Genomic DNA, 57,571 nt, shown 5'->3' with positions numbered 1-57,571 from the left:
AAAACAGAAGTACACATAAGGACATCTGGACTGGAGCTCAGACACGGACACATTGTCTAGTTTAGAGGCAGGCTCATTCGTGGCCTGTGCTTCAAAAATGATCAACTCCACAGATCGTTGTATGACAAACACTTGTATGACAAACATTTATTGAATTCCATGCTCCACAGTTGAGCGGATAACAAAGTAATTTCACAGAAAACATAATACCAGTACCTTGTAAATGCAACGCTTTTTGCACTAGATCTATGTTTTTATATGAAATGCAAGGCACTTCAGTTTACAGGGGATTGACAGCAGCAGAGAGAATGGATGGTCAGATCTGGAGCTCTCAGAAGATGACGAGGATGAGAGCTCGGAGGAAGACGATGATAAGGATGGAAGTCATGAGACAGATGATTGATGCAACAAATGCATCGAGATGCAGAAATGCAGGTTGGAGTGGCAAAACCTTTGTGAAATATGCCAAATGTCACATGTATATGTGTCAAATAAAAAAAAAATCATATAGTATCATTCCATATCCATTCCATTCATGACCTGAAATGACCTAAAAAGTGCAGCATGGCAAAATGCCAAAAGCATAAAACGCTCAGTCCAGTCTCAGGTTAGTGTTAAGGTTTCAATGTTTTTTCCACATTTGATGACGTTCATACACCTGACAAAAGGAGGGCAAACAACTTTTAAATGCAAATGAACTATGCTTTGTTTATTACAAAACAAAAATGGTAGAAACAGGAAGCGCCGCTGTCCACTGACATTCCATTAAAAATAAAAATAAAAAGTTTATGAAAAAAAAGTGTTGCATGCTGTGGCGTGCTACGCTTCAACACGTTTTTTTCTGGGTCTGAAGAGGGTTTCGAGTGTGTGTGAGTGTGTGTGTGCAACGTTGACAGTTCAGCTATATTCTGCACTTATTAACTTATAGCACTGTTTTACTTACTGCGTCAAGTATTTGTACAACTGCATTTCAGTCGTGTGAATGTAGTATGTAGAATGTAGTGTAGTGAACACATGGACTTTGTTGTCTGCGCTCGTGAGGAGGAGGAGGAGGGAGGAGGAGGAGGAGGGCTCGAGGAGGAGTGCGGGTGCTGTGATGAGACTACAACACCGTTAGTACCCACAACGCCTCTTCTTCCATCATGGCTCCCTCGATAGACAGGCAGGGATACTGGGGGCGGCCGACTTCTACGCTGGACTGGTGCGAAGAAAATTATGTCGTCTCCTTTTACATAGCGGAATATTGTAAGTAGACTGTACCTGAATCCCCCGAGGCTACAAATAGTAAAGTCAGGCTTCGTTTCAGGGAAGCAGCACAGTCCTGCTGCGTCCGTAAACATGCGCCAGATGCCCGCGGCTGTAGCGGTCATTTTCATGGAGAAGGGTCTACGCTGCCCGGATAGCTACTCGGGTTTATGGTCACTTAATAACACTTAAGCGTTAGCTCATTTCACTAATCAATGTTTGAGCTGCAATGAGGAAAAGGGAAAGGTGTATCCGCCGGGAAGACGTGTCCCAATCTTTTCTGTGTTGTGTTCCGATTTTGCAGAGCTTTCCTGTGGGTTATTATTCTGCAGTAGCAGGTGGAAGCTAACATTCCCACAGACACGTTCGGAATTCAAGTCCGCACTTTTGCCAGTGCATTTGCAGGCGCCGCTTGAAGCTAGATAAACATTTTCTGTGTACATTTCCTTCATACTATCAGGGCGCATCGTTGTTTTGTCTAACGATAATAATAAAAAAAACTGGTTCCTCAGGAGCCATTATGTAAAATTTAAACATTGTCAGTGGGTGACAGGTCAAAAAGCTGGTCAGGCTTCAGCTTTTACTAACGCAAAGCGACTCTGCTTTCATTTACGGGCTTTGGTCGACGTGCAGTGGACAAACATTCACAGGTTAATCATTACAGTGCAGCTAATTTAAACAGAGTGACCAACGCTGCTTGCTCGGATCGTTTGTGACTCACTTTTGTTTATAACATGAATTACTTAGAAATAGTCATTAATCCATTACTGGTTAAACTGGTGGGAGTGTGGTTCTTACTTATCCTTAGGCTGCTTACACAAACCTTAAGTGATGAAACTCAAGTGGGTCAGAGTTTAGTTAGCTTAGCTGCTGTTTGGCTCATGCTGACAGGCCTTGTGTGTACAACACTTCATTTTTGGTGTCCTCATCAGTCTACTGTCCTTTGGTGTCCTAATCAGTCTACTGTCCTGTGCTCCACTAGGCTGCTAAATGTGGTGTACCAGTGTTATAGACAACTGTATCATGTCAATGTCATGTCGTCCAAATGCGGCTCACTGAATGTAGCTTATCTTAGGATACAGGCAGTTGAAGCCTTTGTTTGCACAAATGACACTGGCCTATCTAGGTGGTTCATTCACAGAAGAATTGTTTGGCGTTTAAATGCTGTTTCAGGTTACAATGGTTGGAATGTGTCATTGTTCATTTGGAAAAGAGACACCGACCGTGGTTTTAATCCCCATTTTGCTTTGGAGTATTATCTATTTTGTAAAAACAGTAGAGGGCAGAGACAAAGGGAGGTTATATACAGTCTCTTGCAAGGGGGAGCAGGTGTCTCTCATCACATTCAGAGGTTTGCAGTTGTCATTAAATGTGAACACAAAATGCTCACGTGCTGAGGTGCTTTTGGCTTGTGCACATTTATTATCAGTAACCAAAGTTCACACATTTTAAAGGACTCACCGTGGCTCTTATCAGACATATGCAGTTAAACAGCAACTGTCATGTTAATTTTGAAAACTAATATTAAAACTACTAAAACTATGAAGACAAATACTAAAACTAATATTCAGTATTTGTTTTTAGACTCAACATCCTGGAAATCCTGAATGTTTTCCACACCTACGTTTGTACATCACCACACCCTGAAACAGTGAACATAGTCTTGAGGTCTACTATTTGCTTGATGATGTAGCAATGGCCCAGGGCAGGGAGGTTAAACACCAACACCACCGTCAGTTAGTGTGTGTAACAGGAGACTTTAACTAAACTTATCATATTGTTGATGTTAATATAAAGATACATTTTGGACCATATTTCTACTTAAAAGATGTTTGTTACTCGAGCTTTAAACAAAGTTAGAGCCTATTTTTCCTCCATGCTTCAGGTGTTCTCAGCTGTTTTCAGGTTTCAAACCAGTGATCGTGTCATCAGGTGACATCCATTTTAGCTTCTTACCACATGGGCCCAATTAATCAATTTTTTAAATCTTTTTTTTTTTTACAAATGGGTGAAATTGACAACAGTACAAACAGTGACTGACACAATTATAAATTATATATATTTTTTTATTAGTATATTTATTTATATTATCACTTAATCTACATGTATCATAGAGCCTGAGGTGACGTTTGTCCAAAATATACAGTCAAATATTAAGGATTCAGATGGTATTTTGTTTTCTTTAAACAACTTATATATATTACAATTCAGTATTACATTACGTTACGTTACATTTAGTCATTTGATGTTTTTTTTACAAAACAACTCACAAGTAAGGTGCAAGGTGGGAAAAAATCAAAGTCAAGGCGAAAGCATCAAAGCAAAGTCCTATCAGAAGAAGTGTTTACGTTTCATGAGATGCGAGTGCAAGGATGCGCAGAAAGGAAGTCGTTTTTTCAAATCAACAGCATTGCATGACTGCACAGCATTTGTGATTTATTTCTGGTTTTCCTTTTCTGGCACTGCTTTGAATTGCAGTCATACTGTACCATCACAGAAACATCCACAGCACATCAGATACAGCGCAGGCTGTATCATCGGGTTCTAATTCATCTCTGGTGTCTTTATAAACAGGGAACACTGTCAGCAACCTGATTATGATTCTTCCTCCTATTTGTGGGGCCATCCAGACCTTTCGTGATGGCCTTGAGACGCGCTATATCTGCTCTTTCCTCGGACTTGCAGGTCAGTCTTTTGAAGCCAGAAATGACCTGGCTCCATATTGGCAATACTGAAGCAGACACTGCTCTTGTATTATTATTAATGTATTACAATTGTAATATATTATAGTTACAGAGCACAGCCTTTGCAGTGATACAGTATAGACTGCTCATGCTATCACATTGCAATGGATACACATGAGAGTATTTAGACTTTGAGTTTTAATGTTTTTTTATGGTTTTTCTGTGTTACCAGCTGTTGGCATCGGCTCCTGGTGCTTCCACATGACGCTGTTATATGAGATGCAGGTAAGATTCAGCATTACACCAGCCTGGCAAGGGAGATTAGGATACTCATTGGGAATCAAAAGTGAAACCTAAGCTGTCTAAAGTAATGCTAAGTCACACTGATGTAATAATGGTTTTTCTCCTCTGTATCATATTTGCAGCTACTGGACGAGTTGCCAATGATTTACAGTACTTGTGTCTTTGTCTACTGTCTGTAAGTGATTTAGCCTTTCTGATGTATTTCTGTTGACAGACTCTCAACTCAGACAATCACAGATTTTTGTGATTGTGGCTGTAAACTGAACAAATTAATCTCTGACAAATTGCAATGTGTTTCTTCTTATTGTACAGTGCACTTTATGGAATCTGTTGATTTTAAACTGGACTGATGTGTCTCTTCCCACTTCTGCTCAGTGTGTTAATTGTTCCCTATTGTTTGTGTTCTTTCAAGCTGAATACAGTTCATTTCTTTTTCAGATATGAATGCTTCAAACAAGAGAACACTATCAATTTCTTTCCCATAGTGTTATTATTAATCTTCAGTGTCTCAGTCACTTTAGTGAGTATCCACTTTCCCTATAACACGGTATTACTTGCCTTGACATGACTTTTAACTATACAGTATTGTAACACGGCATCTGTCATGTGCTATTGAGTAGCTTGTGTATTTTTTTTTGTAGGTATACTTACATTGGAAGGAGCCAGTGTTTCACCAGGTAAAGTAGTGCTCTGTGTTAGGTTCACCTGTCTCAGATTTCTCATTGTTTGCTGTTAGGTCTTGGTGTGTCTCAAGTCATTTTTACCTTGAGTGAACACTAGACTTTCCACTCTAACATGCTGTAACACAGCATTATACATCAGAATGGAACATTTAATGGCATCTTAGTCTTTCGGTGGTCAGTTAACTGTTTTGTTTAGGTCTTCCAACTCCAATAAGGGATTGTCTGTACCTGCTTACACTCGCATTGTGTGTGTTGAATCAAAACAGTAAAAACTGCTGCAAAACGGCCTTTGTTTAGTCTTTGGAACCGACTGTGTTTAGTGTAACCACACTGCTATATGGTGGTTCATAACAAGACTGATAAGATTTCCAATGTAGCGTAACTTTGTCTCTGCTCTGCTGCAAGTGTCTGTGTCAGTTAGTGCACCCATCCAGACCCAGTACCTGATACAGATGTCAGCAGCAATGCAATCCTATCAGGCATCATGAACATTTCTATATTTCACATTGGAATAAATTGGAAACCTAATTCATTAATCATCTGGTGACTGCTTATTTTGGATCCCCTGGTAGGGTTAGAGACAGAAAGTAAAGAAAGCTTAATTTACTGTAGCAGATGGAATTTCTAAATAGCATTATAGATGGTCTTAATGCTCTTTGATTAATTTACTGATGAATCAGTATGAGTGGCTATTCCAGACTTTTTTTTTGTTCCACCTTTTTTGCAGTGTTTAAAAGCAACCTTTTGCCCCTTGTTTTAGGTCATGTATGGTGTTTTAGTGGCTTGCCTAGTGATGCGATCGATCTTCATTGTTACGTGGTAAGTCTGATAAGACTTTTTTATCACTAATACATCAGTGTAGCTTGTCAGACATGTCCAGTGAAGAAAAGGTTGTTTTTGTCTCGATTACAGGGTGTATCCATGGCTTAGAGTGCTGTGCTACATCTCATTAGGTGTCTTTTTGTTGGGGTTCGTACTGTGGAACATTGATAATGTCTTCTGTGACTCATTAAGGTGAGGGTTTGTGGTGGAAACATTCGAAGGCTGTTGTTATAAAGTATTAACCTGCTTGTTTTAGAATTCTGAGAGCAAAGCTAATTATGCTGCTGTTAACAACAGTGATGTGGAAAATGGTCACAGCAACCGTCGGGGGTTTTACCCATTACAATAACATCACAGCACTAACGTACTGCTTTTTTCTTAACTCAGAGACAGGTCAGGCAGTCTTTGAAACGTTCCAGTTCATTTACTATGAAATAGGAAACCTAATCATTTCTTTATCTAAAATGCATTAAACTTGTTTGGGTTTTGATTTATAAATTTTAATCATTTATAAAACAATGTTCCTAAACCAATGATTAACATCATCTGAAAAATCTCATACTGGAGGGGAGAGTTTGCTTTTTTTTTTCATTAAGTTTATTTGTATGTTAGAGCCAGTAGACAATCACTGCCCCCTGGTGTTGGAGTGGTAACACAGTTCCATGCCTGGTGGCACATCTTCACAGGCTTGGGATCCTACCTGCACATACTTCTCAGGTAAGTTCTTATTTAGTAAATCAGGATATTACAGCTGCAGTAAGTTATGTTGTGGTGAGATAAAACCATGTTTCATGTGTATTAAATTTAAGTTTTCTTTTTCTTTCAGCTTACAGATTAGGTCAACCTACCTCAAGTACAGGCCAAATGTAAAGGTGCGTGTCTTATATTTTTCGGCATTTATACTTTCCATACACAGTGCCTATAAAAAGTATTCACTCCTCCTCGCTAATTTTTAAAAAAATTGAATCATGGTCAATGTCAGTTGACAAGACTCTTTTGTGTCCAAGTTATTTTTGACAACCGATCTCTACAAAGTCATTCAATTAATTTACAATAAAAAGCTGAAAATAGTTGGTTGCATAAGTATTCACCCCCCATAACTGATCTATAACATTATTGATGCAGCCACTTGGTGGTAGAAGGTATATTGATGATATATTTGCGAATCAATTCTTTTCAGTTCTAAAATTTTGCAAATTTAGACTACTTTTTAGAAACCTGTTTTACTTTCAAATAACCTTTTTATTCATTTTTGTCACATAGGCCAAATAAAACTTGACCACAATGTCATTTGTTGTCATTCATTCCTTCTTTCACTCATTCATTCATTTTTTTGGTCTTATCCTAACTTTGGTCAGTTTCTGTGTGGAGTTTGGCCCACATTCCACATTGAGCCACAGAAAAAGAGCTGAAGTGAAAAGATGGATACCTACTGAAGGCTGGTGACTGCCATAACCACACACCATCGGCACAGTGACCTGCCATTGCCCTCTGCTGGGGAGCTCAGTATACAGCCAAGGGTCCGGAGGATCCAGGTGAACCACCCTAGAGACCTGTTGGTTCTGCACTGCTGGGATTAACTAAGTACAGTATAGCACTGAGTTTATTTATACGAAATGGAAGCTTTTTCTCATCAACCATTAATTATTAGATTTGTTTTTCTGTAATTGTATTAAATTGTACCAATTCATTTTCAATGCAAATGTGGTGTGTAGTTTACTGCAGTGGTAAATGTTAAACTAATTATGGTGCTTAGCTTGATTGGGGTTTGGGAAAAGGGAAACAATGTCAAAAATTCAGAATTTACATATGCTTCTTTAATTCATTAACATGTTTGAATCTGTGGATGTAAATCCACAAATTATTCAAACTATATTGTAGTAGCTTTACAAAGAGCTGAAGAGGCTCTGCTTACAACACAGTGTTCTCATATCCCCTTTACAAACAGTATCATATTATTTTGAATGTGCTCACTACATACAGTTGGTTAAAAAACTTGCATCTCCTTACATTGAAATGGTATGTAGGTAGATGTAAATGCAACCCTAAACCTAACATAATAACAATGCACCACCAGCCTGTACAAATGTTCTTTCATCATTAGAAGTAAGAAAACTATCTCAATAACTAACAAGCAAGAGCAAACACTGCTTACATAGTGTTGTTACACTAAATTTAAATTTTTCCGGGTAAACAGCTGGATGGACCACAGAACCTAAAGTATAAAAGTGACATGGTTTTAGGATGTGGGTCAGTAAGATTAAAATGTATGTTTTAAGTGACATCTAAAGGTACTAAACACATTTACATGTTGGGGTAGATTGTCTCCTGATTTATACACTACTGTAAATGATTAATTAATCTAATTATTATCACAGTAGAAAACAGCCCTATGTCCCTTTCTTATGAGGAAAATAATTGATGAAATTACAATGCAGGTACACTATACTTTAGAATGAAAAAAAAACTCCCTAAAATATTTCTAAATTTAATTTACAAATTATTTATTTATTAGTCCATTTTCTTCCATTTATTTATATCACAACATCATGCTAAAGAGTCGAATGGCACATACACACATTGTAAATGAAAACCTTGGTGAAACCACTAGGTGGCACTTATTTCCACCTTGTTTTTAGACATTGCATGCCATAGTGCATTTAAGAACTACCTACCTACTGTAAAATGCTTATGATCTTTTCCTCAGTTTACATGTAAAGGAAATGTGGTGGTTAATGAAGGGCTTTTTTTTAAATTTTTCACAAGGTTTATTTTGCTACCGTAAAGTTGTGAATATGTAATGATAACATAGAACATGAGCTTGAAGTAACTATGGTAAACTGGAAACTGCTCCACATCACTGTTGTATAAACCTAAATGTATTTGTGTTGTTTGCTAAACTGCTGTGTGCTGGATCATCTCTTGGTATGAATGAACATATCATCATTTTAAAATATGCTTAATTTTTGGGATTTTGAATAACTCGAATAATGTTTGAGTACAACAACTGCTAAAACCCAGTGTCACAAACTTTCAGAAGCACAAATTGTGACAGATAAGTATTACCACAGTTCTGATGTCTGTGCGGAACCTTCAGTGTATGTTTTTCTCAGTGCTTGGCAGTAGAGCAGGGGTCAGTTGTCAAAAAGGGTGCCTTATTGATATCCTTACATTGAATCCAAGTTGCCTTGATGTTTATGATATACTGTAGCCCCTTGCGTTTTGCAGTGTGTCCTTCTCCTGGTTATCGGCAGTGCAAGCAAACAAGAACACATTCAAATGGGAATTCTGTGCCTGATCCTTAGGCCTTCCATCCACTTTGTGTGTGTAACAACTTAGTTATAGGTTGTTCTAATGATGTTAGCTGTTAAGTGAAAATACTAACATTATAAGGCCAGGCGAGCAAATTCTGCCAACATTTTTGTTGAACGTTGATCATGTGCCAGTCTTTGATGATTTCAAATAAAAGAAAATATGTCAGACCTGCAGAGAATTTTTTTTATTATTTCTAACTCCACTTTGACTCAAAAGGCTGCAGTGTCAACATCCCACTGGCTTACTACCACATGACATACAAAGTCTTTATCTACTCTACAGGTTGTAAGATGTTTTGAAATAACTCAGAGCTTCAAGGTGTGCCAGTCATTTGCTGTCACACAAACTCACTGCACTAACACATTTCCATAACTTCTTTGAAACGTGGACAAAGATGCTTATAATGCGTTTGAACTAGATGGTACACTGGATTTGACTCCCCCGGGAGAAAGCTTTGCAGTTAATGTATTGTAAAAAGAACAGCATTAGGTGGAAGGGTTGTTAGAATTATAGTTATAGAGCTTTTTGTGGCATAACGTGACCAAATCTCACACTCACATACATCAATGCCACAGTGTGCAACCCACATGCAGAGGTTGAGGAAAGTTGTGTGTTGAAAGCGACGTGAGAAGTTAAACATTGAGAAAGTTGCACACATAACACAATTCACATTTTCATCATGAACTAAGTATTGGTAATAGCATTATAATCACAACCATCAACTGTCTAAAACACAAAAAAGAACATGTCATACTGTATCTACCAGCCTGGGACCAGTGTTTTAAATGTTTACAGAAAACTTTTGATAGCAACACCAAACTAAAAATGCCTTAAATTGCCTAAAGTCTGATGATGATTTCTAAAGCAGCTATCAGAACTGGAAATAAATGGAAAGTCGTTAAAGTTTACTATTCAAAAGTGCATAAAGAGACAGGTTTGGAATTACAGGATCAATACACTGCTCCCCACTGGCCCTAAGAAGACTGTTATTATAACTGTGTTTCAGTCTCCTTGCATGACGTGTTCTTGTATTTCTGTGCTCTATAGTTTGCACTAGGTCAGACTTCTTGTCCTCTCGCTTGCCCCTTGTGGCTTTTGAATTTAAAATCAATAAAAGCACTTACTGGTGGACCTACACACTAACAGCAAGACAAACATTTTAGAAATGGAAAAACTAATGCTCTTGTCACTTTCGCAACACTTGAATATGATGCACAGTTTTCAACCTTGACTTCTTATGCCAGAAACCTGTCTAAAACCTAAGCCTTTAAGGCTTTGCTTGGAGGGGCAGTGGAAAGACATGATGAATCCGCGTGAAGCTGTGTGTAGAAGCACTAGTCCTAATGAGCAGGTTTTTCCCTGCGTTTCCACTTGCTGTGACTCAGTCTTGTAACACTGCTGATTGATCTGCCCTGAGGTGTTGAGGGTATTGTCCTGGTCCGGTTGGATGTAACAGCTGCATGACGATGTAGTGTGGCTGGTGCTTTGCCAGTGCTCTGCTGACTAATGCTGGGAATGCCCAGGTTGCTGCTAACACAGCTGTGTTAGGCAGTTCTTATTGTATAAAAATGTCCTGTTCTGGTTTGGTCTAGGTTAGTCTAGGTTCCGCCGATCTGGCTGGTTGCACTAATGCAGACGTTTGTGTAAATAAGGATCCAAGCTATTTTAGCTCACGTGTAACATGCACTTTTCATTATGGACTATGAAGTTCCTATATTACACTGATGCTGTTGTGTCTCCAGAGGGAGCTGTGTGAACTCTTACAACCCTTGCATTATTTCACTTGGGCCAGCATGTGAATGTACTGCCAATGTTTAAATAGCTAGATCAGCCCTATTATATAGTTTTCATCCAGTCAGAAATGTTCCTGTACATGCTGAGCCTTCAGGTCATACACAGCACCAAAACACACATTCATCTATATTTGATTTTCACCGTCTGGGGTGTTTCACTATCATGACCTACATCTCTCTTCACATCAGTCATTAATTATATTTTTTTACATTTTAGCGACTGAATTTAGATAATTAGTTTATTTGATTTATTGTCTTTTCCCCAATACCAGTATCATTAAAAAAAGAAAGAAAGAAAGAAAAGATGCCACAACGTAAATCAACTGTTTTGCTCTGCAGACAGTTAATTAAACGTAAAGACTATTTACATATAGTCATTTGGCAGTGTGTGTCTGTGCGTGTGTGTGTGTGCATGCACACTCCATTGTCAACCTAACCACGGTAGTTTCATCACAGTACATTGTGTTTGCGATGTGATTCAATGTATTTTGCAATTCACGCAAGTGTGAAAAACGAAGTGTTGTCTGCATAACAGTAACGTGGAGGTATTTGCCTTCAAGAGAATTTTTAGTGTCATCTTTGGACTATTCTATAAATTAGACCTCCCATGTGCATGATGGTTTGGTTGACACTTATCACCGGCAGCATAAAGCCTCTCTGCAGTTACCATGAACCCTGCAGCACATAGATGCAGTTTTCTCCACGACAGTATAATTGTTGATCAAATCATTTTACCCCTAAATTGAAATGTAGAACCAAAATGTGTTCTTAAAAGTTTTGAGCCAGTTAGGACTTATTTTCAACACTGACAAGCATTATTAATAAGGGGGCCCGGTGTTTCTTTAAAGAGACATTGAAGAAGACCCAGTTTTGTGTGGCGCGACTGTGCTGTTCTTGTCGGGGCATGAGCTCTCTTGTATAATTAACAGGTGGTCCCCACCGATTTGTGTACAGCTCCGTGCATCAACAGCTGCAAATCTCAACCATAGGCTGACTTGCTTGGACTCCTGCCTGTCAAACACAAAGATGCTTTGCCTGAGTCTTCTGACTCTTCTAACAACTGGCCACAATCTTGTGCTGGCTTTACCTCTCCAAACCCTAGACCGGCGTACACAAGCCCGCACTGGACTATCTGATGCTGACCAGGAGTTTGCCAAGGTATTTATCCTTTTATCCATGGGATATGACCCCTAAAAGAGTATGAAACCTTTATCTCTACATTTACAGTCCTCTGTGCTATGGCATCGCTTTATTATCAGCATTATAGCCTCAAGCCTTAACCTGAGTGGAGCTCTGTGCAGACCTAGCAGTCATTAGACTTTCAAGTTACAGTAAGTGCTGCATTCCCCTTAAAGTTTCGTAAATTACCTTAGTGTTCACCTACTGATAGAATCTGAGTTTGTATTTCCAAAAAAAAAAATTAGTAGATGGATCGAGTGATCATTTTACACAGATTTACAGATTTATGAAATATGAAATTGTTGTAGAATTATTGTAAAGGATTGTTCTGTTTTATTCGTGGCTGCACGTGTATTTCCCTTGAGGCATAGCTAACAGGTCTTCTTCTTTAATATTACTGTTGTTGTGGTTTTTGTTTATGTTATACTATATATTGTAATTGGTGAAATCATGATTTTACATTTTCAAAAGTGACGTTCAAGTTCAAGGGCATGTATCCTCAGCATTAGTTGTTTTTTAATGTGCTGACAAAATCGTACAATGCAGCCATTAAAATAAGACCAGCATGTTACACATTGACTGCCATGTATTTGTTTGCTTCAATAAAGTCTAGGTCATGTGATGAAAGAACAGATAACAGAGAGACATCTTCAGGTCAAAACCTAAACAGATAACTAATTCATTTCTGCTAAATCTGCCGGTGTGGAACATCACCTGGAGCCAGAAGTGAGGGACTGATAATGATCCTTTTGAATGTTTGCCACTTGGCTCCACTATCAGTCTGACTAGACTCATTTCTTAAAAGGGCAGTAACAGTAAAGTCTACAGAACCTGCATTGTCTTGTTCTAACAGACAGGTGAATCAGCTGATAAAAGCAGCTGAAATAGCCAGGTAACCACATCTACACACAGTTACTGTTAGTGCTAACATCTGTCAAGTTGACATATTTACTGTAATGGCTGTCAAAACCTAAAGTCAAAGTGTCATCATGGAATGTCTTATCAGCATTTTTAACATGCTGATAAGACATTACTGACTTAATAGATCACACTGCAGTGACCCTTTAAGTCAGTAGCTACTGAACATTGAGGTCTTGCGTGGTTGTTGTCAATCCCCACAATTACTGTTCACGAGTAAACAATATTTCTGCACCGTATTATTAAAGGTCTAAGAAAATGTTTGGAATGTTCACTGTAAAGTCTTTTCATGAGCATTTGAACATTTCCATTGCTCCTCAATAGATAAGACATTTATCTTCTGCAAATTGTTTTCTAACTCTTTGCGTCAGCTTGTGGTATTTTTTTTCTAGTTGAGAGGTAAAGTGTCAAACCTCAGCACACATTCATGTATCAGTGGACTATGGTAATACACAGCTTTTACATACTCACAGATTTATCTTCTCAGGAATATTTACGTAAATTCTATGGCTACCAGTCAAAGTCAGAGAGACAGAAGAGGAGTGAAGACACGGGGGAAGATGCCGATTGGACCTCTGGACTCTGTGACAAGGTCCAGACAATGCAGCGCTTCTTTGGTTTACCCCAGAGCGGAGAGCTGACCAGAGAGACTTTTGCAGTAATGAGGAAGCCACGCTGTGGTCTGTCAGACGTGGAGCAATTTGGAGACAAAATTCGCTGGAAGAAGAGGACCCTCAGCTACAGGTTTGAAAGAATCAGAAAGCAGTACTATTAAAACCATGGTGATGGTATTTTGTTCGAAAAGCAAACATGTCTCATCAGGCTTAATCACAAACTTTAAATGTTGGCATGCTACCAGGTTAACAGTGACATTAATAACATTTTTGCATGCCAACCATCTTAGTTTAATGTGTGCTAATATTTCCAACATTAAGCACAAAGTACATCTGAGACTAATGGAAATTAGTCTCATGTAGCCTGCAAAATCAGGTATTTGGTTCTGAACAAAATGCTGGACTGATTGTGCCATGAAGGGATTATTACAGTTATTATAATTCATCCAGAGGATGACAGGAATGTCTGAAATTATTTCAATGGCCCTAGGTCAAATAGTTCTCAACATATATCAATGAAAAATGCAAAAGTGAGCCTCATACCTGTAATAGAAAAAAGCCAGGACATCAGCAAATCCATGAGGATCCATTCTCTGGAAACCATTAATGTTTGGATGAAATGTTGTGTCCGTCTTTATAAGGACCTTGACCTTCTTGTTGCACTGTATGAAACGTCTGAAGATCACCACAGGTGCCTGTGGACAAAATATCTTGGTAATTTCTCCAGTCACTGTTACTATCACTGCAGAGGTCAGACTAACATCTTAAATCATCTGACTCAAATCAGATTAGTTCAAACTAGTCACAATAATTGTTTACAGTAATATTTTTTACATGAATTTAGGGAGCAAGAAATTATTTTTCAAAAAAAAAAAAATCACATTTTTTAAATTTGTCTAAAGCGTTTGACACTGTTGATCATGATGTCTGTTAGTTAAATTATAAAAATGTTTTTTTAATACTTCCACTGTAAAAGGATTATTAATAAGCAATATGAAAGAAAGAAATATGGTCGGACTTTCAGGTCATATAACCTGTGGGATACCTCAAAACATCTATTTTAGGACATTTATAACTTCTTATTTATATTAATAATTTTTAATCACTTTATAAATTGTCTCTTCCTGTCCCTTTGCTGATGATACCAACATGACATTGTCTCTTACAGTTGTACATACTTTGATTAAATACATACTAATGAGGAAATAGTGGCTATGACTTTATGATGGTTTTAACTGAAGACGCTTTCATTAAACATAAACATATCTAATTTTATAATGTTTACAGGAAAGGGCAGGAAATATAGCAGTAATCCAGTGAGTCGCCCAGGTGTCTCTTATTTGTTTCTCAGTAAAACTAGTTAATGATAAGATAAATTGAAAACCATCGACTTTAGAAAAAATAAATCATTTGGTATCATCAGCAAAGTTTGATCAATTTCTCTTGTTTATAAACGTATATATGACTTGTCCTTACTCGATTTATGGTAATTGTTTGAGCCAACACATCCCCCTCTAATCCCCATAAGCTACATGTACTATCAAGGAGATTGGTATAAGACTGCAGCTCTCTAATCACATTTGTGTCCTTTTTCTGCTGTTCTGCTTTTCTTTCTGTTATCTACGTCTAAACTAAACCTAAACTAATGTCCATTTGTTGATTAGAATAGCTGACTCCAACCTTCCCACCTCAGCCTTAAAGATTCGGAGAGTCTTCAGGGAGGCCTGGAAGCTCTGGTCCAATGTTGCACTGCTCAACTTTCGCAAGCGGAACAGGAAAGAGGCTGACATCGTCATTGCCTTCCATGATGGCGGTGAGCTCTAAAGACATCTCCTCAGTCAGACTGCATTACACAGCAACCCTCGCACCGACACGTGGCACAATATAGATTTAGTAACCATAATAGTTAACTGCATTATTTGTTACAGATCATAAGGACGGCTCACCTTTTGATGGCAAGGGAGGAGTCCTGGCTCATGCTTTTCTACCAGGCTCTGGTGTCGGTGGTGATGTGCACTTCGATGCAGATGAAGACTGGAGCTTCAATTATACTGGTACTGGAGACAAAATCTCCCACACTTACCGATCAAGTAGAAAAAAGGAAGTTCACGGGAAGAACAGCCGGGCCCTTTCCAAACGCAAGACAAATCTGCCTCAACCTCACTTCGTTGAAACATGTTTAAAATTGTTGTTGAGTTAATCAACTCAGCACAAAGAATGAAAGGTTAACAAACGCTGTGTCAATTTACATCTCTATTAAACACATCTTTTTGTTTACCTCATAAAAAATTTAAATGTAAAAGCTTCCACCATAGTTTCATATGGTATAACATATAATGTATATAATTGTATATTGATCTTAATTTCTGGGCCCCAAAAAAGGTTTTAATGGAGGTAAAATGTGAAGGGGAAGGAGGAACAGGGCTTTGGTGGTGATAGCTGGAGCAACTGGATCAGAGTTGGTTCTTGGGTGAACAGGAAGGTCTTTCTTTGGCAGGTGATCTTCTGCAGGTGAGTGGAGAGTAGACAGTGCTGGGAGGCAGGAGTGGTTTGAAGCTGGAACCAAGTGGAAACGTATTTCTAATTCTGTTCTTTGCCCTTAAGTCTTTGGGTCTCTCTCTAGGTTTCAACTTGTTTGCTGTGGCCGTCCATGAGTTTGGCCACGCACTTGGCCTGTCCCACTCATCTGACCCTGGCGCCGTCATGTTTCCAGCGTACAACTTTGCCCCCAATTACCAGCCGCAGCTCTCCTTCCGTGATGTTAAAGACGTCCAACATCTTTACGGTGAGTTTAGGCTAAATTTAAAATTCTGACCATAGTTTTTAGAAACGTTGCTCTTTCTTTTCCAAAGCGGACAAATACATGATGAAAAGCCTGACTGCAAAGTGAGGTACAATGTAAAAGCTTCTAGCATCAAAATAATCTCATTGTTGCCTTTGCATTGCTTTCATGGGAAAACCAATATTTGTTTCTTCACACAGCAGTGACGGAACAAACAATGGAGCTAAAAACCACAACATCCTAAGTTATAATGTGTCATTATACTGCTGAATTTTCATTAGTGACAGTGAAGTCATATGTCATTTTTCTAACTATCGAGAATTGTATCACTGTGTACTAAAGAGATGAGCAGCTGCATCCATCCATGGATGAATCACAAAATACACAGTTTATATCACGAAGATTAATCATAGATTCTTATGAATAAGTGGAAAAATCCACTTTTAAGCAAGAATTAGAAATGCGGCGGGTAAGACCAAACTGGACCAGATAATTAATGGTTTCTGTCAAGGTTTTTCCAAATCTGATTTGTTTATAATAACATGTTCATAACATGGGTATATGACATACTTTGAATTGGTTTGATTATTTGTAGACAATATATTCTTTTAGAAAATCTCAGAAGACTCTGTTTCAGTCACTTAAACTGCTTCCTTTTTTCCCTGCAGGTATCAGTCCCAACTTTGCTTCACTGTTTTCAGCTAAGCCTCCCCCAAGAACACCTGACAAATGTGATCCAGATTTGTCCTTTGACGCCGTAACAGCATTGCAACAGGAGGTCCTGTTTTTCAAAGACAGGTTCGTAAACTGTCCAGTATGCCTACATAATGAAGGCTGACAGTCAGACGTGATTCCCACCATGTGTCTTGGTGGTCCAATGATAGTGAAAAAAGAAAAGTCTTTCTTTTCAGGTTTATGTGGCGCAGACACCCTAAGTTTGATGAAACGCGAATCACCTTGATTAGCAGCCTGTGGCCAGAAAACGTGCCTTCATACTTGGATGCTGTCTATGAGAACTCGGAGGAGAATTTCGTTTTGTTTTTTAAAGGTAAAGTAACAGACACAGTAAAGAGCACTTTGGCTTGTGTGATATGCAATGTATTAAAGAAATATATGTACAGTACCTGTCAATATGTGACATCATTGTTTTGGTTTCAGGTTGTCAGTACTGGACGCTGAGGCAGTTAAATATTCAGGAGGGATTTCCTAAAAACCTCTCGGAGTTGGGCTTCCCCCTAAGAATAAAATCTGTAGATGCTGCTCTTCACTTCAGAGAAGATCACTACACTGTGTTCTTTACTGGCCACGAGTGTTGGAGGTATTTAAGATCCTAAATGGATCAGAACTTATCTAACTGTAGTGCAGAATGGCAGTGGAGAAATACTACTTGCAAACCTTTACATTCTATGATACACGTAAGTTTCAAAAGGCTTTTGCCTTTATTCCTTTTATAAGACCTGCTAATGCATTTTTGTCCTCCTATAAAGTCCACATGTGGTCTGTGCCACCAGATTATCATAACAGTGACGTATTAGTGTTAGATGAACTTTAGCGGCTAAATACATCAGAAAGTAATTAAACCATAGTAATTAAGGCAAAGGAGAAAGATTCAACCCTATTTCCGAAATGGTTGGAACACTGTTGGGTTTGTATATGCAGTAAAAATCAGCATTATTGGTGCCTTCGTGGATGTGCATGTTTCACATGCTGCATCTGCAAATGCCCTGTCACACTATCCTGAATGCTGGCGTTTGACTTGGAATCAAAGATGAACTGCTGTATTTGGGTGTCAGCATTTAAGGGTCAGGGTCACTGCGACTTCAGTGACCCTACCCAGCCATCCAATCAATGACAGTATCATAATCCTAATTGCATGTTTATGATTTTTTTCCATCATGATAAACATCTAACACACGATCTGCCATGGTGGCACTATTTCTTGAGATGCTTCACCAGCTCATAACAGTATGTAGGGACAAAAGACCTACTGCATGTGATCATTTAGGCTGGAGGACATGTTGCTCTCTCTTCTGCTTTTCTATAACCATGCACTGAAGCCTGGACCCCTGTTAGCACACATTATGACTCTTCAATGTCCATTATAGGAGCCAGTCTAATCAGGAGATTGAAGTCATTTATTTTGTGGTGACTGGTTATGAGTTTTTGGTGGATGGAAAACTGATCTGAGCTGCAGCAGTGTTAGGTTGGTACAGCAGGCTCAGAGTTCATCCAGGTAAACGAGCAAAAAAGTATTGTAAAGTACTAGTGAATGTGCTGTTCTCTGCTAATAGCTTTCCTTGGTAATATGATGTGTTTTTAAATCTGCTTCCTGTGAAGCAGGAAACTGAGTAGCAAAGTTAAAAATAATCCAGTAAAACTAAGGCAACTGTAATCAAAAATAAACAATCTTCTTTTACACAATCTGCTTTACACAGAGGTGGTAAGTTACTAAGTACATTGTATTTCAGTACAAGTTTGTGGTATTTTAACGTTACTGGAGTATTTCTATTATTTATTTATTTATTTTTAGCTAATTTAGCTAAAAATAAACCACAGAAAAAATACTTATACTACTACTACTAAAATCTAGACTAGGTGGGTTGAAAAAACATTAACAATAGTATAAAATCTAATTAATTTAGTTATAAAACACAGTATATTTGTGTGGATTAAACTCCCCTCCAGTAAATCACGGACACAAGTTGTTCTCTTGTCCATATGAAATTATTTCAGAGATCTTCAATATGTTAATTTGCATGTCACGCTGTTGGTAATAGTTGACTGTTAGTAACCTGTATTCATCAATTACCAATTAGCTTCTGAACCCAATCTGAGGATGCCACTGTATCATCCAAGAAAGGAATCAGTCTGTGAAGCTTGCTACTCTTTTCCTTAGATTTCATCCTCTTGATGCGTGATCTGCAGAGGTTACATTATTCCACTGATGTGGATCTGTGCTCTGTTTGATGCGCCGAATGCGCTTTGCCATAAATATATAAAGTCATTTAGCATCATTGTTGAAATATCCCGGGACAACCTTTGAGTCTGTCCAAAAGAACTTCCAGCTCCTTTCTGAGCAGGTCACTTGTACAGACTGCAACAACTGCTGCTGACAGATCGAGTCTGTGTGCTGTGGTAATCCTCAGGGGTGAAACCCTGTCCGTGCCCATAACCAAAGAACAGTGGATTGACGTGCTAATTGCCCGCAGGTAAGTGCATTCACCATACCCTGCACTGCTTGCATCTGAGAAGTGGTGTAATTCATACTCTTAACTTCCTTAAAACTTTCTGGAATGTAACATTACTGAATCATGATATCAGCTAGGTTCTGCAGATCCAAAAGGCAGTATTCCCATCGTGGCCATAGATCCTTAGAGAGTGGTTTATCCCATCCGATCTTGTCTTCACCCTTTTGTTGAAGTATCTGCTTTCCATTGACAATGAAAGGTGCTATAAAGCAAAGTGAGTTATTAATTGAGGCCACGGTCGATAAGACTCCCCTCCTGGAGTGTGGGCATTCATTCGGAGTTACCCTGAATTGGAACTGATCTGAAGCAACACACCATCTGACACCTAGAGCTCTTTCGATCTGTTTCTCATCTAAAGTCCAGTCTTGATTTTGTCGTGTTCCTGCACAATCCTCCTTCGGAACTGATGCAAGCACCTCTTGGTGCTGCTTACTTGGCCAGTAAACAGATGGTCATTCAATGACACTCCTTCACTTCGCTGAGCAATCTAACACAACCTCCAGCTTTCTGTGGGTGATACACCCCATAGTGAGGGATGTACAAACCAGGAGTCTTATTGATTTCATCTTCTGGAACCTTCTCTGTGAGTTATTATTCCATTTATGAAGGTTGCATAGTCTTTATCATATTGTTTGTCGTTCTCAAATCTTTTTCTGAGAAAACATCTGAGACGATGATAAGCACACTTCAGATTATCTGGCAGACTTGGCATATTTGTTTTAAACAGCAACGGCATTTCAAAGTGACTATCTGCACTGATTTTCACCCCTTCCTCCATTATTAATAGGCCACATGGAGTTTGTTGAGAAAGTTGAGTATCCTCTACAGTTCTTTCAATGAAGTGACTACTTCTTTGACTTTTGTGCCGCAAATATATCGCACTTCATTTGTGGATTAGTAGGTGGCCGCAACTGAGGTGTCACCTGCTTCACGACAATCCTGTGGCTGTGCCTCCATTTGCATCGCCATAATCAATACAAGGGGTGACATGACCGATTTTGCTCCTGCAAAAGTTTTTTCTTTGAGAAAATGGTTCGTTGTCCTTACCTGCTACAAAGTCACTGGGTAGTAGGGTAGTAGGCCAACATCCCAATCTCTACAGCAAGGTGTTCCAAGCGAGGCCAAGCTTTCTCTGTCTTTTGTGTAGGAATGTGACTTAGAATAGCAGGAATAAACTCTCTGGAATAAGTTGTTGGAAGAAGGATTTTCTTTGATGTATAAAACCCTCTAAATTGTAGCCCCTTTAACCTTTGACCTGGAATGATTGTGGAAATGTTTGTTGCACAGGTTCTCTTGGTTTGTTGAGCGTTCCTGCCCTTTTTTGTAAGATGAACATAGTGTCACTTTGGTTGTCCAGCAAAGCATACTTACATAACAAGTTCATTATCTGGGTTACTTATGGTAGAAAGCCACACTGGAACATCTGTGGACGTGCATATACAGCTAATGTCTTAGATCTATTGTGATGTTGCTTTATTTGAATTTTGTTGTTCTGTTCATATTGTGTTACTTCCCTGACCTTTCATTTTCTTTGACGTTTCCTGCTGTATGTTCGATTCCCAATCTGCTCTTCTTTCCTTCCATCCTTTGTGGTTCTGTCTTCACGTAGGCATATTAGCTGTTTCCCGTAACATGCCTCACAGACGCTCCTCTGCTCACAGCACTTTGAATGGCGTCCTGGTTTCAAAACACAATTGTTTCTATTGCACAAACTTGACAAAAACCTGCAGCAGTTTCAACCTTTCACTTCCAGGTTTTCTTCTGTGCTGTTTACTAGTAGACATGTACCAACACTTCAAGGTTTTGCTATCCTTGGCTTCTCACCATCACTGGCCTTCACAATGTAAAGTGAAGTCACTGGATTACAAGCTATCTTAGCTTCTAACGTAAGAAAGTCAACAAGCTGTTAAAAACTTGGGACATTTGGCTTGCTTCTTCAATTTCAACAGCGTTCCTGTTCCATCTGGCTACTAACCAATCAGGAAGCTTGGTAAGGATTCTTTGGTTTTCACCACAGTCATTTAGGAGTTCAAGACCTTTAATCTTTAGGACCTAAATTATTCCATTTAACCAACAATACCGTACGATAATCTAATTAGTATCAAAAACCATACTATAATTCAGATGAACTTGTTTTAACTTTAACTTTAACAACTGTATCAACAGTTAGTAAATATATGCTGTTCCTTAAATAGTCGTTGCAGCTTTCTTAAAACCTGAGACTAAGATGTAATCAACAGTGACTTAAACTTAGAACATGCACATAACACCAAAACTTTCTTTAACCATTTAATAACAGTTGACTTGTTTTTAATGGTTCTTATTATTGGCTTGAGTCTTTTCCTCCCACTTGTTCAGGTAATCAGTGTATCCCCAGTCTTATCTGCTTGATGCTAGAGTGCCTTGAACGTTGCTTGCAGCTTCATCTGCAGCAGGTGTTTATCGTCTGTTCACCTCATGTCGAGCAGCGTGAATTCTCACTGTAACCCCCCTCCAGTCAATCCCGGACACAAGGGGTTCTCTTTTTCACAGGCATTTATTTCACAGATCTTCAGCATGCCCTGAGAAGTTGTTACGTCACTTTGCAGGTCACGTTGTTAATGAATACAGGTTGCTAACAGTCAGTAGCCTTAAGAGCAATGAAACGGACACAAAGCCTCACATGTTCTCTTTGTGTATACCTTTTAGGTACAATGAGCAGCAGAAGAGGATGGAGGGATCACCGGCACTCATGGAGCGGGAGTGGCCAGGGATTCCAAGTCCAGTCGATGCAGCTCATTTCTATCAAGGTTATTTTTCTACCTTCAGTTTTTATTAACCAGTATTACATATTAAATAATAAAATAAAATAGGTCTACACTACATTTCACATTGCTTTGTGATATATCTTTATTGTTTGTGCTATCAAATATTACTTGTATACATCAGTCATCCATACTAGTCTCTCAATAACCCAATAATTCTGAACCACTATAATATGAGCCTATAAAAATGCTGTATATTATATGACAAATATATATATATATCTTCCTATTACAATAAGGGCTCTTGATTTACCCACAGGATTTGTGCACTTCTTCAAGGGAAACATCCACTACACATATGACTCCAAGTCCAGACGTGTTGTCTCCATGGGCCCTGCTAATGAGCTACTGGAATGCAAGAAAAGTGAGAATAAAATAGACACCGAGGGGAGATAAATGAAGGAAAACAGTGTATCTACTACGACTGTGTACACATCAAATGTTACAAAACTGGGAAATCAGCAGTAATCGTTGTGTACATAAACCAAAAATGGGAACTGATGAAAAATCCAGGGAAGTGGTTAAAAGCGTTTTTTCAGTGTGTAATACAATGTTGTAATATTGGCATTTGTACCATGTATAGAGTACTAAGTATAGATTTTATGATTTACGTTTTTACAAATGTGTTTTATATTCACATATTTAATTCAAATTTTGCTGCGATAGTTCTTTTTGTTACATTTAAAACAATCTAAGAACAATAACATAACTTTGTATATACATGCCTACATTACCGCAAAATGAAAACGTTTTTTTCTTTTTATCTATCTTTTTCTTGGCATCAGTGTGATAAAGTGACCTGTTGCTCACTGATTGTTTGAGAATAAAATTTATTTAACATTTAATATTTTTTTTGTGATTTAAAAAAAGGGATTGTTGCTTCCTTAAGTGCAACCCAGTCTATGCATTTACTGGTCTTGCATAATATACCTGAGGCAATCCATTGTGCAACAATATTATTACTCTTCTTCTCAGTGTCCACAATTAGCTAACATTGACCAAAATGTGGCTTTGCATCAGCAATGATGTACAAAGTGGGTATGTATGATCATAAGATATTACTGACAAAAAAAACAATTCAAAATATATATGTAGTGCAATAAAATGACTACAGGGTTTTCAGTCATTGGATGCTACAGTCAAATAGATTTGTAGAATAATAAAAAAATATATATTACTATTTTCCCACAATTAACTCGTACAAAAAATATTGACTGCCAGTTCATGATTTGATTGCTGACTATATTTGTAAAGCTTGATTGTTGATTTACAAGAGTGCCCTTAACAACATGTTAAATACTGAAAGTAGTACTGTAATGAAGATACTGCTAAAGTTACTGGTTGTGTGATTCATAATGTAAATGTTTAAAAATGAGGCAATGTTGATTGCAATAATATAATAAGTATTAGCATGTGTTCCCTCTGCAAAAATATTATATTTTTGAATCTGGTACACTGACTTTAGTGGCTCTTTTTGTTTGTCATCTTAAATTAATTGTAAATAGTGAAAAATAGGTGCTGGCATAAAAAAACAAAATGAAAAGGCAGTAAAAGTATATTGTTTTTGAACTTTTAATAAATGCCTGTATCCACAAATGGATCAAGAACTCTGATATAACAACGTGTACTAGTTTTAGCATGGGGCAATAAGAGTGGTTTCTTTAGCACATTTAGAAGGATATGTTCTATAATGTTAGATTAATTCATTTTTTTTACCAAAAATCTACTTTTTTAGCATTAGTTCTTACATGTAACAAACCCAGAATGTTTTGGGAATCTCTTATGTTGGATGAGCAATGACAACCTGCCTTCCTATATTCTCCATAAAAGGAATTCTTTCTGAATCTTACTCAAAAAATTGGTTGCTCACCACACCTGGTGTGCAGCCTATATAACAGCTGCCGCCAGCGCAGAAAAACAAGTTGTACCCAACAAGGAAACATCAAGACCTTGATTCTGAATGTTCTACTGAGCCTGGCAGTCACAGTTCACTGGTTGCCAATATCACAGGTTACTGTGCAAGATGAACATTTTGCAGAGGTACATATACTTCACTTGCACTTTAATGTTTTATTTTACCTTTATGTAATGTTTAATGTATGATGTAACTAAACTATTTTTTAGATTCTGCATGCTGTGATGTTAAAGACACATGAACTTTGGTTGCTTGATGTTAATCTGATTTAAATCTTTTCCCTATGTAACTACCTGAAGAAATTCTTCAACCTGAGAGAGGAGAAGGTTCCAACAACAAGCAGAGCGCTCTTCCCTACAAATAAAGTCTATGTCATATAAACAAATAATGTATTAAATGACCCAAAAGAAAAGACATAATTAGACAACTAGGCATTTCTGCAAAAACTGCATCCTATTAGTACCATTTGCATGAAAAGTAAACACCTTTATTAACTGGATTCACACTGCAGTGACCCTTTTAAGTCATTAGCTACTGAACATTGAGGTCTTGCGTGGCTGTTGTCAATCCCCACAATTACTGTTCACGAGTAAACAATGTTTCTGCACCGTATTATTAAAGGTCTAAGAAAATGTTTGGAATGTTCACTGTAAAGTCTTTTCATGAGCATTTGAACATTTCCATTGCTCCTCAATAGATAAGACATTTATCTTCTGCAAATTGTTTTCTAACCGTTTGTGTCAGCTTGTGGTAATTTTTTTCTAGTTGAGAGGTAAAGTGTCAAACCTCAGCACACATTCATGTATCAGTGGACTATGGTAATACACAGCTTTTACGTACTCACGGATTTATCTTCTCAGGAATATTTACGTAAATTCTACGTCTACCAGTCAAAGTCAGAGAGACAGAAGAGGAGTGAAGACACGGGGGAAGATGCCGATTGGACCACTGGACTCTGTTGTCCAGACGTCCGGATGCAGCGCTTCTTTGGTTCACCCGAGAGCGGAGAGCTGACCAGAGAGACTTTTGCAGTAATGAGGAAGCCACGCTGTGGTCTGTCAGACGTGGAGCGATTTGGAGACAAAATTCACTGGAAGAAGAGGACCCTCAGCTACCTACAGGTTTGAAAGGATCAGAAAGAAGTGCTATTAAAAACCATGGGGATGGTATTTTGTTCGAAAAGCAAAAATGAGACTGTAATAATAAAAAAAGCCAGAAGATCAGCAAATTCATCAGGATCCATTCTCTGGAAACCATGAATGTTTGGTTTGAAATGAAATGTGACAGTCTTTGGTGGCATTAAATATAAAGTTGGAGGATCATTGTAGTCAGAGGAAATTATGGTATCAGAATCTGTGTACAATAACTCTTCATCATGTTTTGTATAAATTTTGGACTCAAGCACAGAGTGGTGTATAATAAATGAAATGGTTTAATAGGCTCAGCACAAAAGGTGCACATCTGAACACTGGAACCGTCATGTGTCCTGCATACTTCCACAATATTAAAGATGTCCAACATCTTTTTGAAGAATTTAGCCAGATTTATAGGTTCTTAATAAGTAATGGTTTGATTGGAAACATTGCTCTTCCCTTTCAGAGCAGAGAAACTGAATAATGAAAGGCCCGACTGACTGAACCGTGAGAAACAATGTATAAGCTGCTGGCTTCAAAATAAAAAAATAAAAAAATCTTTGACTGAAGTTTGTGAGAAAAACAAGGTTGTGCAGTGATGTGCAACACCAGGATATAGAGCTAAAAACCACAACATCCTCTTTTCTAATGTGTCATTATTATACTGCTGAAATTTGTTCATTGTCAGTGAAATCATATACTGAACAACGACAATATTACTAATAATAATAACAGCCAACAGATACACACAAAAAACGAACTAAAGGTAATAAGTTTAGATTCAGCTACTATTAGACTTGTAAATCTGGTGCAAAGATCAACGGCTTTCGGCTTATCACTTCAGGGGTCACCGCAGAGGAAGGTCGTCTGCACATTGATTTGGGATGAGTTTTTATGCAGGATACCCTTCCCACTGCAACCCTCCCAATACGGAAATGATATACTAAAAACGGAGGCAAAGGAGCACAGGCCTTATCGGTTCATCAGTTTTTGGAACAAGTTGGGGATCAGTGGATTTAATGAGCTTACAGCTGAGAGAGTGGCAGTAATCTAGAAAAGAGGTTATAAGAGCATGTACCACTTTTTCAAGGTCACAGAAAGGAATGTTTGAAGTTTAGTAATATTTCTGAGGTTTAAAAACAGGACTGAACTGTTTGGGGTATCTACTGTAAAGATGATGCCCAGGTTTCAGGTTGTGGGTGCTTAGGTTCCCAAGTTTGCCTTGTGAGTTCAGATGAGGAGGATCAAATAAGATGAACACAGTTCTTGTGTCATTTGGAAGAACAAACACTGAAGGTCTGATAAACAAGACCAAATGACTAAATGTGAATGCCATGACTTCAACATGAGGGATGACATTAAGACGTGATTCCCGAATGGTGTTTTATGATTTGATGATAATGGAAAAATAAATAATTAAAACAGCGTTTGACTTAACAGCATTGGTCTTTATCTTCAGGTCTATGTGGCGCAGACGCCCTAAGTTTGATAAAACTCGAATCACCCTGATTAGCAGCCTGTGGCCTGACAGCGTACCTTCCTACTTGGATGAAGTTTTTCAAAGATAAAGTAGCCCACATGGTTTCTATGGTGGCACTATTTCAGGAGATGCTTCACCAGCTCATATCAGTAGGTAGGAACCAAAGACCAACTGCATGTGATCATTTAGGTTAGAGGACGTGTTGCTCTCTCTTCTTTTCTGTAACCACGCACTGTAGCCTGGACCCCTGTTCGTGGACATTATGAATCGTCTGTGTCCATTATAAGAGCCAGTCCAGTCAGGAGCTTGAAGCCATTTGATTATTAGGTTTTGGTGGTTGGAAAACTGACCTGAGCTGCAGCTGTTAGGTTGGGTCAGCAGGTGCAAGTCTCTTAACAAGTCTATTTTTTCCGTTATATTCTGATTGGCCCACTTAAAGCTTCTGGTCACTCACTCACTTCATGAGGCTACAGTCATGATAACCTCTCATAATAAAATGAAACATCTTAAGTTGAGCCACTCAAGCAAGTTAAACTGATAAAAAGAATTTATAAAACAAGGAAAACAACTATTCTCTATACATCTAGAAAGAAAACAGAAATTGAAAGTTTCTTTTATTTGACTTAATTTCCTAAGCAAGAACACAACTCAAGTGAACACGGCAACAAACATTCTTACAACCCAAAACAATAGACTAATAGAATAATAATGTAAAGATAAAAGATAAAAAAGATCAACAGATAATAAATTATAATGTTACTTACGGTAATAAACACAATAAGCCAGCATCTATATCAATGTTCAAACAAAACAAAAAAAACAACTTGTAAGAATAATATAAATATTGGAGTTCAGCATAATTTTTGACCTGTTACTGTTTGTTTAGCCATTGCACATGATGATCAGAAATCAACATACATTGTTGCCTGGAATAAAAATACAATAAACCTGCATCTATTTGAAATTATTTTTTTTTTGTCATCTGTTTTCTTATTAAACATTATAATGTCTTGCCAGCACCCTTTTTCTTTTAAGTTGTGAATTTATATAAATGAGGCAAATGACAATAGATGTTTTTGCACCAATCACAAACATTCCGCTACAGTCGAAAAGCTCCAATTTCTAGATCTGCCATTATCCGTCTGTAATAACTTACACCGGAAGTTAAGCAGCTCGATTTTGGCAGCTTCCAGTTTAGAAATGTGGAAGAGTGAAAAAGGTCTATTGTCACAATAAATATTCTAATAAATATGGCCTTGAGAGAGACTGCAACTAACTCAGTGGAGTTAACCATAATCAGCTCAACAATAATCCACTGCCACAATAGTATATATATATATATATATATATATATATATATATATATATATATATATATATATATATATATATATATATATATATATATATATATATATATATATATATTTAATATTTATTAGTAATAAATAACTAGTGTTATTTACACAGCAGTAGCATGCTAATTAGAGGCCTATAAAATATACACTGAACTTTAAAAAACTGTTTTTAATTAATTATGCCCCCAAAACACTTCCCACAGCTTATCCTTCCAGCTTGTTTTATTTATTTCTAAAGATTCAGAAATGTTTTGGTTGACGACTTGTGTTTTACATGAGCATCTAAGGGAAATATATTTTATTATCGCTAGAAAAGGACATTTACTCTAGTTCAGTTTCACTTTGTATCTGCATACAGTGAAGTGGAGTGATTTTAATAAATATTGATTTGCAGAAGCTTTGCAACTCTGATTTTCTGTTTCTTGTTTCTTCATCAATTTTTTGTGATGTTTTCTGTAGGCCAAAAAAAGTCTAGGCTGTACTTTTTTCTATGACTCTTGAATACAACATACAGTAGCTATCAGTAGTCTGGGTACATGTCATAAAATCATAAAAGCGCAGGAAGGTAGAGCGGTCGTCCACCAATCCTGCAGTTGTTGCGAGCTGCAGCTCCGCATCGGTGTGTGAGTGTATGTGTGATCCCGAGTGTCAATCGGTGAATGAGAAGCTCTCTAAAGTGCTTTGGGTACCAATAAGGTAGATAAGTGCCGTTTAGCCATTTAGTGCAAACCAGCTTAAACATTACAGTCACAGTTCCACACTGAGCTACTCGGTAACTCCTCAGTCCCATTAAATATTATAACTTTAAGAAATATGCAGCAGTTCTTTGATGGTGTTGAAAGGTTCCCACACTGCAGTGATTAACGCTTTTGTGTGTAGAGTAGAGCAGACTAGACCAGACCTGACTTCTTGCTTCTCAGGTTTTGATGTAATGACAACTTACACATTTCCTGTGTGAGCAAAGCACAATTACTGTCTGTCAACGGATTCTCTATTTCCCATCCAAATTACAATAACCAAGATGACCATTGCTGATGACACAGAAGCCATTGCGGTTTATATTGTGGAAGGTTATAAAATGCTTTATTGTATGGCAAATTAAAAAACGCAAAATATTTCTTTTACAATATGGGCTTTTGATTCTCCCACAGGATTTGTGCACATTTTAAAGCAAAACATCTACTACACATATGACCCCGAGTCCAGACGTGTTGTCTCCATGGGCCCTGCTAACGAGCGGCTGGAATGCAAGCAAAGTGAGAATAAAATAGAGTCCGAGGGGAGATAACTTAAGGAGAGTGTTTACACATCAAATGTTTCAAAACTGTGAATTCATCAGTAATCATGATGTACATAAACCAAAAATGAGAACAATCCAGGGAAGTGGTTAGAACTGTTACCTCAATGTGTAATACAATGTTGTAATATTGGCATTTGTACCTTGTTTGAAAATATAGTTTCTGTCTTTGATTCTGAGTGTAGTTTAGTAAAAAGTCCAAAAAAGGTTTGTTATAATTATATATTTTTACATTTTTATGGTACATATCTTCATATCGTTCAAAAACACAAAATGCTAAATGTATTTTCTTTTTCTTTTTGCATCAGTGTGATGCTGTGACCTGCTACACATTGAGAATAAAATGCAATTATTGTTTGTGATTTGTTTGTGATTTAAAAAAGAAATTGTTACTACTTTACTACAACACAGTGTCTGCATTTACTGCTGTTGCGTAATATACTTGAGACAATCCAATGTGCAACAAAATATCATTACTCTTCCTCTCAGTGTCCAAAATTAGCTAACAGTGATGTGAATGGGGCTTTGCATCAGCATTGATGTAGAAAGTGGGTATGTATGCTCATAAGATATTACTGACAAAAAGCAAAACAAAAAACTTTAACTGCTTCTCCATCATTGGAAATTCAGTTTTATATGCAGCATCATGGATTAAGGTTAGAATCAAGTTACAAGTGTTTTCTATCAGTGGATGCTACAGTGAAACAGATTAGAAGAAAATAAAAATATATGTATATTACTATTTTCCCTTAATTAACTCACACCAAAAATAATTGCTGCGACTTCATAAATTGGTTTCTGACTCTGATTGTACAGCTTGATTGTTGATTTACAAATATACCCTTTCTGTACTGGTCCAAAACTAGTACAGTAGGGGCACACTCATTTATATTTAATATATTAAACGTGAGCATCTGCAGTTTCTTGGATGCATCCTGTGCATGTGTATCACGGTTTTAGCATGTTGTTTCACATATGGAAGCTTAAATTCTAATATTTAGTTTAATTGAGTTAAATGTTAAATGTGAATTTCTCTTCCTGAGACTTAGTTTTTTGCACTTTTCTTAGAGATTTAGAAAGCTATGTTCAATAATGTGATATTGATCCTTATTTTACAAAAACTTCTCAAGCCTTACGTCACATAACAAACCCAGACATGTTTCGTCACGATAAGTGTAGTGACTTGTTTTGGGAATCTCTTATGTCGGATGAGCAATGACAACCTCACTTCCTATATTCTCCATAAAAGGAATTCTTCCTGAGTCTCACTCAAAGAGGTGGTTGCTCAACACACCTGGTGTGCAGCCTATATAACAGCTGCCGCCAGCAACAAAAAACAAGTTGCACCCAACAAGGAAACATGAAGACCTTGATTCTGAGTGTTCTACTGAGCCTGGCAGTCACAGTTTACTGCTTGCCAATACCACAGGTTACTGTGCAAGATGAGAATTTTGCAGAGGTACATATAATTCACTTACACTTTAATGTTTTTGCTAGTGTATTAATATGCACACATGAACTTTGGTTGCTTGATGTTAATCTGATTTAAATCTTTTCCCTGTGTGACAGAACTACCTGAAGAGATTCTTCAACCTGACAGAGGAGACAGGTCCAACAAGAAGAGGCGGCATCAGCCCCGTGGCCAAGAAGCTCAGTGAGATGCAGAGATTCTTTGGTCTCAACATCTCCGGGAAATTAGACACCGACACTTTGGCCATGATGAAGAAACCTCGTTGTGGTGTCCCAGATGAAGCTGTGGCTCGTTTCTCCACATTTGGAAACAACCTCAAGTGGGAGAAAAACAGCCTCACCTACAGGTGAATGATCTGGAGAGAAACGTGCTAGAGTCTAACTGTAGCAGTAGCAAGTTGTATATATAAGTGTATCCTATGTTTTTCTGTCCTACAGGATTGAGAGCTACACTCCTGACATGTCCACTGCAGAGGTGGATGAATCCATAGAGAAAGCGCTGCAGGTCTGGGCCAAAGTCACTCCTCTGAGATTCACAAGAATTTACAGTGGCACCGCTGACATCATGATCTCCTTTGGGCGCCAACGTGAGTATAGAAAAAAACTTTTTTTTAGTTAATAATTGGAATACTTGTTTTTGTTTGTTTCATTTCAATGCTAGTGATGTCTAAAGACATGCACTGAATTAGTCAAAGCAGTTTATGATGTATTTGGAAAACCCCATTCACATTAGCTGTTTTCGCTTCTCTGTTTGGTGAACTAAACCTTACTTGAATATGTTCCCGTTACCAGAACACGGTGACTTTTATCCATTCGATGGCCCTGATGGCACTCTCGCCCATGCCTTCGCCCCGAGTCCTGGGATAGGAGGAGATGCTCATTTTGATGATGACGAGACCTTCACCTTCCGCTCAACTGCAGGTAAATTACTGTACTTTTTTCTACAGAGCATCTCATTTTACTTATTTACTAATCTGCCAGTGTGGGAGCCTTGATTTACCCATGACGAGCTGTAACTGACCCATAACTTTGTCTTTCCTGCTGTAGGCTACGTCCTCTTCATGGTAGCTGCCCATGAGTTTGGTCACTCCATGGGCTTGTCTCACTCTGATGATCCTGGTGCTCTCATGTACCCTGTATATTCATACAGAAACCCCGACACATATGTCCTGCCCCGGGATGACGTCAAGGGCATCCAGTCTCTCTATGGTCAGTACTATCAGGCTCATTGGATCATTGCTGCCTGTTGATACAAATTTTACTAAACCAAAATCTCTGACCAACTCTGCAGCTGTGACCTCTACAATAATACAATAAGTTGGGTTTAACCTACAGGTCCAAACCCTGACAAGGATCCTCTTGAGCCCACTGCCCCCACCACCCCTGATATCTGTGATTCAACCATGGTCTTGGATGACGTCTCCACCCTGAGAGGAGAAATGCTCTTCTTCAAGGACGAGTATGGGGAACACTGACAGCTTAAAGTCCAGTCTTGTATTTGTTTTCCGCAGTACATGGCTGAATTAATTATATTCTTCTGTGTATTTTTCTCAGCTTCTTCTGGCGTAGCTACCCCCAGAGAAATGCACCTGAGCAAACTCTCATCACAAGCTTCTGGCCTGAAGCTCCTGTCAGTATTGATGCTGCATACGAGAGCCATGAGTTAGACAGTGTCTTGCTCTTTAAAGGTCTGTGATCATCTAGCATCAAGTCCTTTCCGTTTACCTGCTGCAGCACTTTTCATACACATAATCATTATAATCTGTTTCGCATCTTTCTGTACTCAGATCCCCAAACGGGAGAAAGCAAACCTTCCACAATATTTAACTCTGTATACTCACTAAGAATTCCTGTTTTTATTACCTTCCAGATCGTAAAGTGTGGGCTTTCAGCGGCTACGATCTTGTGAGTGGCTTTCCTAAACCAATCACCAGTTTTGGTCTGCCTAAAAATGTGAAGAAAGTGGATGCAGCTCTCTATGACTCAGAAACTGCCAAGACCCTGTTCTTTGTGGGCACCAATTACTACAGGTGGGTCCAAAACACACAAATTATTTTAGGGGACTTAGTTAGTGATGGTGTTGGTTTTAAACTATTTTTTTTTTTTTTTGGTTTTGTGCATTTCTTTAGCTATGATGAGGCCAGGAAGACCATGGACCCAGGATTCCCCAAACGCGTGGATGACACCTTCTCTGGTATGACCAAAAAGGTGACGGCAGCTATACAGCTCAGAGGTGAGTGAAGTCAAACTGTGATTGTAGTTTTTGCACATCAAGGCTCCTGAAATAAGAAAATAATTATAGTTACTCTGATTCCTTCAAGCGTTTACCAACTAGCTATACTCACATGCAACATATCTGTGTTCTGTAGGTTTTACTTACCTCTACAGTGGACCCTACATGTTTGAATACAGCCTCAATGGTGGGAGTTTGTTGCGTGTGCTGAGGAACAGCTACTTCTTGCCCTGCAACAGATCCTAGACCCCATTAATCTCCAGCCTGTTAATGTAGCACTTTGAATGAGTTTCAAGTGAATAAGTTGCCATTTATTTTATTTATATTTGGTTAAACATTCTGGATTTATTTCTAATACTAAGTACAGAGTTGTAATTGTTTAGTGTTATAGCGTTTTAACTTAATGGTATTTTACTATATTCTGTAATGGAATATAATGTCCAATTCTGTATCTAATGCTATCATAAATTCAACTGTTTAACTTTGGGACATGTTACATTATTTTATTCCACTGTTGTTACAATTTCATCTACACAAATTACACATTACACATCATTGTGACTAAATCGATGACTGAATGAATGCAAGAAATTTTAAAATGTGTCACGCTGCTTGAAACAGTAAATGCGTTTTGTTAAAGCACATTTCGAATGACTTGTGTTGTTCATTTGCAATTGTAGCTTAATATCAAAAGACACCTTTTAGATTGTCATTTTGTGCTCAGAAGAAGAATAAAGAATCACAGTAATGTATTTGTATTTGTAATAACTGGTCAAAAATACTGCTTATATACTACTGTCAGGTTTTCTAATTTTAAAATATACAGTAATAAGCAGCAAGTGTTATGCATAAGAAAAACAATCAAAGATTTGAAAGTGCTGTAATAACATACGTATTCTGAGTACACGTCAGCTCTGTTCACGATCTTAATTAAACATGTCTCTAATTACAACCTAATACTAACATCAATTAAGCTTGATGACAATGTTGGTAATTAATTTTGTAATTACTGAGTCATAAACCAAACAATTCCAGCAGTAGCCGTTGCAGACAATGATGGCAGACAACTAATCTTAACAGGAAGTAGTAGATGTTTTCCAGAAGTAGTTCATTTAGGCTTAGGAGAGATGAGATCATTTTGAGGAGGACGGGGTGCACGAGTGAGTGAAAATGTCCTAGTGAAACGCAGCCGACTTTATCCCTCGAGTCCCCTGGTGCTATGTGCTTATTATGAGTGTGAGCTTGTGCTCTGTGTCGAATCAGAAAGATTAAAAGCGAGCGAGTGGGTGTGTTGACGATGTTTCTATCACTTGACTGTGCTGATGCATTAGTTGTGCAGTAAACAAAACACTGTACCAAGTTTTATCCCATGGTGGAGCTGGTTGTCACATGTTCTCACTCTGGCAACTCTGCTACGAGTAAAATGTCTGAAAGGCCACTCCTCATGGGGCCACTGTGGCACAGGAAGGTAGAGTGGGTGTCCACCAATCTCACAGTTGTTGTTTCAATCCCCGGCTCCTCCGGTCACATGTCGAATTGCCCTTGAGCAAGACACTGAACCCCAACTTAGTTGCTCCTGGTGAGTGTTGGCCAGCTGCATAGCAGCTCCCCCATCGGTGTGTGAGTGATTGTGAGTGTGAATGGGTGAATAAGAAGCAGTGTAAAGCACTTTGAGTGCCAATAGGTAGAAAAGCGGCATAAGTGCCGAACATTTACCATCCAGACAATGTGTGAGGCTGAATTTTCCTAATATTGTCCGGAGTTCACGTGTGAAACCGGCCAGAAAACGCTGTCAACTAAGGTTGGCTAAGGCTAAAAGTTGACCATCTTGTGGCCACTCACTGACCTTTTTCTGTAGTCAGTGCCAACATAAAAATAATTTGTTTGACACTTCTTACTGCATGGACCAACACACAGTACAATAGGAAAGTCTAATGAGCTCAGTGCAGGTTTATGAAAGATTACGGTAGGTTTACAGCATCGTTTTTGGGACGTGTAGCAATTTTCCAAAGTCTGGTTGAAGAGCCCAAACTGTCTAACTCAGTTGAGTAGATAATGGTTCAGATAGCGAGAATCAGGCAAGGGACAGTCAAGGCACAGGTCTGTCATGGGCTGGTTTCTGCTGGAACACCAGTGTCACTGTGTACAGTCAAGCTCATTTTACATTGTCATTGTCAAGATTCTAGTTGACCTCATTGACAAACGAAAATAACTTTATAGAAAAAAAGTTTTATGGTCAGATGGACTAAAGAGTTGTTTGGCCACAGTGACCTGAGGTATGTTTGCGGAGGTAAAGGTGAGAGAGTCAGCCCCAAGAACTCTGCACCTGCTGTTAACCAAAGTACTGGTAGCATCATGCTCTGAGGTCAGTTTTCATTATGTCATTAAATTACAAAGTTAATCAAAGTAAAATTTCCAGGCAGTTTTAACAAACTCGTAAAACAAAGTAAGAGATCATGTTTAGTTTACTGTTTTTCCATTTTAATGAGTTGATGCCATAAATTCAAGAACTTTATCAAATAAATAGTATGTGTTTACATTCAGTTTATGCTTAAGCATATTTACACTATGTTAGTTGAAATAAGTGAATAACTATTTAAATATCATATATTCTAGAATATGTAAGAATATATTATTCTAATTTCTATTGTAATAATACTAATTATTATTATTTTTATTTATGTGTTCCAGTTTTTTGGCACTTAACTACTTCGGCCTAGTTTCAGCTAGAAACACAGTTCAAACTTCAAAACGTTTATTAACGTTTATTAAAGACATGTGTGCTCACCTCAGTATTCTGCTTTTTAATATCTTTTATGGTTTTTGAATAATCACAGTTTTAGGTTTATGCAGTTTTTGAACATTTCTGCTGTTCTCCTTCTGAGTGATGATGACATCACGCACTCTAACTTTTGCTCTCCTGCTCTTGAACGTTTTTTTACTCAGTTTTTCTCTTCTGCTCTCTCAGTTTTCAGCTTTCAAAAACAAATTATACAAAAACCGGTGGAGAAAATTGCCAACTTTTAGAAAATGTGCTTAGATGAGACTTACGGTTTTCGAAGACAGTGCCCCCCAACTCCCCCACTAAAAACCATTGTGAGAGGGTTCCTGAATTTTCTCAGCAGACCCAGATGAAGGCTGTTTGTAACTCGTGACTGTGGCTTATTTCTTTGGAATTTGTTCACATAAATCTCAAGCTTTCTTTCTTTTCTTTTTTCAGATATGACTTGTAGCTTTTTGTTTATTGCACTGTTTCTGAGATAAGGTTTTGAGTATTTCCTGACACAAGCGTACCTCGCTCTCTCTCTTTCATCTCTATGGAAACAGTATCAAACAAGCACAAGACAGAGAGATATGTTTACGGGACTGATCTGAATGATGACAACTAATTCATGCCTTATTTTAACCCTTGTTTCCTCTTTGGGTATTTTTGCTGTGTTACCACTTATAGCATAATTCTTTGGAAGAACTTTTGTTTTAGTAAAAGTTTTGAAATCCAGTGTCTTTTACTCTTACATGTCATTTATAGTCAATTTATGCACTTTGCCCCCTCTGGACACTTTTTGTGGCTTTTTTACATTTTTATAATAGTTAATTTTTAATATAGATTTTACTTAAAATATTATTTAATGTTTATCAGGCCATGCTGGCCCTTGTCCTCCATAACATTATTAACACCAGCAGTGTTGATGTGATGGCTGATCTGTGTATAAGACATATACTATTATTGAAACATAAGAAGAGATGAGAAGAAGTCTCTCACAATCCAAACCACAAGGGAGAAGCTTCTCTTCTGGCAAACAGCTTTAGCCAGAGTTATTTGAGCTGTGTGAGTCTGCTGTCCAGAGCCAGAATTTTTCAGGATGCACATCCTCTTTTATGTGGTGGTGGAAAGGAAATGGTACACCTTGTTTCATGGAAATGTTGTATTTTATAAATAAAGTGTTATTAATTTTAAATTACCACAAAGGTTTGTAAAAAAAATGGATATGAAAACAGTACGGCAGTATTAATCCTATATTAGTTTAATTGCAGAAAACACAATAACCTATTGTTTTTTACAAACATGTCAGTACTCAAATATGCATGTGGTCTTTAGTGTATAGTATAAATCGCAAATAAGAACAAAAAAAATGGTGAATGTTTAAATCTTCATGAAAACTGCATAAGTTGGTTTAAAAAAAGCTTTTTTAATATCCCTTGGTGAATGAGGCCCAGTGTCTGATGGTGTAGCATTAAATCCCTAAAGGCCCTGAAACTAACTTTATTGCATGTTTATTACAGGGGTTTTCCAACACTTTTTAAATAGCTCGCCAAATGAATCCTACATAAATTTGAAATCTTGATCAGACAGATTTCAGTGGTCGCGCGGTAAACTTACTTACACGTATTTATCCATTATCACATGCAGCGTCGCGCCACCTTCTTACACAAAAGTGTCAATCAAACAGTGCGCTGCTGTCAAGCTTGACGGGCCAGTGGTGATTAGTGTTGCCAATTTAGCGACTTTGTAACTACAGTGGCGAGTATTAAGACCACTCTAGTGACCCCCCCCCCCCCCCCCCCCCTTTAAAAAAAAGCGACTAGCGACAAATCTAGCGACTTTTTCTGGTGATATTGGAGACTTTCGGAGCCTCTGGCGTGAAAGCACGTTTCGTTCTCTCTCTTCTCAACAAGCCCCTCCCACGTCCCAAAGCAGCAGCCCCTCCCAGCTGCAGATGTTCATCCATCCACCGCATCCAGGCTGCAAAACTACATTTTCTAAAGGTTCAAGAAAACATTAAAACAGTACAAACTTTTTTATATTTAAAAAAGCAATATTTTATATATTTTATTTTAAGTGAAATCACCTCTCAATGACTCATTTATTTATTGGTCAAATAAAAACACTGACTGACTAATGTCAAACCTAAAGGGAAATGAGCTGTTGGGGATTTTCAGTCGTGTCATGTCTCATGGGAATAGTTTTTCTTTACTCTAACACTTGAAACCCGTGGTGACTCATGCATCACGCTGTCTCACCTGTGTTATGAAAGACAACATCTGTGCTGATCACAGTTTCTGTGAATCTGCCCAGAAACCAGACCTAAACATACTCTGTCTGTTTGTTGTCAGTGCTAACACACATCATTCAGCCCCTTGAAGGAGCAAAGCAGTGTGAGGGAGCCTTTATGTTAAAAGTAGCCGCAGGAAAATTCGATCTTGTATTGGAAAATACAATTTAACATTCAAACATCTGAGTTTGTATATGCACAGAACTAAGTTTTACAGTTCATATTTATTTATTGCAGTCAGTAGGCGATGAATATCAAGTTAGTGTGTGTATGTTTGTGTTTGCATTGCATTTTTACATCTTATGTTCAGTAATAAACTAGAGCATTATTGTTAATATGGGGGAAGAGGAAGTTGGCCAATGATGCAATAATGCATCAACACCAGTTTCCTAAAAATATATTTAACTGTCATGCAAGTTGCTGTTCTGGTAACACACAAGTTGTTTTTTCCGTTGCTAATTATAGGAATTTGAGTTCTAAAGCTGTAAGAAAAGTTGAAAAGAACTTTTAATAAATACCTTTTACAAAATGTTAAAGTTGTATTTTGGGGAAGCAGTGATTTAGTTGTTAGAGTGAGTGCTCATCAACTGCTGGAGACAGTTGCATCAGTATATTTCATGTTAGTGTGAATTACAGTAAATGCATTTTTTCCCTTGCCTCATTTGTAGCATGTTTATGTCATATTCGGCCACAGCATCAATACCATGTGGTGGCTTTACTGCGGTGGACATGGCACATCATGGGTATTCTGACTCCTCTGCAGCTACACAACCCCCTACACAGCAAGCTTTAATGACTGTCAATCATGGCCAGCATTAAATCTTACCCAATCTCGTCCCTGTCAGCATGTTTAATATTGCTAAATATTGAAAAAAGTCTTACAGTTGATTTATTTTTTTTACACTCAGTGGGGAGTGAATGCTGAGTGTGTGTTTGTGTGTGTGGGTGTGTGTGTGTGGGTGTGTTTGTTGTCACTGACTCAGGTCACTTCACTCACACCAATCTTCCCCATACGGATGGTTTCAGCCAGATATTGAGCAACGACTAGTGTTCACCAGTTCATGGAGTTCTGCCATATGACTTTAGTCACAACAAACTAGGAGTTCATGTCCTAATGTTTTCAGATTCCTCTAAATGTTGTTTGGCAACGCTCAAACTGATGGACTGCTACTTCTGCCACTTCTTCAGAGAACGTTTGAGGCTCAAGTAATCTGGCCATTGAGTTCTTTGTCACTTCTTTGACTGATGTCCTTCTTTTTCTATGACTGAGTTTGACTAGAAGACCAAGTTTATAATTAGTCCAGGTGGTGTCACACTTTTTCCATATTTGGATATTTGGCCTTCAGTGTCTTCCTGCCATTAGAAATGTTATTTGCCCACACCCTGATCTATTCCATGCCACCATTTTGGAGGTCTACAGAGAGTTCCTTGCATTTGATATGCAGTATGAGACGTTGAATACATTCATTTATCATTTCAAGAAAACGAAAAAAAAAAGTAGAAAAAAAAGTAAGAAATGAACTTATAATAACATCATTTGGAGTGCTAGAGCAGTGGGTCTAAATACATTTTATTATTTTTAAATAATAATAATGAATAAAAAAAATAATATAAAAAATAATAATAAAACAAAATTAGTTTTTGGAATTTTAATTAAAAAAAACTTCCTAAAACATGTTGCAACTTTGCCATTATTGGAAACTGAATGTGGATTAAGTGCAAACACTGCATTTTTATCGATTTCAAGTAAAATTTAGAACACGCCATGTGCAAAAAATGTCCAGCTGATCCTGCTGATCCTGCTTTTACAATACTTAACCAGTACAACACTAAATACATCCCATATAACACAGACAATGTCCCTGGTGCTGAACAGTGTCAACTTATCTGAATCACAAATGTGAAGCCTTTATATTTTACAAAATAAAAGTTTTGACATGCCCATGTGGACAATTTAAGAAAATCAGGTATTGAGACTTTTGTTTAGATGACATGATCCAGCTTGTCCGTGTTTGCTCAGAATGGAAACCCACGTCTTCTCAATGGGCAATAGCCTGAAGCCTGGAGAAACACATTTGTTAGTTAAGATTTTATCTATCGTGAATCAAAGAGAGCCTGAAAAATGTTAGTATCACTCAGAATATGAGCCCAGGTAATAGATACAGAAGTCACAAACATGGACTAATTCTGTTTGTATGTATATGAAACACTAACACGGAAAGTTAGTGGCACTCTCCTCATAGAAAACAGTAACAGAATCAGTATGCAACTTTGAGATGTAGTTATTAACAATGACCATGTCAGTTATCTATCCCAATAGTAAAATAATCATTTGATTTTGAAATCTGTTGTTGGACCACAGAAAAGTTCTAATGTCATCCTTATCATGTGTTTTTTTTTACTTGGTGAAGACATCTGCTTCAGTTGCCCATAAAAGGAATATTTCTGGTGATTCATAAATCTGGTGATTCAACACACCCACTATTTAACATGCCCACTCCTCAATATATAATAGCTGACTGTGGTACAGACACACAGTGAAAATACAACGAGGAAGCATGAATTCCTTCAGTCTGTGCATTCTACTGAGCCTGGCAGGTGCAGTTTACTGTCTGCCAGTATCAGGAGACAGTGAGCAAGATGAACGTTTTGCAGAGGTACGTCTCTTTACTTACTCTTCTCTCCTGGAGTCATATTACTTTGTAATTTTTTATTTTCAGTTAAGGTTTTGCCTTTGGGAATGCTCCTTGCCCCACAAATTCAAAAATTTCGAATGTTTGTCTTCATTTTTAGAACTACCTGAAGAAATTCTTCGATCTGAAAGAGGAAAGAGGTCCAACAGGCAGAGGCGGTATCAGCCCAGTGACCAAGAAGCTGAGTGAAATGCAAAGATTCTTTGGTCTCAAGATCACCGGGACACTGACTGCTGAAACCCTAACCTTGATGAAGAAACCTCGCTGTGGGGTTGCAGACGTCAACCTTGGCCACTTCTCCACATTTGGAAAAAACCTCAAGTGGCAAATGAACAGCCTCACCTACAGGTGAATGATCTGAAGAGAAACGTGCTAGAGTCTAACTGTAGCAGTAGCAAGTTGTATATATAAGTGTATCCTATGTTTTTCTGTCCTACAGGATTGAGAACTACACTCCTGACATGTCCACGGCAGAGGTGGATGAATCCATAGAGAAAGCGCTGCAGGTCTGGGCCAAAGTCACTCCTCTGAGATTCACAAGAATTTACAGTGGCACCGCTGACATCATGATCTCCTTTGGGCGCCAAGGTGAGTACAAAAACTCTTTTAATAGATGGCAAAATACATTGTTCGATACCTTTGGAAAAGTAGAAACATGATAATATAGGTTAAAGTACTACATCGTCAGTGTTACTAGTACTAGTAGTATATTAAAGTCATATTTTTAATTTACTCATGAAGACATTTTATTTGGAACAGTGAAGCGTCTGTTCCGTACATTTTCCTGGACACATTGCATATCCTGGACTCTTTATTGTCACCACTACTACAGCATAGTGCAAACTTGAGTAGCGTTTGTTAACGACTGGCAGTAGATGATTTGTCCAGTTGCAGTATGTTTACATGATGGCTTCCACTTCACTGTTGTGTGGGTTGCAACTCAGGTTTGCAGTTTTGATGCACCACCCAGCATCGTAGCTATTCGTAAGACACGTCTCAGTGTTACGAGAACGGCAATGGCGGAAATACTGTGATGCATTTGGGACACACTGACAAATTTGTGCTGAAGAAAACTAAACAAAGTACAAGCACAGAACAGATTTTTGTTATCAAACTCTAATAACAGCCTGTTCTTCCTTAACAGAACACGGTGACTTTTATCCATTCGATGGCCCTGATGGAACTCTCGCCCATGCCTTCGCCCCGAGTCCTGGGATAGGAGGAGATGCTCATTTTGATGATGACGAGACCTTCACCTTCCGCTCAACTGCAGGTAAATTACTGTACTTTTTTCTACAGAGCATCTCATTTTACTTATTTACTAATCTGCCAGTGTGGGAGCCTTGATTTACCCATGACGAGCTGTAACTGACCCATAACTTTGTCTTTCCTGCTGTAGGCTACGTCCTCTTCATGGTAGCTGCCCATGAGTTTGGTCACTCCCTGGGCTTGTCTCACTCTAATGATCCCGGTGCTCTCATGTACCCTGTATATTCATACAGAAACCCCGACAAATATGTCCTGCCCCGGGATGACGTCAAGGGCATCCAGTCTCTCTATGGTCGGTACTATCAGGCTCATTGGATCATTGCTGCCTGTTGATACAAATTTTACTAAACCAAAATCTCTGACCAACTCTGCAGCTGTGACCTCTACAATAATACAATAAGTTGGGTTTAACCTACAGGTCCAAACCCTGACAAGGATCCTATTCAGCCTGGACCCACTGCACCCACCACCCCTGATGCCTGTGATTCTAACCTGGTCTTAGATGCCGTCACCACCCTGAGAGGAGAAATGCTCTTCTTCAAGGGCAGGTATGGTGGACACTACATTGTCAAATTTGCAAAAGCTAAATTCCATAGCTCTTTTATTTTTCACACAGTACCTGGCTAAAATAATATATGTTTTTCTGATTGGTCTCAGCTTCTTCTGGCGTCGGGACCCTTGGCAACATACACTTGAGCAAACTTCCATCCAAAACTTCTGGCCTGAAGCTCCCGTCGATATTGATGCTGCTTATGAGAGCCAAAAGTCAGACAGAATCTATTTCTTTAAAGGTACAGTGTTTTCTTTATCTACATGAGCAACAAGTTTTACATCATTTCACTGGCAACTTCTGAGTTTACCATCTTTCCCTGTCTGTAGATGACAATGTGTGGGCCTTCAGGGGCTATGATTTAGTACCTGGTTATCCTAAAACCTTTAAAAGCTTTGGTCTGCCAGAAAAGGTGAAGAAGATTGATGCTGCCCTCTATGATGTGGAATCAGGCAAAACTCTTTTGTTTTTTGGCAAACATTATTACAGGTGTGTTTAAAATAATAATAATTTCTAAATGCAGAATTTTTTTTTTTACCCCTTTAGAATATGTCTAATTACTGTCATTTTCTTCAGTTATAATGAAGCAAAAAGTTCCATAATCGGGGTGAAGAAATCTGTTTATAAGACCTTCTCCAAAGTGACCGGCAAGGTGACTGCAGCTTTCCAGTACAGAGGTGAGCACTAAAACAAATGATGGATGATTTCCACCATAAGAATTTAGTGAGGTAGAACTGAAATTTACCTCCAGGTCCAGGTTCACCTTTTTTTGAGACAAGTTCTTTGAGCTCAATTTCAGCCCCCATCGAAAGGTAGTACTGAAGTTCTATACATTTGCATGGTTAGATGGTTGTGGGCCTATCAGTAGCTTACAGGTAACAGGGGATCACGTTTGATGTGGATGATGTTATGAAACCCTGCACGGCCCACATTTACATCATCCTAGCCCACAGGGCAAAGCCTCCTTGTTGATAATCGGTTGACTTTGGATCGGAGAGCATCAAACTTGAGTAAAAGCGGGGCTTCAGTAGCACCATTTGTTTTTGCACATACTTTGCCCTCTTTATCTGCTTCTTCAACATCCCATCAAGTTTTCCAGTGCCAAATTTACATTACCTCTTATGTATATGAGGGGGAGCGGCCTGACAGCCAGCATTAGATAAATTCTGACTACCTGATTTCTCTCTGAACTTGGTTTTATGCTAAGCTGACTCCAGCCTTAAGCATAATGTAATAATTTAATATTCTTTTAACTATGACTCAAACTGACTGCAAACCTCTGTTTTGTAGATTTCACTTACATCTACAGTGGGACCTCAATGTATGAGTATGACCTGAGAACTAAGTGGTTCTTCCGTGAGTTGAAGAACAACTACTTCTTGCCCTGCAGTAACTTCTAGACTAATTTACCATCATGTAGCAACTTTAGGTAAAAGAAAATCAATGTACATCAAGTGTTTCACCAGTGTGTCTTAAATTTCTTCTATATTTCAAGAAACTTCTATCAAATTATTTTTTGTTGTAAACATGCAGCACATGCCAAGTATCTATTTTTTAAATTTATTTTTATTTATTGAATTTTACAGCACAGATGCTGTGTATCCACTTATTTGTAGATCAAGTTAGTGGAATCAGAAAATTGTCTTTCAATAATATAAATATACATGTTTTGGTAATTTCAGAATAATTTGAAGATACTGCAGTTTTAATTAGAAATTCTAGTTTTGTATTTGAGGAAAATTAAAAAACCAAAGCTGAAGGACTAGAGCAAGGCATAGGCAGGACCTTTGTGTATTTCAATAAAATATAAAAAAAATAAAAACAATTGTGCTGATGATTTGCATGTGTGAACCTTTTTTCTGGTTTGGATGTTGACTATAGTTTATCATATCCCAGCCCACAGATGGACTCACTGTCACTTACGCCCCCAGCTCTCCCATCATCTCCTCCCCAAACAGGCTCCAGCTTTTTTGTCCCCATTTCAGGAATCCAGCTCCGTACCATTTCTGTACCATTTTCTCCCATCAGTTATCACTGTTCTCCTGTGGCTCGGTTCTAGTGTGGATTTTAAATGATTGTAGGACCCCTGTTTAGTTTATGACTGACTAGCTTCACTTGGCTGCTATACTTTGTACCTTTGCCACTTGCACATCACCTTCATGTAAAGACGGCACTCGAACACAGCACAAAGACTACAGCCAACGGTTAACTAGCACATATGTTGTGTGACAGGAAAGAAGTCTCCGTACCAGCAGGTGAAGGTAGTTGGTGTTTATCATCCAAAGCAGATGATAGGACTAAGGTTATACAAACTGTAGCACTGTTTCTACAGTGTAAGGTGTACAACGATTTTTAAGTGCAGTCCTTTGTTAGGATTGTGTGTTTCTGGTGCATTACCTTTCATATAATAATTTGGGTATTTTTTTTCCCATGTCTAGATTGTGTGTTTCTACTTCATAAAGTGCAGTATCTTTTCCCTTTTCCCCACTCTTCCTGCGCCAGTCGCCCCACATAATGAGCTCATAAGTAGGCAAACATTTTGATATAATTATGTCTGTGCAGCTCACAAATGAAAGGACTAGCAATGGTTAGAAAACAGGTAAAAAATGAGAAACTAACCTTGAGCTGTTTAAACTGCCTCCTTACAGTTGCAGCTCAATCTAGTGGTTGAATCATAGCTGTATTTTCTATTGTCTGATTTATGCCCATTAACTAAAATATGACTGTTAGAGTGTTTAGAAATAATATCTGAAAAGTTTTTTTTCTTAACCTCAACTTTCACACTTATTCCATTTCATTTCTGAGGAGCTGCACAGCAACGACGCACTTCCGTTTTTTTTCTCAACACCTTTCAAACAATAATATTTCTTTACAGCATCGCCACCCAATGGATATAATTGATGTTACATACACTGCTCAATGAGGTGAAGCCAAAGATCCATTACAATGCCAGTTAAAGGGTTAGGTTACTTTTTATAGCTATTGTAAGTTTGTAAGTAATTGTAAGTTTCGCTTTTTAACCTAAAATCATGAGTTAGTGCATATATATATATATATATATATATATATATATATATATTTATGGCCACGCCCCCTTATGATGTCACATACCACAGTCTGTTCGTCATGAAAGTCTGTTCGACATGAAAGTCTGTGCGGTCATAATTCTGTGACGTCATAATTCTTTCACCTGCAGCCTAGGCTGTTAGGCCAAGTCTCAAATCTCGTTACACTCAACTTACTATAAGGGCCATTTCATAATTGAATTTTGTTTGTCAGAAATCATCAAGAAGTATCTGTGTTTAAGGTCCAAGAATGCACTCTTTATTAAAACAATCCACTTCCAGCGGGCCAGAAATGTTGGACAAACACGCAATGCTTCAGTTTCTCAGGGCAGAACCCAAACATAGCAAAGCCCCAAAAAAGAAACTGTGCTTTTCAACAAACCTTAAGCAGCAGACACAGGAGGGAAATTCAAATATGTTTTTTTCGGAAGAAATCGACACGAAAAAACAAGAACGACAGAAAATTATTGAGAGGGCCCGATTTTTGGCCTTGCAACAGGAAGACCGTGTCAAACTTTTCAACCGGATGCTCCGAAAGGCATATGTGCAAAAGGAGAACGAGGCCCTTATCAAACTTCACCAAGAAAAAAAGAGAATTGCTCAAGAAGAAAGAAGAAAATATAACGAGGAGGTTAGGATTAGGCATGAAGAATATGTGAAACAGGAGCAGGAGAAAGCTCGTCTGAAAAAGCTTTCCATCCAGGGTCTGGCTGCTTACCTGGCCAAGCAAATTAGGGAGAACCAAGAGATAAGAGACGCACAGGTGCATCGGGGCAAGAGGGACGGTGAAAGAAGGTTTTCCAGAGACCTACAGGAGGTTATTTCCAATCAAACGCGTCAGGTGCGTCAGGTGCATCGGGGCAAGAAGGACGGAGAAAGAATGTTTTCCAGAGACCTACAGGAGGTTCTTTCCAGTCAAACGCGTCAGGTGCATCGGGGCAAGAAGGACGGAGAAAGAAGGTTTTCCAGAGACCTACAGGAGGTTCTTTCCAGTCAAACGCGTCATAGAGAAACTGATGCAAGCAGACTGCATTTAGAGGAAGAAAAAAGACAGTTGGACTTAGAATATAAAACGCAGCAAAGACCAAACGAGAAAGTGGGGAAGTTCAGAAAGCACCAGTTACTAATAGAACAAGTAAGAGACAACTTGGCGGCAAGACTTCAGGAGCAGGCTGCCGCCGTGGCTCGGAGGGAGGCGGATAATTTATTGCAGGCACTGGCTAAACAGGATGCTCTAGTAGCAAAGCAGCAGAAGGAAGAAGAGGAGAAGAGGGCAGCTATGACCAAGGCTATTAGTGCCTACAGAGAGAAAGCGTTAGAGCAGAAAAAGCAGAAAGAGCAGGCCGAGCGACGGAGCAACCGGGAGTGGCTGGAGGCCCAGAAAGAGGCCGACAGGCGGTTTCACCAAGAAGAAGCCCTAAAGGCTCAGAGGACCAAAGCGAGCCTAATCAGATGTCGACAGGTCAATGAAATTTTGATTGCTCAAAGGCATGCCTATGCAGAAAGGCTGGAAAGGGATGAATACGAGGCTCAATCGAGGCACGCCGAGCGGCTGACTGAGAGGGAAGAAGAAATCGAGCAGTATATTGAGAGAGAACTCTTACACCTGGCTGCCCACACGGAGAACTTCGATTTCAATGTAGACTGTGAGGAGCCAGGCTGCTCCTGCGAAGAAATTCGTAAACTTGTCCATGATCAAGTGCGTCTTGTAAAATGGTATCTGGACACCGAAGACCTGCCGCGAAGCTCGATGTCTAAGGAGCCACCGTGTCTGCCACTGCTTTCCAAGAAGCCAACGCTCAACGCCACCGCAGAGAGTTTTAACAAAGGTTATGTGGAGGAATCCAACTACCGAGCTTCAGTGGAGGCACTGCCCAGGCACGATTCACACCCAAAACCAAACCAGAGGCAGCAGCGGAAACGCAGGAGTGTGCAGCATGTAAAAGTGAGGGCAGGTAGGGGCCACGTGAAGTGGTGATATATCCCTCCCCCCAAAAAATAGATGAGCAAAGATTAAAAGAAGAAAAACATTATAAAAGGAAAACAAATATGGATTAATAATTTAACCTTTTTCCTAAAATGTATTCCTGTACACTTGTGCACTTTGTAAACGTTATTGAGTGACAGATATTGCGAAGCATTAAAGCTCTCCTCGTCAGTAAGGTTTTGGACACAACTATAAAACTGTACGATCATTTTTAGTTCTCAACAGTCGAGAAACTATAAATAAAACTTTGAAACGTCATAAATGTGTAATACTTTAAATCCCAAACATCTACGAACTCCATAAGAAGAAAGCAGAGACACTCGCATGGTGCAGACAGGATCCGTCTGGCTGTCACCTGCTATCTGTTTTAATAATTGTTTAGAGCATTTGTAACTATTCCAAAAAAAATCTACAAATCCATTTCTGAAATAATGAAGAACATAATCAGCAGATTAATCCAAATGTAAATGAATAATAACTTTTACAAATGCGAAGCTCCAGCTCAGCCAACAACATCAACAGTAAAATCTGGTTTTTGCAATAAAGCACAAATAATAATTGCATAGAGTACTTTTTATGTTATATACTGTGTGATAATACGTTGGTGATATATTTTTAGGGTAGCAAATTAGAACTTTTCTAGTATTTTTTTTAATACCGGTATTTGAAAAAGAGAAATACACAAATTAAAATACAATCAAGTAAAACTAAAAGTACCCATTGACATTAGTCGTAATCCCTTCGTGCGTAATCCCACGGCGCACTAGCGCCTGTGGCTGCCTTCCTTCAGAACAAAGAAAAAAATCGCCTCAGTCAATCAATCATATTGATGTGTGTTATTGATCAGCAGGGACCAGCTCTGTCCCAGTTCTCAGCGCAGTAACACCAAGAACTGGCTTTGATTTACATCTCCAACTTTCTGTGCGCATGGCACAGAGAGAAGGAGGCGGAGGCGTCGACAAGTTCCAGTTCAGGAAACATTGGGAGCGCTGCTCGTTTTGTTCCACGAGTGGATTTGACACCACATTCAATGTTCCCCATTTAAAAGCACATTTTACTATGAATTCAGCCGCTTTATGTCTAAAAATAGATCATGTGTGCGGGGGTTTTAGCTTTAGCTGTGTGCGCTAAATGCAAATCCATTTTTAACAAGACCATCAAGAAGCAACTGAAAAATGACTTGTACTATGCAAAGCACTGAGGAGCTCACTGATTCCAACCTATATGGGTTCATCTCTTAATATAATCTTTTTAATTCATTACTCAAGGTTGGAAGCACGGCTCATCAATTTTACCTGTGTAGTGACAGAAAACGCTGATTTCTGACTAATTCATGAAGGAGGAAAGAGGAAAACTGAGGAGAGAGCCACAAAGAAAAATAGAACGAAACTCCAACTTTATGTGAACCTTGTTCTAAAAATGAGGCGGCATTGCTTCGTTAATGAGCTCTCGCAGCTTTTCGCACTAAATGTTTGTCATGTAAATAAATCCAACACTCTCCCACCAACAGATGTGTTTGAACTGGTTCCAAAAATAATATTAATGCGGTTAATTGATGCCATCATATTTATCAGCTCTGGTTTACATGGTTTACCTGGTCTTTTGCCATTTGCAGACAAAACAACACTAACTCTTGGAGAATATGCTCAATTTTAAATAACATTCAATAAAATGTTTGGCATTGTTTATTGTATGATAAAATTTATTCAATAAATAAAATACAAAAATGGAGGTAGACCCCCCCCCCCCCTAAAATTTCTCTAATGTTCAGCCTGTCAAACCCGTTATAACATACAGTAAAGTCAGACACATTCATATTTCTAAAAATACTTAAAATGAGAATTTAGGGTAAAACCAGGGTTTATGCTGTCAAAATATGTGAATGATGGTGGGATTAAAGTTTTCGCATCTACCAGCAGAAAACAAAATTATAACATGTTGGTAAATAAACCCTGCCTCTTCTTATCTGCTGAATTACTTCTGCTAGATGCACAACTGAAGGACTTACATTTAAACTTTAAGTCATCAACAGCGTGCACTGTTGCCTCATTGTTTATCATTGTTGGAACCTTTTTTTCTGTTCAAATTCAAGATACATTTTAATTCAGGAGTTTCTGCTTTTAAATTATGTGAATAAGTATGAGGTGGTGACATCATTATACATCATTCCAACAACTATAATAATCTTGCCTAAAAAAAATGGAATTCCATGAATGGGGCTTAAACGTTTTTGTGTTTTTTTTGGAATGTATACGCCCCCTATCAGGCAGCAGGACATTATTAGAACGCTATACTGTTAAACTGCGGAGAACTGTGTAACATTCGGGTGAAAACTCCCTGACAGGCAGCTAAGAGCAGTAATTCTGAGCTGCTCCACCTGTACAGGTGGATGTTCCGAGGAGACAATGGATGAACAAGAGTAATTGTTGTAAGTCGTTCTAATGATCTTGTTGACTGTTTTTCTGTCATACAGGATCAAGAAACTACACTCCTGACATGACTGTGGTAAAGGTGGATGACTCCATAGAGAAAGCGCTGCAGGTTTGGGCCAAAGTCAATCCTCTGAGATTCATAAGAATTTACGGTGGCATGGCTGAGATCGTGATCTCCTTTGGGCGCCAACATGAGTATAAAATAACATTTGCTATGTGTTTTCCATCTTTATATATTTTTACTCTTTTTCATTGGTAGTGATGTCATTAAAGAACATGTTTGCAGTTCTTTAATCAATCACAGTATGATGCTATCAAAAAAATGCCATTATAGAGAATCAATGAAAACCTGGCTGACCCAATAATAGACATAGGCAGCTTTTTGGTCAGTCCAGGAACAGGCTCAGGAACAGGTTGGGGGGTTGATTCCTGGTACACCCTGCGTCCAGAGTTTACTGTGAGGTCGCCGTCCACTATTGTTCATCAAGGATATAGGCCGACATGTTCCTGGCCTCTATAGGAATTATAGTATAGCGTGGGGCTTGTGGTCACTGGTGGCGTGAAGCCAAAAGCTTTAGACATGGGGTCTGTGGCTTGAGAGTGTAGTGGGTAAAGTAGACATGAGGCTCGGGTGCATGGTTGGCCTAGGAAGTTTCCCGCCAATGGCCACAGTAATAGCATATCTGAGGGAGGCTTTCTCTAGCTAGTTGCTTGTAATGTCCAATGTCCACACTCTAGAGTACAGACTCTTTTCCTTAGCCAAAGCTGTTAATGCCCTTTCTGGATCAGGGGTGGCTCTGACTGTAGCATGGAAGCTGTAAAGCAGTAACTATTTCACCCTTACTCACTCTGCTTGCTGGTTCCATGTCTTTGGCCAGATCCTACTATCACGGTTATGGCAAAAGAGTTAAGCTAAAACAGTAAAAGGACGCGTACATTATATTTATTTATAAATGCAAACAGACCAATGTAACTAAGAGTCTGAACAGAAGGTGGACACAGCCAAGAACTAGAGATAGTGCTAACATGGACTGTGGGTGAGAAGCCGGAACCAGATTCACTTAAGGAAAAAAAGTTAAGTGAATTAAGAAATTAAACATAAACCGGGCTTAAAGAATAAGAGACTACATATAAACTAGACTGAATGAATTAGAAGGAGTCAACAATAAATAGGCTGGGTAACCCAAAAGACAAAGCATGTGGCCAGTGCTAAGATAAAAAAGAGTTTGTTTGACATTTCTCTCTGCATTGACCAACACACAGTACAATAGCAAAGTCTAATGAGCTCAGTGCAGGTTTATGAAAGATTACGGTAGGTTTACAGCATAGTTATTGGGAGGTGTAGCCACTTTCCAACATCTGGTTGAAGAGCCCAAACTGTATAAATTAATTGAGTAGACATTGGCACAGATGGGGAGAGTAAACCCGGAATAGTCAAGGCACAGGTCTGTCATGAACTGGTTTCTACTGAAACACCACTGTCACAAGTTTCGACAAAAGAGAAAACTTTCTGGAAAAAAGTTTTATGGTCAGATGGACTACAGAGTTGCTTGGCCACAGTGACTTGAGGTATGAAGCCTAGAACTCTGCACCTGCTGTTAAACAAAGTAGTGGCAGCATCGTGCTCTGAGGTCAGTTTTTGCCAGTGGACCTGCTGCATTGCACAGACTGGATAGGAAATTAAGAAGGAGGACTACCTTTAGGATTCTTCAGCAAATATCAGTTAGATGGTTAAAACGTGGACAGTGACCCCCAAACACACAAAAAGCTGGTTGTGGAGTAGATAAAGTAATCTTTCAGAATGACCATCTTAAAGTCCTGATCTTAACCATATCCAACATTTCTAAACGTCTGTCCAAACAAAACCAAACAAAATCATTTGCGCTCCAATATGGTTTATGTCAAAAACACTCTTACGTTAAACCCAGTTGATGAGCTCTTTAGCTAAAAAGCACATGGAAGGAAAAATGCTGAATATTTCCTTGAAAGTTGCTTTCAGGCAGCACAGCGCTGGAGTCGTTAGTGCTGTGCAACTAGAAGATCCCCAGGTTAGAGTTTGTCCCTTGATTGGTTTTTCCTCCTGGTACTAGTCCAAAGACATGGATGTTAGGTTAACTGGTGATTGTAAAATGTCTGTTGCTGTGAATGTGAGTGTGAATGGTTGTCTCTCTGTTTTGGCCCTGAGATAGACTGGAGGCCTGTCCATAATGTCCTCCACCTCTCGCCCTATAACAGCTGCTATATAAAACACTGACTGACTATCCAATTATAGTGACTGACGCACATTAGTTTGAACAATGTTTATACTATTTGTGAGTGATCAGGAGAATGATCACTATAGACTGCTTAGTTAAGATTCTTTTTAAAGGAATATTACAATTACTTTATAAAAACTGCATGTCTTTATAGTTTATAGTTATAGTGTCTTCATAGTAATTCTGACCTGAATATGGCACAGAAGTAATTGCAATTCATCCAGAGAAATTAGAGAAACTTCCAATGCTGTCTTGATCAAATAAACTGGAGAGTAATTACTGAGGCCAACATGCAGAGGGAAGGAGAGTGACAGCATCTAGTGGCAAATGGGGAAACAGCAGACAAAACACGAACAAAGTAATAAACAGAAATCCAGAATACCAGAGCCAGCATTGGAAAACACTGCAATGTGTGCATATGATTTATGGAAGAAATGTTTTAATTCGCACATATTCAACACATACAGTGTACAGAGAATTGTGTTTGTGTACATCTGCTATTAACCTCATTATGTTCAAAATGATCATTAATGGTCAGAATAATCTCAGTTTTGCAGATTAACAAAGCCCAAAGAGAGAGACAAAGGGCAAATACACAGGTCATAACATTATGACCACCTGTGCAATTTATTTCAATCCAATACAGCTGCTCTGTCATGAATTGTACTTTTACAATGTTATAATTTCTCAGTTTTTAGGTTGAAACTGTCAGAAAGGTGATAATTCTACGATGTGTTTATTTTCTTGGTTTTCTGGGTGGTGGAGTTGTACTGCAAAAAGTGGTTCTAATGTTTTTGGCTACCTCATTCTTTTAACCTAGTAAAATAACTCAACTGCCTATAACACTTATCCTGGGTGGTAGGGGGGTGGCAGGGGCCTGGTGTGCTACACCCTTAATAGGTTGCTAGACTATAATGTTGACAGACACACTCACCTTCGCACCTATGGTAACTAAGAGTAACCAGGTGTCATTGGGTTGTGGGACACCCACCAAAAAAGCCACAGCCCGCTGCCTAGTAGAGTAATAATCTTTGAAATGAACTAGGTGCTGCTTTTTCTTGCAACATGTTTACCCTCACTGACTGTCAGTGTCTGCTGTTGACATCAATTGCACCACAAAGACAGTTCTGCTCCTCCCATCATCAAGCATTAGGAAAAAACAGTTTAGTTTTACATGTAGTTTTCCTTCAGCAGTATAATTTATAGGACCGACCACCATTGTAACAGGCGTTTAGCTACTGTAAAGAAGTTGATGAGTAAAGTTACAAATTTGGATATGTAGATGGTTTCTGGTTAAGACCATAAGTAACAGGACATTTGATTATGTCGTGATTGAACTTGCAAGCATTGCCTCACACAGCGCATCCCTGTCTCAGCAGGAGCAGCATTTCATTTCTAAGTATATTGTCTCCTTTGAGATCATGTAGTGTGTAATGTAATCCTGGTTCTGTGTTGTTTTGGGATCTTCTGGTACTGTTATCCATAAATGGGATAATCCTCGAGTCACTGACTCATACAGTACATGTCCAGCAGTTGCTCAACATGCCCACTCCTCAATATATAACAGCTGACTGTGGTACAGACACTAAGTGAAAATACAACGAGGAAGCATGAATTCCTTCAGTCTGTGCATTCTACTGAGCCTGGCAGGTGCAGTTTACTGTGTGCCAGTATCAGGACCTAGTGAGCAAGATGAACGTTTTGCAGAGGCACGTCGCTTTACTCATATTATTTTGTATTTCAGATGAGTTAAGTTTTTGCATTTTGGGAATTGTAATTGCTCCACAAATTCGAAGGACCTTTAGTGACAATGAAGCATTAAACATTTGTTTTCTTCTTTTTTTTTAGAATTACCTGAAGAAATTCTTCAACCTAACGGAGGAAAAAGGTCCGTCAGCCAGACGGGGTATCAGCGCAGTGACCAAGAAGCTGAGTGAGATGCAGAGATTCTTTCGCCTCAACATCACCGGGACGCTGGATAATGAAACCCTGGCAATTATGAAGAAACCTCGTTGTGGGGTTCCAGATGTGAAAATGGCCCGGTTCTCCACATTTAGAGACGGCTCCAAGTGGCAAAAAAACCCCATTACCTACAGGTGAATGTTCTGAAGAGTGAAATATCATGTAAAATATACTGTGTACTGTTTATTTACTGTTTAATACTATTATGCATTTTTCTGTCCTACAGGATTGAGAACTACACTCCTGACATGTCCACGGCAGAGGTGGATGAATCCATAGAGAAAGCGCTGCAGGTTTGGGCCAAAGTCACTCCTCTGAGATTCACAAGAATTTACAGTGGCACCGCTGACATCATGATCTCCTTTGGGCGCCAAGGTGAGTACAAAACAACATTTAGACAATAGTGGAATACTCAGATCCTTTACTTTTGTAAATTAGACACATAATAGTCCAATAGTACTAGAAGTAAACTACATTGTTAGTGTTATTTAGTAAAAAAATATGTTGAATTATATTAGCATGCAGTAAGTTTGTGTGCACGGTTTTCATGTTACAGTCCTTTTATGCAGAGTTTAGTCTTTTACCAAACACATTCCTTGTTAGAGAGAAATATAATAACACTGCATCACATTTCTGGAGTTAATTATCATGTTGTTGTTAAGTCCTTTAACCTGCCAAATGTAGAGAAGTAAAAAGGAATACATTTAAAGTAGAACAACATAAATATGCTTGCGTATTAAATATAATTTATTTTATTTGTCTTATTTGAATTGTATGTTTTTCATGTAACCCTTTGGTTAGTAATCATTATGTCTGCATCAAGAAGTTATTAGAGATATTTTTGCACAGTGTTTCAAAGGGTTTAGAAAGAGTTTTTATTTACTGTAGCTCACATTTGTGGTTGTGATACCCAACAGCACATGGCGATGATTACCCCTTTGATGGCCGTGGGAAAACGCTGGCTCATGCCTTCTCGCCGGGTTCGGGCATTGGAGGAGACGCTCATTTTGATGATGACGAAAACTTCACTTTCCGCTCCAGCAAAGGCGAGTGTGTTTGAAAATGAATGCACTGTGAGGTTGTCTTCACATAAGATGTAACTGACATGTTGTAACTGACTGTCTGTTTTTTTCTGTGTAGGCACCGTGCTCTTCATGGTAGCTGCCCATGAATTTGGCCACTCCCTGGGCTTGTCGCACTCCAGCGATCGTAGTGCTCTCATGTACCCTACGTACACATACAAAAACCCTGACACCTTTGTTCTGCCCCGCGATGATGTCATCGGCATCCAGTCTCTCTATGGTTAGTGCCACCTGATCGCTGCTTGTGTTTGCACAAACGGTACATCTCTTGGACAAGCTTCAGTGATGCCACTGGCTTTGTTAAAATGTGATGCAGAGGTTTCTAAATTCTTTGTGACTCATTTTGCTTTAAATCCACCAGGTCCAAATCCTAGGAAACGCTGATGTGCTGCTGGTTCTCTCCATTTCCTCTCAGCAAACCAGTAAACTGACTGCAGCTGAATAACAAGATGTTCACAGTTTCTCCGACAAATTTAACAAATACTTCTTCGGCCCTTTAATACGTTAAAAGAAAATGTCTTCCACAGTGTTGTGCAATCAATCAATAGAACCTTTACATACATTAAAAATAAACTAACAGCATGTTTAGCATTACAACATCCACTTTGGATTTGTCTCTACTTTTATTGTGAGATTTTGATGGAATGGTGATTTTGTTGTTTTGGATTTTGTTGAGAATTGACTTTATGCTAAACTAAAGCAACAATCATCAGACTCTAGCCTCATGTTTCATAGACATACATCCGAGTGTTGTTAGTATTTTTCTTTAACTCTCAACGACAAAGCACATATTCATTAAATAAAACCAATACTGAGCTTCAGCTGTGCAGGTTTTACTTACCTCCAGAGTGGACCCTGTACGTGTCAGTACAACCTGGGGGACAAAATGACGAATGTTCTCCTATTATCCCTCCATTTTCTGCCTTTAAGATGTATCAATATAAACTGTAATAATGTTGGAATGTAGCTGTTTTATTGGGATTTTAAAGTAATAATGAACAAATAAAATTATTGAATTCAATAAAATACTATGTCTTAATCATGTGTTTGCAGAAATAAAGGAATTCTTACAACAAAAGCAAAATGGATGTGTTTATTTGTATCTAAACTGAACTAAATCAACAATTCAGTTTTTGTTCAATAGAAAATTTCCTTAAAATATAAATCCACTGTTAAGAAATACATTTATATATATAGATTTACTTTATTCTTTACAATGATAAGAAAATATAAGTTTTAAAACACATAAAGAGACCAAACACACACATCAAGGTGGTCTTTACCTTTGCTAACAAAGACTAGTGAGGCAAATGTGTAAACCTGTTTTTTTACGGACCTAATAAATACATAAAACACATTAAGTAATAAGATTGTTTTGTTTATGAAATTATTTTTGTCTTTTTGGCTTATCCCATGAGTTCAGGGTCGCCGCAGCGGATCATTAGTAAATCAAATAAATCTTTAAGGAATGAAATATACTTTTGTAAGAACAACACAAACCTTTGTTTGGCTACTGTGCAGCATGTACAGGACGCTGTGCTTTCCGCCCTAAAGATTTGCAATTTGTGTTAAGTATATAGATCTTTATTATCTAAGGGAGTGGTAGGTGGCTTTATGATGGTTCTGTTATTGCCTCTAATGCAGTTGTGGTTTCCTTCACATCAAATAACAAATAGATTTCTTATCTTTTTGTCTGCTACAGCGTGTATGTATTGGTGTGAGTACTACATTCAGCCTTTACCTTTAAGCCAGTTCTGCACCAATTACACCATCTGTCTGCACTGAAAACAACCACACCTACTCACTATAGTCGTGCATACAGGTTCAAACTTAGGCCTACTCCAACATATCAAGACCACAAACATGTCAAGGTGTGGTCCTTGCTCTTCACCACTATTGCAACACTGTCTTTACTTTAAATAGTCTCAGACTGCTACTCTCATGTG

At 38.5% G+C, this 57,571-nt stretch overlaps 5 protein-coding genes across 5 annotated transcripts; all 5 read left to right on the top strand.

The window, feature by feature from the left end:
- Positions 1–1,086: 1,086 nt before the first annotated feature.
- Positions 1,087–9,219, top strand: acer3 (alkaline ceramidase 3). The gene is made up of 11 exons (XM_067494850.1): positions 1,087–1,245; positions 3,820–3,930; positions 4,162–4,214; positions 4,355–4,407; positions 4,671–4,752; positions 4,874–4,909; positions 5,676–5,734; positions 5,828–5,929; positions 6,350–6,454; positions 6,564–6,609; positions 7,096–9,219. Exons 1-11 carry the CDS (start codon positions 1,143–1,145, stop codon positions 7,147–7,149), a joined length of 804 nt encoding a protein of 267 aa, XP_067350951.1. The 5' UTR covers positions 1,087–1,142; the 3' UTR covers positions 7,150–9,219.
- A 130-nt stretch (positions 9,220–9,349) lies between these two features.
- LOC137109251 (collagenase 3-like) lies at positions 9,350–23,235 on the top strand. The gene is made up of 10 exons (XM_067494841.1): positions 9,350–12,003; positions 13,430–13,686; positions 15,221–15,369; positions 15,485–15,610; positions 16,180–16,341; positions 17,007–17,136; positions 17,250–17,386; positions 17,497–17,656; positions 22,275–22,375; positions 22,650–23,235. The coding sequence occupies exons 1-10, from the start codon at positions 11,872–11,874 to the stop codon at positions 22,784–22,786; spliced, it is 1,491 nt and encodes a 496-aa protein (XP_067350942.1). The 5' UTR covers positions 9,350–11,871; the 3' UTR covers positions 22,787–23,235.
- Positions 23,236–30,876: 7,641 nt separating this feature from the next.
- Positions 30,877–34,028, top strand: LOC137109255 (collagenase 3-like). The gene is made up of 10 exons (XM_067494847.1): positions 30,877–31,032; positions 31,143–31,390; positions 31,482–31,630; positions 31,836–31,964; positions 32,091–32,252; positions 32,379–32,502; positions 32,598–32,731; positions 32,914–33,073; positions 33,173–33,276; positions 33,413–34,028. The coding sequence occupies exons 1-10, from the start codon at positions 30,934–30,936 to the stop codon at positions 33,520–33,522; spliced, it is 1,419 nt and encodes a 472-aa protein (XP_067350948.1). The 5' UTR covers positions 30,877–30,933; the 3' UTR covers positions 33,523–34,028.
- A 6,833-nt stretch (positions 34,029–40,861) lies between these two features.
- Positions 40,862–44,647, top strand: LOC137109254 (collagenase 3-like). The gene is made up of 10 exons (XM_067494846.1): positions 40,862–40,987; positions 41,124–41,371; positions 41,463–41,611; positions 42,168–42,296; positions 42,423–42,584; positions 42,711–42,840; positions 42,950–43,083; positions 43,172–43,331; positions 43,419–43,519; positions 44,133–44,647. Exons 1-10 carry the CDS (start codon positions 40,889–40,891, stop codon positions 44,240–44,242), a joined length of 1,422 nt encoding a protein of 473 aa, XP_067350947.1. The 5' UTR covers positions 40,862–40,888; the 3' UTR covers positions 44,243–44,647.
- Positions 44,648–46,683: 2,036 nt separating this feature from the next.
- LOC137109250 (uncharacterized) lies at positions 46,684–56,099 on the top strand. Its single transcript, XM_067494839.1, has 7 exons — positions 46,684–47,862; positions 50,368–50,435; positions 54,430–54,677; positions 54,770–54,918; positions 55,461–55,589; positions 55,684–55,845; positions 55,987–56,099. The coding sequence occupies exons 1-7, from the start codon at positions 46,788–46,790 to the stop codon at positions 56,007–56,009; spliced, it is 1,854 nt and encodes a 617-aa protein (XP_067350940.1). The 5' UTR covers positions 46,684–46,787; the 3' UTR covers positions 56,010–56,099.
- Positions 56,100–57,571: the final 1,472 nt, after the last annotated feature.

Source organism: Channa argus, chromosome 24, assembly GCF_033026475.1.
Source record: "Channa argus isolate prfri chromosome 24, Channa argus male v1.0, whole genome shotgun sequence".
Lineage (NCBI taxonomy): Eukaryota > Metazoa > Chordata > Actinopteri > Anabantiformes > Channidae > Channa > Channa argus.
Note: the sequence above shows the minus strand (reverse complement) of the source record. Positions and strands in the feature narration are given on the sequence as shown.

Excerpts from the sequence above, each read along its gene's own strand:
- acer3 (XM_067494850.1), top strand. The coding sequence starts at position 1,143 with ATGGCTCCCTCGATAGACAGGCAGGGATACTGGGGGCGGCCGACTTCT. Across the intron at positions 1,246-3,819 it reads CTTTTACATAGCGGAATATT|GGAACACTGTCAGCAACCTG; the intron begins GTAAGTAGACTG and ends CTTTATAAACAG. Across the intron at positions 5,930-6,349 it reads GTCTTCTGTGACTCATTAAG|AGCCAGTAGACAATCACTGC; the intron begins GTGAGGGTTTGT and ends TTTGTATGTTAG.
- LOC137109251 (XM_067494841.1), top strand. The coding sequence starts at position 11,872 with ATGCTTTGCCTGAGTCTTCTGACTCTTCTAACAACTGGCCACAATCTT. Across the intron at positions 12,004-13,429 it reads CTGACCAGGAGTTTGCCAAG|GAATATTTACGTAAATTCTA; the intron begins GTATTTATCCTT and ends TTATCTTCTCAG. Across the intron at positions 16,342-17,006 it reads AGACGTCCAACATCTTTACG|GTATCAGTCCCAACTTTGCT; the intron begins GTGAGTTTAGGC and ends TTTTCCCTGCAG.
- LOC137109255 (XM_067494847.1), top strand. The coding sequence starts at position 30,934 with ATGAAGACCTTGATTCTGAGTGTTCTACTGAGCCTGGCAGTCACAGTT. Across the intron at positions 32,253-32,378 it reads GGGCATCCAGTCTCTCTATG|GTCCAAACCCTGACAAGGAT; the intron begins GTCAGTACTATC and ends TTTAACCTACAG. Across the intron at positions 33,074-33,172 it reads GTGGGCACCAATTACTACAG|CTATGATGAGGCCAGGAAGA; the intron begins GTGGGTCCAAAA and ends GCATTTCTTTAG.
- LOC137109254 (XM_067494846.1), top strand. The coding sequence starts at position 40,889 with ATGAATTCCTTCAGTCTGTGCATTCTACTGAGCCTGGCAGGTGCAGTT. Across the intron at positions 41,372-41,462 it reads ATGAACAGCCTCACCTACAG|GATTGAGAACTACACTCCTG; the intron begins GTGAATGATCTG and ends TCTGTCCTACAG. Across the intron at positions 43,332-43,418 it reads TTTGGCAAACATTATTACAG|TTATAATGAAGCAAAAAGTT; the intron begins GTGTGTTTAAAA and ends CATTTTCTTCAG.
- LOC137109250 (XM_067494839.1), top strand. The coding sequence starts at position 46,788 with ATGTTTTCCAGAGACCTACAGGAGGTTCTTTCCAGTCAAACGCGTCAG. Across the intron at positions 54,678-54,769 it reads AAAAACCCCATTACCTACAG|GATTGAGAACTACACTCCTG; the intron begins GTGAATGTTCTG and ends TCTGTCCTACAG. Across the intron at positions 54,919-55,460 it reads GATCTCCTTTGGGCGCCAAG|CACATGGCGATGATTACCCC; the intron begins GTGAGTACAAAA and ends GATACCCAACAG.